This window comes from Bos indicus, chromosome X, assembly GCF_029378745.1.
Source record: "Bos indicus isolate NIAB-ARS_2022 breed Sahiwal x Tharparkar chromosome X, NIAB-ARS_B.indTharparkar_mat_pri_1.0, whole genome shotgun sequence".
In the NCBI taxonomy this organism is placed as follows: domain Eukaryota; kingdom Metazoa; phylum Chordata; class Mammalia; order Artiodactyla; family Bovidae; genus Bos; species Bos indicus.
The window spans coordinates 18,703,788-18,775,876 of NC_091789.1; the positions used below are offsets into that span (position 1 = coordinate 18,703,788).

General features: G+C 41.4%; 1 protein-coding gene across 1 annotated transcript; it reads right to left on the bottom strand.

The window, feature by feature from the left end:
• Positions 1 to 2,168: 2,168 nt before the first annotated feature.
• Positions 2,169 to 26,529, bottom strand: MOSPD1 (motile sperm domain containing 1). The gene is made up of 6 exons (XM_019956207.2): positions 26,381 to 26,529; positions 13,305 to 13,560; positions 13,119 to 13,194; positions 11,468 to 11,685; positions 6,419 to 6,580; positions 2,169 to 3,963 (listed from the first exon to the last, which is right to left on the bottom strand). The coding sequence occupies exons 2-6, from the start codon at positions 13,456 to 13,458 to the stop codon at positions 3,932 to 3,934; spliced, it is 642 nt and encodes a 213-aa protein (XP_019811766.2). The 5' UTR covers positions 13,459 to 13,560; positions 26,381 to 26,529; the 3' UTR covers positions 2,169 to 3,931.
• Positions 26,530 to 72,089: the final 45,560 nt, after the last annotated feature.

Below are 72,089 nucleotides of genomic sequence, written 5' to 3' on the forward strand. Positions count from 1 at the left end.
TGGCTATACTCCAATATAAGACAAAAAATTTAAAAAATAATAATAATAAAGAATTAACCCCCCAGGTTCAATGCACGATACTGGATGCTTGGGGCTAGTGCACTGGGACGACCCAGAGGGATGGTATGGGGAGGGAGGAGGGAGGAGGGTTCAGGATGGGGAGCACATGTATACCTGTGATGGATTCATTTTGATATTTGGCAAAACTAATACAATTATGTAAAGTTTAAAAATAAAATAAAATTTTAAAAAATTAAAAAAAAAAAAAGAATTAACCCCTTCCAAGATTATAAAGAAATTAATTCTCCATACTGTTGCCTAGCACTTTGATGGTTTCATCTTTTTACCTTTAAATTTTTTATTCATTTGGAGTTCATCCTGTTGAAATGCATCAATCCAATTTCATTTTTTTTTTTCTAGATGGCTATCCAGTTTTCATGCCATTTATTGGCCAGTATATTTTTTTCTCCACTGTTTGGAGGTGACACCTCTACCTAAATTCCTGGGTATATTTGGGTGTATTTCTGTATTTTCAGTTCTTTTCCTTTGGTCTGTTCAAGGACCAATGGCACATTATTGCAATTATTGGAGTTATATAAAAGCTTTAATTTCTGGAAACATTTCTCCCTTTACTCTTCAAGATTTCCTAGTTATGAGCATTTCTTCATATGAACTCTAGAATCAACGCATCTAGGTGGAAAAAAACACCAACACTTTGTGGTATTCTTTTTGGGATCGTGTTAAATTTATACAAGTTAGAATGATAGGAAATGTTTATGATGTTAATACTACAATTTCCATTTGTTCAGGTCTAGTTTTGTGTTTCCCTGGATTGTTTTATTCTCCTTATAAAGGTTTTGGGACTCTAAGTTTAAACCTAGGGTTTTTTTTTTTTCCTGATATACTTTTTTTCTTAATTGAAGCATAATTACTATACAATATTGTGTTGGTTTCTGCCACACATCAACGTGAATCAGCCACAGGTATACATATGCCCCTTCCCTCTTGAACCTCCCTTCCACCCCTCTAAAACCTAGAGTTTTAAAAATTTTTGCTATTGTAAATGGACTCTTCATTATAAATGCTAACTGGTGCTTGTATGCATGTGTATCTATGATTTGTTACCTTGGTGTGGGGTAGTGTTTTCTATGATTCAAAATCCAGAAGTCATAACAGATTCATAAATGCAACTACCCCAGAATAAGTTTTGCATGGTAAAGACACCATAAGTAAAGTCAAAGAAAAATGATAAACTGAAAGGAAATATTTGCAACTCACATCACAAAGGGCTCCTATAAGCCAATAAGGAAAAAAACACCCACTCACCAGAAAGCAGGGGATGGCGAACCAAAAAGGTAAATAAATAGTTCTATGAAAAGATGGTCAACCTCACTTTTAAGTTAATAAAAATTAATAAGAATGAGGATACTCTTTACTGATATAGAAAGTTCTTCCGGGATATAGTGTTAAGTGGGAAAATAGCTGGGTGCAGTATAGTATTGGGTTGGCCAAAAAAATTTATTTGGGTTTTTCTGTAATAGCTTATGGAAAACCTGAACGACCTTTTTGGCCAACCCATATAGCCTATGTTACCATTTATATATAAAGCACTAAAATAAGAATCTGTATTTGGAGAAACAAAGTATATTTAAACTAATAAAAGTGGTCACTTGTACAGGGCTGAGTGGATAGGCAATGGGGTGGGCAGGGATGGTGAGCAGAGTTTTCACTGTATACCTTTTTAGTTTTTTATTTTTGAAGCATGTAACTGTTACCTATTCAAAAATTTTAATAACAAATTAACTCCCTTGGTAAATTTAAAAACTTAAGACATTTTGGCTCACATATTTCACTTCTCATTTTTGCTTATTTAACTCACAGAAACAGGAGACACCTTTAGGATACAGGGCTTCCCTGATAGCTCAAGCAGTAAAGAATCTGCCTGCCAATGCAGGAGACACAGGAGACCTGGGTTCGATCCCCGGGTTGGGAAAATCCCCTGGAGAAGGAAATGGCTACCCACTCCAGTATTCTTGCCTGGAGAATCCCATGGATAGACAAGTCTGGCAGGCTACAGTCCATAGAGTTGCAAACAATTGAACACAGAGACAAAAATTTTGAGTTCCTCAGAGACATACCCAGACAAAATGTGTAAATCAATGTAAAACTTCAGGTCTCCGTTTTCTTTTATTTTTTAAAGTAATTTCTGTTCTTTACAATGTGTGATCACATGCACACAGGCACACACGTGCGCCTGCACTCACACACATACACATATACACGATTTGAGATGGACAGAGAAACAAGGATAACTTTCAAACACAGACTTCCCTGGTGGCTCAGATGGTAAAGTGTCTGCCTACAATGCGGGAGACCTGGGTTCAATTCCTGGGTTGGGAAGATCCCCTAGAGAAGGGAAATGGCAACCCACTCCAGTATTCTTGCCTGGGAAATCCCATGGACAGAGGAGCCTGGCAGGCTACAGTCCATGAGGAAGCAAAGAGTCGGACACGACTGAGCGACTTCACTTCAAACACAAGGGTAATTTTTTTTTTTTTTTTTTACAAAGTTCAAAATAGATTACATTTATGTGCTTTTCAGTCATTACACAATGTACAGACATGATCCATTTAATGATTTATGCTCCCCAAATGGTTAAACAATGAAGATTTTCTATGAAAGAGTATACATAAAAGCTTTGACTTTAGAAGCAAAGTACTGTTTCTTGCAAAAACCAACATCAGGCATATATCTTGTGTTTATCCTTGAGAATACTACAGTAGCAGTGCATAAATTCATTCTGTAAAAAGATCTGGAACATGATTTTCAAGAGACTGAATGCATTGTGCTCTCAGATAAAAATCCTAAGTCAAAAGATCAATTACTACAACACTAACAGTTAAAACTGCATATATATGTTAGAGATCAGAAGAGGCTATAAAGAAATGTAAATAGTTGTGCTTCAGGGGACTTTTTTGGTAAAGTTGTTTCAATAATAAATACAAACTTATAAATACAACTTAAAAAATATCTCAGTGACTGGTATAAAATAGACAGATATCAAGGATTTTTTATGTTGATACTTGGCTTAGAGTTTAAAGGTGAAAAATCATCTCCACATAAACCACCTGGCATTGGTAGCCCCAATCTGGGCTAGTACCTTACAGTCAGGCAGAGGGCTATGGAGAAAAGACAAGTGATTTTCCTCCCATTACCATAAAGCATTATCCAGAGGTAAAGCTAGGGTGTACCAAGTAACTAAACAAATGTCTACTTTCCTTTGGAATTCTTAGACCAAATAGAATGGTCACCCTACTTCTTGGTGGCTGGACCACAACCTATTCCGCAGTTCATCAAATGAATTAAATATGTCTTCTGCGAGAGACTAAGCATGATCCCTCAGTACTTTATTCTTTTTATTACTCTCTACATATTGACTGTAAAACGTATTTTAGAAACACCATGGCAACTGTTTATAATGGTAGAGGACAAGGCATAGTTTACATAGGAACATTGATGTTCGTACCTAGGAAGTAAATGTACTTTTACTTTTAGGCTGGTCAGTTTGCTCTTTTAGGCCTTTAGCTTTGAAGGACACATGACTGCAACAATCAAAGTGAATTAGAAAAAGGATGAGGAAATAACAAATGTCTTAATTAAGTCTTTTGCATGGGTGGCTTAGATGTAAAAAGAATTTCTTCAAATAATTTCCTAAGTGTCACTCAGAAGCCTCCTTGCTATCTGTAACATAATGTGCTGGAGTCCTTGGAATAAAATTATAGAGTAATTTAAAATATATATTATATATTTGAAATGATTGTAAATCATTCAATACTTTGTAGCATGTTAATGGGGTGAAATAGAGATAAAAGGCAGTCCACATTCATATTTTCAAGATAAATGTACTTCAGAAGTCAACTGAACTCCTTGTTCATGTTCTAAATATAGCCATTGTGATAAGACCTGAAAGAAAAAATTGGAGCACAGTTAAAGATATGCATTTTACAAAATCTTTACAGCACAAAGCCAGGCACTCTACCAAGAACTCAAAATAAATTTGAATTTTGATACTATACAGATACTATAGTGGAAGATATCCAATATATAGTAATTGGCAGTCATTGGATAGATTTAAATAAATCACTAATGTCTGGCCATAGCTAATTTTTTAACCATTAAATATATCTCTCACATTTTCCAGTCACATCAGCTATAATAATAGCAGACATGGCAGTTTAAAGTGTCAGTAAACACAGCCAACTTTATCAACAAAAACAATGTAAGCCTATTTGTATTCCAGTGTCCTAGAGCCACAAAGAGACAAAAGCATATATTTCTGCTTAGCTTGTTTCTTTGGAAGAGACTCCATACATAAGAATTTTAATAATATAAGAATATACTCGGTCCTAAATGGTTCTTAAAAAGTGAGTGATAAAGTACAGAGAAGGAAAATAATCGCATAGGACTTGGGGCAAAGATGCCCCAAAAGGTTAAGCTGGAGTAAGCCTAAAAGATGAACAGGAAAGACAGAAAACAGTAAGATGGGCTGGCATTTCAGGTGAGTGAATGGCAAGAACAAGGGCATAGAGGTAGGACTGGGGCTCCAGATGAGCTTTGGGAGGTCAATAAATAACCTAATGGGCTCTAACCAAGGATTTACATAGGGAAGCAGCTAGACAATATTAACTCAGAGAGGACTCGGAGCATGGAGTCTTCAGTGTCAAACTATGGAGTTATACTTCATTCTATGGATTATGGGGAATCATTGAAGGTTGTTGAGCAGAGTGGTGGTGGTGAAACCAACCCAGAATTGAAATCAACCTGACAGTAATGTGATGGGTGATTTTGGTTGAGGGGGAAATAACGGGGATAAAAGGGGGAGGAACAGGAAGAGAAGGGACACAGATAGAAGTCAGGGAGACAACTCAGGAGACAATTTTGAAGCTTTGAAAAAAAAGTGAGCACACCAAGGAACTGAAAAGAGTTGGCATCTCAAAAGAGGTGAGAGGAGACAATGAGGAAAGAGTCATGCATCACGAGAATCCTAATCTTTGACACATGGTAGGTATTGAATAAATGTTTGTTCATTTGAACTAATTAACTATAAGATTTCAAGCCAGGATGACTGAAAGAAATGATTCAATAGCAGACAAGGGAACTAGTTTAAAGAGAAAGGATCACAATATTAAACAAGGCTGCCTTGTTCATCTTTATCACTGTATGTGCTTTGTGTATTTCCCTAAGGTCAATTCCTAGAAGTGGAAATGCTGTATAATGGAGTGTATGCAGTTTATATTTTATACATGTTTTGCATGCATGCTAAGTCACTTCAGTTGTATCTGATTTTTTGTGACCCCATGGACTGTAGCCCGCCAGACTCCGCTGTCCATGGGATTTCCCAGGCAAGAATACTGGAGTGGGTGACTATTTCCTTCTCCAGGGGATTTTCCAGACCCAGGGACGAACCTGTCTCTTGTGTCTCCTGCATCGGCAGGCGGGTTCTTTACCACTAGCGCCACCTGGGAATCCCATACAGTTGTAAATCAGCAAAAGGACAATAATGGAATAAATGTAGTATTTGGTACTAGATAAATAAGTTTGAAAGAACCAAATGTAAGCCAACAATTAAATCTTAAAATACATTTTACCTCAACATGCTTCTGAAGCAATATTTTTTTGTTTTTCTTAAAAAAAAAAAAAAATCAAGCCACCACCATCACCCCATATACACATAAACCACCACTACCACCTCCAGGCCATAAAAATTGCCTACATAGGGAGGGGCAACATAGGGGTAGAGGACTAGGAAGTACAAACTGTTGGGTATGAGGCTCAAGGATGTACTGTATAACACAGGGACTGTAGTCAATATTTGTAATAACTGTAAGTGGAAAGTAATCTTTAAAATTGTGTTAAAATTTTTAAAAATTAAAAAGAATCAATTATAATCAATAGATCTTAGGTGAGCCATTTAAAGATTCTGGGCCTTGATTTATGTTAGGAATGCTTGCTTTAGGTTTAATATTAGTGTTTCTATAACTTTCATGTTTCTACAATGTATACTTTAAGTGTTTAGGATACAATTTAGTCCAGAATAGATTTTTTTAAAGAAATAATGGGATAAATAAAGGAATAATGTATTCTTCTTTTCAAGAAAAAAAACTGCCTATGCTATGCCCTGGTGGCTCAGAGGTTAGAGCGTCTGCCTGCAATGCGGGAGACCCGGGTTCGATCCCTGGGTCGGGAAGATCCCCTGGAGAAGGAAATGGCAACCCACTCCAGTATTCTTGCCTGGAGAATCCCATGGAGGGAGGAGCCTGGTGGGCTACAGTCCATGGGGTCACAAAGAGTTGGACACGACTGAGTCAAACTAGTACTAGTAGTATGCTATGCCCCAATGCATCTTTAAAACACTTACCTAAGATATAAGCAGCCACTAATTTTTGATTCACACTTAAGTGGAGGTAGAGAGGCACCAGTGATTCCACATCCCCCAGCGTGGGAAGCATCAGAGCTGTAATACACACCACTGCCAGGAAGACAGTCAGTAAACTAGGTCCTGAGGAGACAGTTCTGTTTTCTGTAAAAAGACAAGAACCCCTGAGATTTCTTCTAAAAACAACTTAGATAAAAGTTCATTCATATAGACTGGCCACCACTCACCAGGATTCTGGTTTTGTCTAACTTCTCTGATACTTTCTCCATCATTCCCATCCCATGGGCCCTTATCTGTTGGACTTATCTGGAAGCCCATTACAGGATGGAATGTTCTAGTGGCCATCATCCTTTCCCCACCACCCCATTGGAATTTGTAGAAAGTGTTTGAGCATGTATCACCTGTGTATGTTTATAAATTATAGGCATAAGTACTGTACTATTATATTTAATATGAAATATGCAAATAGAACTTTAATAGAATGGGCTAAAAACAGATAGAAATTGAAGTTCTAGCATTGTCTTCGCATACCCCTCATGCACCACTTGTGTGTACTCCGCCTTGGAGCCCACTGCAGTAGGGCTACCCTACCTTCTGGGAGTATCTTTGGTAGACCTTGAGACAGGTTTGGTCCTAATAACTGCAGCATCCTGCTACCATTTTGGAAAATGTTAAGGCACCAGAAAAGGTTCAACTTGAATGTTATTAAAACTGCCTATGAAAATTCTTGCCCTCCACTCTACCTGCATTTATAGTACAGAAGAAAACAGCAGAGACAATATCCGGCAAATAGTCTGCTAAATGAAATAACTGAGTCACAAAAGGACAAATACTACACGATTCCATTTGTATGAGAAATCTCAAATAGACAAACTCATAGAATCAGAGTAGAATGTTGGCTGCCAGGGGCCAGGTTGCTAACCAATGAGCATAAAAATCTCAGTTATGCAAGATGAGTAAGTTCTAGAGATCTGCTGTACAGCATTGTACCTACAGTCCACGATACTATATTGTACACAAAAAGTAGTTAAAACAGTAAATATCATATTGTGTTCTTACTATAATAATATAAAATTTAAAAACATTTATTATCAGGTCTGCCCTTCTATAGATCTGGCTGTACAGAACTATATAGTATTCATACCCATATTTTTAAGAAACCCACCAGCATTTTCTGTCTTACAGCTTTTCCCACTACCCTTCCTTTCATTAAAAGAAATAGCCAACAGCAACACAATCTTTGTGTTTTATTAATGAAAAACACTGTTCATTTTATTATTAGATGCAGCTTTTCTAAATTATTAATACCTTAGCTGTTGTGTGAAGCTTAATTGAGCCTCATGAAAGCCAGATAGCTGAAAACAAATTCAAAGTTTACAGTGATTATTGCTTGAGACGAAACAATAGCATAAATGCCTAAAAACAAGTCTGTCTTTTGCTAATGAATACAGTACTTTTTGTACTTGTTGCAAAGGTAAGTTTTCAAGGCAAATATTTCTGACAACTACACTGCTCAATGCAAACCCACAGTTTTATTCCCCTTGAAAGATAATTTCAAGAAATTTTTACCGTTTAGAGAAATTTCAAAAACATTCACATAAATGCTTGACATTTTTCAAAGTGGAGAGTTTTTCTGATACTACAGGGTTGTAAAAATTTTACAGATACAGAAAAAAATAAGGGTTCTTCTGTAATCCCATCTTCTTAGAGATAACACTGTTAATAGCTTGGTATATAGATCCTTGCAGATTTTATAAATGCCCATATAAACATGTAAAATGATTTTTTACTTAAATGAGACCATATTATACATACTGTTCTTAACTTTTTACTCTCACTTGGAAAAATATTTGAATCTCTTTTTATGTCAATATAGGACCATCTACCATTCTATTGTGTTGTTGTTTAGTCACTAAGTTGTGTCCAATTCCCATGGACTGCAGCCCGCCAGGCTCCTCTGTCCATGGGACTTCCCAGGCAAGAATACTGGAGTGGGTTGCCATTTCCTTCTCCAGGGGATCTTCCCCACACTGAGCCACCAGGGAAGCCCATTCTATTAAATCCTTGTAAATGTCTGCATGACATTCCATCTTTTGAATATTTGTAATTTAATCAATCCCCAATTTATAGACTTTTAGGTCATTTTCAATTCTTTATTATTATAATCAGTAATAAAGAAAGTAGTTTTCTTAAGCCAAAGAGCACTAGCTCAAACCTGGCATCAGACATAGCAGTTTTTTAGTAATATAATTAAGATAAACCCGCTAAGATTCAGATGAATCCTTTTAAAACACCTTTTTAATGACATGGGCTTTGGTATTTTGTGAAAGTATGTTTTGTGGATTTCTCTTCAACTTCTGTTAAATGAAATATATATATATATATATACACACACACACATACATATAATTATATTTATGCTCATAGACAAGGTCTAGAAAGTAACACGGAACACATAAAGGCAGATTTGTTAAGTGTGTGGGATTATAGGTATTGTTTCCTTCCTTTAATTTGTTACTAAGATGTCTTTTATACAATACATAAACTTGAGAAGAATTTCTCATTTTTACTGCCTTTCACTACATTTTAAGATCCAAATATCTTGAGATATAGCCTCTAACCATTTTTCCAGCAAAACTCAAAGAGAGAACCTCACAATATTGTTGTGCCTATAACATACTTAATAAACATTTTCTACAGCTAAAGACATACAAAAATAATGACTCCCATAGAACAATCGCAATTTCTTTCAACATTTTGATTCAGAGAAACATAATGAAAAACGTAGAATTCCATATACTAGAAACCACACATAATTTACTATTAATTTAATAAACAAGAGAAGCTAAAAATATCACTCTGTGCGCCTAGATTGACTAAGTTACTGTTACACTCTATTACTTTACTCAATTTCCCGCCATATTATTAGAAGCATTGGGGTAACTACCCACAAATGGGACTTGCTGGCCAAGACTGTGGGGAGTGAGGAGCTCTACTGTGGGATTGCCCTTGCTCTACAAAGGAGCAGGAGACTTGGAAACTTTTTAAGATAAAGAACAGCAATCTACCAGACTACCAGGTGAGAAGTCCAGCCTTTCTACTGAGGCCCATGTACATATTTCCTGTATAACTAATCTGTGCCGGGCCCTGTGCTAGATGCCAAGGACATAATGATGAACCAGACAAATAAGGTGCCTGCCTTCTTGAGCTTCCTGACAAGGATGGCTTAGAGAGGTGTTTTCCCCCCCAAAACAGAGACTACCATGTACTATGCCAATATCTCCGATTCTATTCATCTACTTACTCCAATTTTACATTAGAACAATTCTCTAATGTACCTGAGATACAAAGGTTTGTTATAAACATAAAATAAGAAGAAAATGTTCAGTTAATACACATTTGTATTTTAGGATGATTTTCAATTTAATTCTAACAAATTTAAAAATAAAAGAAAAAAATATATGTAAAACACTAAACCCTCTTGGGCATCACACCAGTCTGTTAAACACAAAAGTGATCTCCAATGACCACTTTAAATTACAAAATTAACACCCAAAACCAAACACTCAGATGGCCTTTCTTCTTCTATAAGAAGGCATTTTAAAAGAGGAATCCTGCATTTCACATCTATTTATAAGTCAACTTCACAGTACTGATTGGACATCAAAGTGTCCATTTGACGTCATCAAATGTCATCAAAGTGACACTTGACAGAGATTCTCTTTCAGCTTCAAAACACGAAAAACTAGTTCTGTCAGTTAATAACAGTTGCTGAGAAGAAAACAATCTACTAACTACTACCTAATTCCTAGTCTTGGTATCACCAGTGAACCTGGGCACTCCCTGCATGGAATGAGAAGACACTTGCCTCCAGCGAATGCCTGTCTTGTCAAAATAAACATTCTAAGATGAACAAACTGATAGGGATTTAAGAATTAATGTAATGACAAGTAGATGGTTTTTATTCCTTTATATATAGTGTTGCGATTTCAAGAACAGGTGCTATCATATTTATATATCATGATCAAAAAGTCACCATGCTTTTCTATGGAAAGTTTTCTCTTCCTCCCTTTATAATAGGGTTGATGGGAGATAAAAAGAAGATCAAAGGATGGGGGAATGATGTCCAAAGAGTTGAATATGAGGATACTGTCGATGTTGAAAGAATATATCGTAACACTCCTGAATATCTAAGCTGGAAGGAAATGAGGAATGGAGAGGGATTCAATTAACAGCCCACAGGGGAAGGGGATATTATAATCTACTTAGTTTAATTAACTTCAACTTTAATGAGTTTTTTTTTCCAAAATAATATGAAAAGTACACTTGGCCTACTGCCAAGCACAATTTCTCTCCTTCTTCGAATTAATTCAATGAGAAAGGATATAGGAAAGTCACAGAAGCAAAAGTACAGAATTGCCAAATTGTGCTAGCATTGTAAAGTACAGTGCCTGCAGTCTCAGGTTTTATAGACTGAAAAGCTCTGGCAATGACTGCCCCTGCCTTACAGCCCTGTCTCAGTTCAGTTCAGTTCAGTCGCTCAGTCGTGTCCAACTCTTCACGACCCCATGAATCGCAGCACGCCAGGCCTCCCTGTCCATCACAAACTCCCAGAGTTCACTCAGACTCACATCCATCGAGTCAGTGATGCCATCCGGCCATCTCATCCTCTGTCGTCCCCTTCTCCTCCTGCCCCCAGTCCCTCCCAGCATCAGAGTCTTTTCCAATGAGTCAGCTCTTCGCTTGAGGTGGCCAAAGTACTGGAGTTTCAGCTTTAGCAGCCCTGTCTAGTGGAGTTATTTTCTCCCCTAAAAGGCCAGCTTGAGGTCTCTTGTTCAATTCTAGGTACCTGATCTCTACATTCACTTTTGAAGTAGTCAACTAGGTTTAGAGTGGCAGGTTATTGTTCTAGTAATTATTCTTTGCTCCCTGATTCATTTAAAGTAAGAAACATGTAAGACCTCAAAAGGACTTTAAAAACAACCTGAAGTAAAACAAAACAAAACAAAAAGCCAACACAACGCAAAGTACCTGGTTGAAACGACTGCTCAAAAAATAAACTTTCAGTTAAATGTTCTTTTATTCTTTTTTCCTCCTCTTCCTTTTGTTGTTCTTTTGCGGACGGGAGAAGAGTAGCCACAACCTCTTTCCTTCCTAAAGCCTTCCTCTGGCTTTGTTCAGAAACTTGGAGACGGAATTTGTCTATTACGCCATAGTGACAGGATCGGACATCTCTATGACGAATTACACTGAAACATTAAAAAAGAACAAATGCAGTTTAGGTTTCAAACAGAATTCAGCAAGAGATTTCATACATATTTACTGAGTGTTACCAAATACTCAAATACAGAAACTTGTTGATGATGTTTTTTTTTTTAAAAAAAAATCACAGTATAACCCCAAAAGAAATGGGTAATTCTTAAATATTTGATGAATAAGAGTCTAAAATAAAAGGATAGGTAAAGGAAATTCCTTTTCACAATGACATTTTTTCCTGGATATCTCTGTGTAGCAATATTCACTAAAGAGGATATATATGAAATTGTTTCTTCCCCACAGAAGTCTCAAAAATTCCTATTGCCACTTATTTATTGTTCAAATAACAAAATAACAAACCTCACCCTAGACTTCAATTAAAATTGAAGTCCATGCACAAAGGCAAAAATAAGCAATCGAATAAGTAGGTAATCCAGTAAGACCATGCAACAGAAGGCTAACAATACATTTCTGTATTTCTCTGAAAAGAGTATAGAGCAGTATAATTTTTTATGCAAGTTATCTTCAGTGCCATTCATTTTTACTTTATAAGAATAAAAAGAGAACACAAAACAATTAGGTCAAAGGTAACACATTTATGGGGCGAGATACTATATTTCTTTGGAATAGTCCTTATCATGTACACAATGAAAATCAAAGAAATATGCAAAAAAAAAATCATCAAAGATACATCATTTTATGGCTCTGAGATGATGAAAATATATGCCAGAGAAAAAACTTCTGCTTCTCATTCTTATGGAAGATTTAAAGCAATACAGTTTACTTGGTAGCTTAAATTAAGGGCTGGTCATTAGATCCATCTGGTCACCTCTAGTTTTAAAGTGGAAGTTAAATATGAACAGCTTGAACAAACAATCATTTATCTGACACTTTAAGACCAAATTATCTGGAAGAGCTCAGCTAACATTTTCCAGATGAGTAGTTATACACTTGTTTCCTGTTTGTATAGACTAACTTTCAGTTTTATTACTGAATCATTTCAGATGAATTTATATTACTATTTTTCCCAGAGTGTAGCATTATTAGTCCCTCAATTGTCACTATAATAGCAAGATGTTCCAAAGAAGACTAAATTCCCTATTATAGCTAGAGAAATGTACAGGATTAAGTTAGAACTTTAATTCCATAAATCTCTCTGCTATGACTAAACGCACAACCACGAGGAAATGTTCATGGAAATATTAACACACACCTTGGCTCCAACATAATGAATTATTATGTGGCCAACCTGTTTAGAATTTCTTAGAAACTTCTTAAAAAGAATGTTGGCAGACAAACTCTCAGCAAAAATCCAAAATGTAATGAGTGCCAAGGTGGAGCAGCTTTAAGAAAAGATCTTTTGCAAGTTAAACACATAAATATCAACACACTGAAAATATGTTACCAGGAAGTGATTTTGACTTACATATCCATACAACACTGAGGCTTTACTGCACCGGCAGCGTCAACGACAACATACTTATTTGGAGTAGTACACAAAACTGAAAGAAAAAGTCACAATGGCCATTAGTGATTTTTAAAAAATTAATTTCTACAAGTCAAAAATTAGTAGGGAGTAGTTCAATCCATACAATAGACCTAGGAGACTCACCTTTGAACTTCAAGGCAAACTCATAGGGATTATAGAGTGTCAACACTTGCTTATGTGTTGACTGGTCATCTGCATAAAATATTAGCTCTGTGGGAAACACAAAGACAGGAAGATTTCCTTCCACTAACTCTGGCTGTCTTTTTTGTTGATGCATTGGCACTAAATCCCCCTCGCTGAGGCGTCGGTTTTTACAGTCTCAAATCTACTTGGGGTTTTTCTTAAAAATCAGTTAAAAACTCCAAAGCATTTTGGCAATCTGGAAAGAGAAGAGAGAAAGCAAGCTGAGTGATAACTGTTTTTCATGAGCTAGCTGTGACTAGCATGGTTAGCATACATTAAAACAGTCCCCAAATCATTTAAACATGCCTTTGACTTTTCCTCTTGGTTTACTTATACAGGTTCTACTAAACTCTGCAAAGAAACTTACACATGCTCCTTTCACATTTGGGATATCAACCTATAAGTTACTTACAAACTTGAATACAGGAATAAAGAAGGCTTCCTATTTAATCACCCTTGAAGAGGTGCGACCAAAGGGTTGTCAGTATTTTAAAACCTCAGATTAAAAAAAAAAAAGAATACATTTTGTTACAACATATTTTATGTGAGCCAATCAGAATTCTTAAAGAAGAAAAAAAAATAAAGTAAGCTTCCATGATTTACAGGGGAAAAACACAAGACTCACTTTTTTAATACTCATTATTCAGTCGCTAAGTCATGTTCGACTCTTGGTGACCCCATGAACTACAACATGCAAGGCTTCCCTTCACTATCTCCTGGAGTTTGCTCAAATTCATGTCCATTGAGTCAGTGATGCCATCCAACCATCTCATTCTCTGTCACCTACTTCTCCTCCTGCCCTCAATCTTTCCCAGAATCAGGGTCTTTTCCAGTGAGTCAGCTCTTCGAATCAGGTGGCCAAAACATTGGTGCTTCATCATCAGTCCTTCCAATGAATATTCAGGGTTGATTTCCTTTAGGATTGACTGGTTTGATCTCCTTGCTGTCCAAGCGACTCTCAAAAGTCTTCTCCAGCACCACAATTTGAAAGCATCAATTCTTCAGCACTCAGCCTTCTTTATGGGCCAACTCTCACATCCATACAAGACTACTGGAAAAACCATAGCTTTGACTATATGAACATTTGTCAGCAAAGTGATTTCTCTGCCTTTTAATACATTGTCTAGGTTTTTCAGTTTTTCTTCCAATGAGCAAGCTCTTTTAATTTCGTGGCTGGAGTCACTGTCTGCAGTGATTTTAGAGCCCAAGAATATAAAATCTGCCACTGCTTCCACTTTTTCCCCATTTATTTGCCATGAAGTGATGGGACCAGATGCCATGATCTTAATTTTTTGAATGTTGAGTTTTAAGCCAGCTTTTTCACTCTCCTCTTTCACCTTCATCAAGAGGCTTTAGTTCCTCTTCCCTTTCTGCCATAAGGGTGGTGTCATCTGCATATCTGAGGCTGCTGATCTTTCTCCTGGCAATCTTGATTCCAGCTTGTGCTTCTTCCAGCCCAGCGTTTCTCGTGATGTACTCTGCATATACGTTAAATAAGCAGGGTGACAATATACAGCCTTGCCGTACTCCTTTCCCAATTTTGAACCAGTCTATTGTTCCATGTCTGGTTCTAACTGTTTCTTCTTGTGCATACAGGTTTCTCAGGAGACAGGTAAGGTGGTCTGGTATTCCCATCTCTTTAAGAATTTCCCACAGTTTATTGTGATCCACACAAAGGCTTTAGCATAGTCAATAAAGCAGAAGTATTTCTGGAATTCTCTTTGTTTTTTTCTGTGATCCAACAGATGGCAATTTGATCTCTGGTTCCTCTACCTTTTCTAAATCCAGTTTGTACACCTGGAAGTTCTCAGTTCACGTACTGGAGAACAGTAATACCAAAGAAGTTCTCGCATTATTGCGGATGTTCTAGGCCCCATATTAGATTTCCCAACCTGGGGATCCAGCAAAGGGACTGGAAATCCCCAGGGAATCTGACTTTGGAGGTCAGTGGGACTTGGGGAAACAGAGACTCTTGGAGGGCACAAACAAACCTTGTGCACACCAGGATGCAGGGGAAAGGAGCACTGACCCCACAAGAGACTGAGCCAGACATGTCTGTGAGTGTTTGAAAGTCTCCTGCAGAGGAGTGGGTTGGCAGTGGCCTATCGCAGGGACAGGGGCGCTGGCAGCAGCAGTCCTGGGAGGCACGTGTTGGCATAAGTCCTTTTGGAGGTCGCCTCTAGCCCTACCACAGAGCCTGTAGACTCCAGAACTGGGCCTCCCCAGGTTAAACAACTAATAGGGAGGGAGCACAGCCCCACCTATCAGCAGACAATTGGATTAAAGATTTTTTGAGCATTGGCTCTGCCCACCAAAGCAAGACCCAGTTTTCCCCATAGCTAGCTAGTCCCTCCCATCAGGAAGCTTCCACAAGCCTCTCATCCTCATCTATCAGAGGGCAGACAAAGGAGTCAAGAACTACAATCCCACAGCCTCCAGAGCAAAAACCACAATCACAGAAAGCTAACCAAAATGATCACATGGATCACAGCCTTGTGTAACTCAATGAAGCTATGAGCCATGCTGTGCAGGGCCACCCAAGAAGGACAGGTCATGGTATAGAGTTCTGACAAAATGTGGTCCACTGGAGAAGAGAATGGCAAGCCACTCCAGTATTCTTGCCTCAAGAACCCCATGAACAACATGAAAAGGCAAAAAAAAAAAAAAAATCATCATTACAACAATGCTTTAGTTAGTGCCTCTGGCAGCATGGGTGGGACAGTTCTCTTAATCATTTTTCTATTGAAACCCACAAACAGAAATGTCTTGAAAAGAAGCCAAATATCCAAACTTGCTGAGTTTTCTATGAAAATTCAAGTCAGTAAGCAAGCCTTGGCATGCAAGTGGCACCATGCCTCCTCCTACACAAGTACACAAGCTTTGTGAGAGCTATTTTCTTCCAACTTCAGAGACCTTTTTGGATTCCTTCTGGGGCTCTTGAATATGTTCCAGAAAGTTGTAGCTGGCAGAAGTCTGCCTGTCTGATAAGTAATGTTTCTGCATTTATTTCCTAATCTAATTTTGATCAACAACATTCTTATTTAGTTAGCACCCCAAATATGGCTTTGTAAAATAAAATGTGAAAGCAAAAATATACAATCACAGAAAATGTCTGAGTTTGTAGACCACAGCTTTAGAATAGGCCACAAACCATTTAATCCTTTGCACTCAAGTTCTCATACACTCAAAGAGAAATATTAACAAATGATTACATTGTTTGATTTCTACCAGCTATCAGGGCTGTGATTCTGACTGGGGCTTTGTCCACTTTTATCAAATAGGATACTGTATAATCATGTATGCAAATTTTTATTCTTTTTTCCCAGCTGAACATTGTTGTTGTTCAGTCGCTAACTCATGTCTGACTCTTTGTGACCCCATGGGCTGTCCTTCAACATCTCCCAGAGCTTGCTCAAACTCATGTCCATTGGTTGGTGATCCCATGCAACCATCTCATCCTCTGTCGCCCGTGTCTCCTCCTGCCCACAATCTTTTAGGTGAGGAACTATGTCAAGAGCTGCACAGAAATACAAAAATGAATAATGCACTGGCCTTGCTCTCCAGAGACTAGTCTAACTGAAGAGACAAAACAAATATTTAAGCTGCTGCTGCTGCGGCTGCTAAGTCGCTTCAGTCGTGTCCGACTCTGTGTGACCCCAGAGACAGCAGCCCACCAGGCTCCCCCGTCCCTGGGATTCTCCAGGCAAGAACACTGGAGTGGGTTGCCATTTCCCTCTCCAATGCATGAAAGTGAAAAGTGAAAGTGAAGTCGCTCAGTCGTGTCTGACTCTTAGCGACCCCATGGACTGCAGCCTACCGGGCTCCTTCGTCCATGGGATTTTCCAGGCAAGAGTACTGGAGTGGGGTGCCATTGCCTTCTCCGAATATTTAAGCTACTTTTATTATAATGCATACTGCTGTATATAAAGTGCTAGGGAGTTAGAAGACTGCCTGGATAATTCTACCTGGAAGAGAGGCCAGGAGATAATATTTGGGGTGGCCCTTAAAGAAAAGAAAGGCTTCTGTGTTGGGGGGAGTGAGCAGGGAGGGCATTCATTCCTGGGGATCAGCATAAGCAAAGACACAAGAATGTGAAAGGAAGAAGCTTGGTAAGGTCAGCATCCACAGGCTGCCCCAGAGCCCACTTTCTATTTGTACACTTACGGCATGCCTATAGCTCATATGTGTTAGGTTGTTGTTACTGTTTTGACTAAGCCCAAAGCACTCGACATTTTTATTAATAATAATATTTTACATCTGTTTAATTTACAACAGATTACAAACTTCTTATTAATTATATATACCAAATGAATTGATATATGTAAAGCCTTTAGCACTTGCTATAGGCAAGGTGCTACTCTAAGTATTCGTTGCTATTACTAAATTAGGAAAAGACCAGACAGACAAAAAAATGCCAGAAGGCCTCTCTTTGTCCAGTATTCTTTCCACTATACCAAACTAACTGTCCATTTCAATAAAAGAAAACTAAAGTTATTCTGAAGGGCATCTGATAAAATTATTTTACTTCTGAGTTTTTATTTGCCATGAATTTCATTTCTTTGTTAAGAGCTAGACACATTTCTATTTGGATAATGTACTCCTGGAAGTTTGGGATACTTTTTTGAATAGAAAATGATAAGCTCTACAATTACTTTCTTAATAAGCTTAGCTATCAGGAATAGAACAACCAAATTTGGCATCACTAAATAATATTCAACATTTTACTCTAAAATTCAAGGTGAGAATTTAGCTTATGATAAAAGGTAGCATCTCTAATTTGTGGAACATAGTTCAGTCAAATGTTGATAAAATCAGGTATCCAGAAAAAAAGTTGATTTTATGCCTCACTCCTTATAAAATTCCAAAATTTAATTGTAATAAATCCCAAATGGAACGAAGCTTTAAATGTATTTTTAAAAACATAAAAGCACTAGAAACCATGGGAAATCTGTTTTTTATATAATCTTAGGCTCTCTAACAACCAGAAACCAAAAAAATAATAAATTCAACTATACAAAAATTTTTAAAGTTCTGCATGGCAAATAAATTTTATAAGTAAAGCTGAAAGAACATTTTCAATTCATATCACAGGCAGTGTGTAATTCCCCTACTATATATAGAGGACTCATAAATCATTAAAAAAAGATAATGCAATATAAAAATGAGCAAACACTGTAATATTTTGTAGAAAAGGACATACAAATTGTTTTTAAAGTTACAAAAGTATGTGTAACTTCACTCACAAGAGAAATACAAACTAAATCTATACCGAAATACATGTTTTTACCTGTCAAATTGGCAAAAATAAAAATGTTTGACAGTACATGGTGGGAGCAATCAGGCATGTTCTTACATTGCTTCCAAGGATATAAATATAAATTGGCACATCCACTATACCTGCTAAAATGAAATGTATATAACCCTCAGATCTAGAGATTCTACTTCTAGGAATGTGTTGGGCATAAATATTCCCAAATATTCCCCTTGTGTGAAATCCTGTATGAGAAAGGTTTGAGGGATTTTTTTTTTTTTTGGAGGGGGGTTGCTTTTTTTTTTTCTTGCAGCACTGAGTATTAATAAAATAATTTATGTGAGGCACATAGAATGAAGCTTGGCATGCAAGAAGGGCTAGATGTTGCAACAGCAAAAGATTGGAAACAGCCCAAATGGTCATTAATAAGAGATTCATTAAATTAAGTATGATAAAGTCATTTGCTGGGATACCAGCTATCTATCAAGAAGAAAGGGGAAGCGCTTTGGCAGCGTGCAATGCAAACTGTAGGGTATGCTACTTTTGGTGTGGAAAAGGGAGATAAAAGACTATGTAAACCTATTTTCTTGGATATGGGGGAAATATCTTTGGAAGGACAGCCAGGGCTGCCCCTGGAAGGACAGACTGAATGGCTGAGGACAGGGGTGAGAGGGAGTTTTCTCTGAACACTGTTTTATATCTTTTGAATTCTGAACCACATGAAGACCTAATTTAAAAGTAAAAAAAAAAAAAAAGGTTGAATCAAGCAATAACTCTACTAGAGGCTAATTTGAGAAAGGTGCCAGTTTTGAAACATAAGGAATTTAGAAACCATGTGTGAAAAATCTGTTAACTGCTCTTTCCAATTTATGGTCTTTTAATAACATTGAAAACCTTAACCTATGTGTTAAATAGAATGATTTTAATTATTTAAGATAAGTTAATATGCAACAGAAACTCAATACAATGAGAAAAAGTAAGATTTATTGAAGATGACTTGCAAACCTAGGAAAATGTAAAACTTTGTCACAAAGGAATATGAGGCAGTTTGTAAATCTGACTGAGAAGTTAAAATTAAACACACAGAACAAGTGCTAAACTCTTGTTTCTAACCTCAAGAAGTTAGTTGGCACAGGTCAGAGTAGATTATTAGCTTTAAATGATGGCTTAGTAGAAATTCTTATTTTTGAATTTTGAAGCTTTCTCTTTATGAGTTAAATATTTTCCCATGTATCGTGAATAGGCTGGCTGTCCCCTGGTCACCATTTTCAGCAGTTTACTATTTCTTTTCAGATTTCTGTTGCCATTTTTCACTTATCTTGGCTAAGATATAAATCGCCTCCCAAACTCCAACCAGTGGAGATTAGGGAGGAATTAGCACCAGGTCACCAGTGCAATATTATAGACTCTGCCAACAAACACGATGGAGTGTGACACCTGCCTTTAATTAATGGTTTTCCGGAGACTAACACTTTCTTTTTGCTCTAGTCAACATTGCAAAATGATAAAATGCAAAAATTCTGGGGACAGATTATACATTAAGCTGGTAAAACCTCACAGCAAATCAGTTAATAAGGTTGCTTTCTGAAAGTCAAGTACACACAGAGTCAAAGAATGTCAGCTCCTAATCCTTCTCATTTTACCAATAAGAAAAGCAGGCCCAGAGTGGTTAAGGGTCTTACCCAAGGTTGCACAGGATATTGGTGGCAGAACTCTGGTCTTCAGACTCACACTTCCTTATACAATGATCATCTCCTCTGTGTCTCAGTTCAAAAATCCTGCTTCCCTGATGCTGATGGCCATTCATGCCCTCATCTCTAGAAAATTCCCCTGCTTTTCCATAAAAGAAGAATTCTCAAAGGATGACCCAAAATTCAAGTCTTGATGCATGTGTTTCCTTTTCGGTTTTATCAAGGAAAAAAACACAGACAATTTCACTCACTAAGTTGCACATACTTTCTTTTCCTGATTGTGAAAGCAGAGCTATGGCTGTTAGTAACCCAAGTTTGAGCTTCCTTTGTGGCTCAGATGGTAAAGAATCTGCTTGTAATGTGGGAGACCTGGGTTCAATCTCTGGGTTGGGAAGATCCCCTGGAAGAGGCCATGGCAACCCACTCCAGTATTCTTGCCTGGAGAATTCCCATGGACAGAGAAGCCTGGTGAGCTACAGTCCATGGGGTCTAAGTCGGACATGATTGAGCGACTAAGCACAGCACAGCACAACCAAACTTTACTTTATTCTTCCTCTCTGGATGCCAAAATTTTATGCATTCTTCGAAGCCTACTTCAAATGTCCCCTCTTTGTTGACTTCATCTACTGCTCTAATCTACAAGGATCTCAGTAATTTTATTACATTATTTTTTAATATACTTATTGCATAGAGTGAATAATTTAACATTTGTTTTATGTGGAGTAATTATGACTCCAGATTTCAGGCATAACGCTATATTGTTTTTCTCTGGGGTTGTGTTTGTTTTGTTTTGCTGTTTTGTTTTTTGCATCTGAAGACTAGACATCAATGTTAGGCATTAGAAGATACTGAACTCAGCAGTTAACCTACAGGTGTCCACTAATAACTGGCTCCTCCATCAGCTCCCTTTCCCCATAGCTGAACACCCTTTATCCGCAAAAGACAGGCAACTGATCCCAATTAGAGGAACAGTAAATCTATGGTGGCTACCTGCCATGGGCTGGGGTAAGAGGAGAACCGAGAGCATCAGCACTCCCAGCTGCCTCCCCCCCCCCCTCCCTCCCACTTCCCTCTCCTCACCATCCCTGCCTCCTTCCCCCTTGCCCAACTAGGCCAGCAGGGTTTAGAAATCTGAGGCTCTGATATACCCCCGACATTACAGAAAGACAACACCACTCAGAGCTCCTGGTACCGGAAACTGCCTCATCCTTTTCCTCTGTACCCAAAGCACAGAAATGCAAACATGAATGAAATTTGAAAGAAAACCTTATGTGTGCACACCACCTTGTGACCAGTTTGCAAACTACTCTCCCTCTAAAAAAAAAAAGAAAAAAAAGAGAGAGCGAGCCTCAACACACTGAAATCGGCACCTATACTTTCTACCCGCACTTCTGGGAGGAGACCAATACTCCAAAGTGTGACCATTTGCTATCCTTCTCACTTAGGATGGACCAGAGGAAGGGGAAGAAAAGGCTCTGAGATACACAGGGACATTTGCCCTCCCCACCCCCTGCCCTTTTTGTGGGGGGATAGGAGGCTGCAAGAAAAATGAAAAAAGTAATTCTTGGGGATTCTTGTATCAAACTGGTTCAAAGTGTGAAACAGTTAGGCATGATTCGAAGTACAGCCTGCCCCAGACACTAGTGAGCCATCTGCGTGGCTACAGTGCACCAGCTACTTCCTACCTGTCCCTGGCTCTTGTGTTTACTGATTAGGGGACCCAGCTCCACCTTCAGGCCAGTCCCCTTTTATCTGGGCATAGGGGCTATCTCTTTCTTCCATACATGGTGCAGTCTCTGCCAATGGCCAACTACATAGTATATAGTGAACAGCAATATGTTCTTTTGCTTTACTCTCACTGGTATCAAAACCTCTCTTTCCTTCCCATTTCATAAAGTCAGCTTTCCTCATCTCTGAGCTTCTAGTATTATCTGTTAGGCTTTTTAATGGCTGGTCTGTTCCTAAAATTGACTCTTTCACAAGCAATATTCTAATGTTCATGCTATATTAGATGGTTCACTGCCCAATATTAGGCAATTTTGTTTTTATACACTTTCTAGTTTTTTTGTATAATTTGATATCTTACAAGATTGACTGCTATAAATGATATGTATTGCTAGGCTATTACATATTTAAGATGTAAAAGTTAAGTAGTGTACGTTTTAAGGTTTAAAAGAAATAAGGATGGGGAATTCCCTGGTGGTCCAGTGATTAGGCCTCTGGGCAGGGGGCATGGGTTTGATCCTGTCAGGGAACTAAGATCCTGCATGCTGTGTGGCATGGCCAATAAATAAATAAATAAAAGAAATAAGGATGCCCTCCAATAATGTCTTTTTAAAAACATTTCTTTCTAACTAGTTATTTGCAACCTTTGTTTTACAAAATCCAAATATGTCTTCAGTTATTTCCAGATGTATGTACAATTCTCAAAGTCCATATTAATTAACTATATGAAATACATATGTTGCTATGAAGAGCACTCTCAGAAGTTTGAGGATCACAAATTATTTCAACAAACATTTACTGAGCACTTATTATATACCAGGCACTGTGCTAAGGAATATGGAGAAAAGATGAAATCATGGTCTCAGCCCTCCAAAAACTCAGTCTAGTACGAAAAATGGATATACATAGTAATTAGGATAAGATGTGAGAAGAGTTAAAATGCTGATAGATACAAAATGCTCTGGGATCATAAAGAAAGTGACAGTCTGCCTTAAATAGGGGTTTGCAGTAGGAGTGGAGGGAGATGGGGGTGAATTCCAAGGAAGAGTATTTGTGGAGGCATGAAAGGGACTCTTAAAATGAGCTTTAGCATTAACTATGGTTAAAAAATAGCATGTGTGGGGGAGCAGCAAAAGAGAAGGCTGGAAAGGTAAGCTGGAGGCAGATGGTGAAAATCTTCTAAGCCAAGTTTGAGAGGTTTAGACTTGATTCTGGATGCCAGCGTTTCTCAAAATGTGGTACCAGACCAGCAGCTTCACCTGGGAACTTGCTAGAAATGCAAATACTTGGGTCCCACCTTAGACCTATTGAATCAGAAATTCTGGGGTCGGGGCCCAGCTCTCTGGTTTTAATAAGCCCTCCAAATGATTCTGATGCACACAATGCTTTGAGAACCACTGCTGCAGGCCAAGGGAAACTTGGAAGGATTCAGAACAGGGAACTGACTGGATATGATCAGAAGTAGGAGACCGGTTGCCACTCACCACTCAAGCACCGGGCCTGACTCCAAAGTAGCTACCACAAACAAAAATATTAAATGAATGTGGCATGGAGAAGTGAGGGGCTACACTAAGGCAGGAGTAATGGAGAAGAAACAGATTGTAGAGATGTTTTTCAGGTAGCTCAAGTTGAATCAGGTGACTAGGATATATCCATACAAGTGTGACCAAAATGGTTTTTATATAAAAAGCAAGCTATAATCTTGTCGACTGTATCAATTACTGAGTGTTTTAAGAAGTGAGCCACACAGACTAGAAAAAAGGGGAGGTCAAGAGCAATTTCTATGTGTTCCCACAGGGTCAAGAGCAAAGGGTGCCCTGGCATGTACATGAATTTTCTGATCTGCTTGGCAGTTCTACATCTCCCTTGAAGTTAATAAACTGGTATTAATATTAACATAGAAATCTTTTGTGAGTTTGGTTAGTATGAATCAATCCCTGAGACTGACTGATAGTTTCTGAATGTGCTGGCAAAATGCAATTTTGAAAACCTGGTACTTGTCCTGATGATCTAGTCAAGGTACTGCCAAGGGGAAAACCTGCTATAGCCTTTTTATGCCAATTTCATCACTGATCACATAGCCCATTTAATTCAGGTAGAAGCTGGAATGAGTGAAAGAATCAGACTTTGTACTATGCCCTGAAGGTCAAGAAAGTCAGGTGGAACTGTTATTTCTAATTTTGGAGGCAGGATTTAGCTGAAGCAATCTTCAATTTCCTGACAGAGAGGAGGGAGAGAAAGGTACAGGTCAACCTACATGGTTAACTTACCTAATGACCTAATGAGAATTTTGCAGAATGCGATTCCTATTTCTATTAGGACTCTAGGTACTTCTTGTTACATACTGTATGTTCCTTTCAGTTGATACCAACATCTTGGCTTATTTAACCAGCTTATTTTATCCAAGAATAGTGCCCAATCAAAAACTGCACTATTTTGTGGAATTTGAGAGCTATAAGGGGCTCTGGAGATTAAAACAAAACTTTCACATTACAGATGAAGAAATGGAGGGCCTCAAAGAGTAAATCACTTAATCCATTTATTGTAGGGCAAGGTTCTCCAGAATGCTACAAAGTAGCAAAACAAGATTCAGAACACTAATAATCTGTTTCAGACAAGATTTAAAATTTCTCTTTCATTTTAAACTTTTTAAAATCAGAAAAAAGAATGAATTACTTTATTGAGCTATTAGAGACATGGGAAGCTTTTCTTGCAGTTTCTTGTTTTCTGCTTTTCAGAAATTGGAGTTAAATGTAAAAGATCCATGAGAAAAAAAATCGAAAGCAAAAAATTTAGGAAGAAAATGTGCAAGAATAAGTTAAGGGGAGAAACATGCATTATGTTATAAGCTATTTGTTCTGTTTTCTATCTTTGCCTATAACATGGTAATTTTGTACTGAATACTGTCCATTACATTTAAATATATTTTATAAATAAAAGGAATTCAAAAATTTCAAAGATCCTGGTATGTGAGTAAATGTCTTATTCTGAGAGTTCTAGAAATGCTTCAGAAACTACCTTAATCTTGAATCCTGTTTGGATAAGAAGACGTGAACAACTTGAAAGGAACATTTGGCCCTGTTTCCTGTTTTCCAAACTTCCCACTGCTTTATAAGCAAATATATGTGTAATCTTAAAGCTGGTGTCCATCCCCTATTCAATATCCTGTATATGGTATTTTCTCCGCAGAGATTTCCCAGCATTTAGAGGAAACAAGTGGACAAGAATTTCATCATCAAGAATATATTATTCCCGTGTGTGCCCTGCCTGAAGAAGTAGATTTTCCCCTTCTGTCTGGAATTCACATTAACACAATGCATTCTGAAAGTACACTACTATTTAGGCAAGATCCAAAGGACCCAATTTTTCAGGTTTCTGTCCTCTTTAGCGCCCTCAAAGATAAAAAAAAAAAAAATCCGGACTTTTTCCCACCAAGTTAGGTCTCCTCGATTCTACTGGGACAGAAATGCTACTTCAGTCCAGAGAGGAGAGATGTCAGCTACTTTATCCGGGGGGGACACCACAGAGCATTGACGAAGGGTTGGAAGACTGAGCAGGGAGATCAAACGGTCCATCTTAGGACTTCAGCTCCACCAGGTTGGGGCCCTGCCTTTCCAGCCCTCGTCCCCACACCGGCCGGCTCCATGTGAAACCGGTCATGTGAGCCTGTTTACAGCAGAGCAGCTGGTGCAACCATCAGGATCCGTGCGGAGGTCCAGGAAAGGAAAAGATACAGGCCACGTACCCCTTACCAACTCCCCCCCCCCCATTATTGATATTTCAAGAAGGCGTTTCCTGTCACTCCCAGCCTCTCCGCCCCACTTTCATCGCCCTCCAGCGATCCCGGGACTCCTCGCTCCAGCCCAGCCGATTTCCTTCCAATTGCTCGCCGCGGGGACGGGCTGGGCTGGGAGGAAGGGCGAGGACGATGACAGCCTGAAGGTGTCGACCTCCCTCCCCTAGCCCTCTTCAAAACATCCGCTAAAGAGTTGTCCCTGGAGTCTCATCCCCGGGGCAACCGAACTCTGTCTGGCAGGCACCGGGAGGATCCCGAGCCAGCTGCCTCCGCCCGGGCAAAAGCGAAACACACACGAGCCGGCCCGACCCTGGGGCGGAGATCCGCGATCGGCGAGGCAATTGACAGTCAGAGATGGGGCAGCAAGGACTCCATCTGCCTTCCCCCCAGCTCCCACCCGCGTCCCGGCGCCGCGGAGCCCGGCTGTCAGTCACAGAGCCAAGCTCCGGGTTTGGGTACGGCTCATTCTTTCCGCCGGGTCTCTCGGCAACGTAACTTCCACGTCTTCCCGAAGTCGGAGAAAGTGGGTGACGGGACGGTGGGGGACTCTCACCTCGGCAACACCGGCTCCTCGGAAAGCAGCTGCGATTGCTCCCTCCGGTCCTTTGTCAGCATCTCTAAGCTGCACTGCCTGCTGGGATACCGGAGGACTCAAATACCACCTCTCTCCGCCCTCGAGGATGAGCTGCAGTTGCAGGGTGGGTGGGAAGAAGGAGAAGAGGTGGGGCCGGGGGCGGGGCCGGATCCAGGGGCAGGGCTTCCTTGCTTGCCACCTGGTCTCTGGGTTTCTCCTGGCTCTCTCTGACCTGCCCCTCCTCTCTTTCCTGCTGCCCCTTGAGGAGAATGTGAACTCTTACAGAAGACAGTCTCTCGTTGCACTTGTTAGGCAGTGATCCTTGACTTATTCCCCTACACACACACACTCACACACACACTGAGGACAGAAGCTAATTAATTCTACCTCTGAGACATCTTATTAACCACCTCTTTCTCCAAGCCATCCTCAGTGCTACAGGCTCTGTTTCGGCCCCATGATTTTTTGCTTGAACCATTGCAGTAGCCTTCTGATTAGACTCTCTCCTTCCACTCTTGTCTTTGTCTAAACCACCTCCCAGACAGCAACCAGAGGGATTTAAGATGTATATGCAACATATTACTCTTCTGCTTAAAACCTTTCAATGTCTCAACAGTATCTACAACCCCTTAGCATTTTATATGAGGTCCTCTGCAATCCTTTTCTGATAACTCAATACTTGAGCCCATCAACTGCCATTCCTGGAAGATAGTAGGGCCTGGGACAACTCAACCAGCACTGGCTGCCCCCAATACTCCCCCTTGAGAGGCCACACTGTCAGTAATGCTCATAGGCCCCTTTTGTTATTGTTCAGTTGCTAAGTCATGTCCAACCCTTTGCGATCCCATGGACTGCTGCACTCCAAGCTTCCCTGTCCTTTACTATCGCCTGGGGTTTGTTCAACCTCATGTTCACTGAGTCAGTGATGCATCAAACCATCTCTCCTTGGAGTATCATTAAAGAGAGAATTTTCAAAATTAAATTTTAATGATGTCCATTAAGGAGAATAAGGTACAGCCACTCTGGGTCCCCTCCCTACAAGTATAAGGCCCAAAGGATTTCTCCCAATTGTCCTATCCAAGCAATGGGCTGCCAGTAGATTTCCCTTGGGCTCAGGCTTCGGATGCCTTTGCTCCAAGATTCCCACAGTTATAATGCCCTTCTGTCTTTGCAGTACCTATCTATCTTTCAACACCCAGTGAAAATGTCACTTCCTCCAGTAAACCCTCCAGGATTGGCCATGATCACAATTAACTCTTGCCCCACCACCATATAATGTTACTTATTCTGCTTTGGAATTCTTCCTGACTTAGGTAATCACTGGTCATGTATATGTCTTCCTTTCTCTCCTGCCTAGACTAAGAATTTCTCAAACCCACCCATAGCTGGCAGCAGAATGCCTGATCCAGAAGAGACATGATACAACTGGATGAAATCCTTCAACTTCACTGCATCTGAAGCCCTAGGTAGGCCTAGAAAGGATCCCAGGCAAAACCTCATATAACCGCCATCCTCCCTTTACTAGGACATCTCCATCTTGACTGGATCACGTGCCATTTTGCAAGCACAAACTGGTTAGGCAGCAGAGCATTGCAAAAGGACCAAAGCTTATACTTCCCTTGCAGGTCAGACTGGTTTGTGGTACAATATATAGTTGTGGAAAATGTAACTGGTATAGTTCACATGACAATGCAATGTAGAAAAACTTCATGGTGCCATAGAAAATAACTGAGTTTCCAAATACAAATATCTGTATCTCCTACTCTGGGGAAGCTTCAGACTCCTATCTGCTTCAGTCTACTGTTGGGTTCCATCCACATCCCTTCGGACCTTATAAACCATGTTACAAAGTATCCTTTTACAAAAGCAGGCATCTTACTTTGTGTTGTTCTTGCATCATTTAATGCATGTTTGTTTTCTCTCCAGTTACATTACAAGCTACACTCTGGTGTGGTTTCCTCATCCCTAAAACTGGGACAAGAATCCTTGGCCTACCCAGTTTACCAGGCTGCTAGAAGGTTCTCATCTGCTAATATTTATAGTATATGTGATAATGTAATTATGGGATGCTCTTCCAGAGTACTGTCTATTTTATTATTATGTTTTAAAACCTTTATACTCTATCACTCAGATATGTGTTTTTGACATTCCACATTAGGAACCAAAGCCTTTATTGTGAATTCCTGGAGACAATGCTTTAAATCATGGTTTCCCAAATTTGCCTAAAGAATTACTCTTTTTTTTAACCTGAAGCTCTTGACTTAAAGAAAGACGTACAACATATGAGTCGTGAATTTAAGTTTTATTTGTTGTCTTGCTGAGGACTATAGTCAGGGAGACAGCCATTCACTTGAGGAAAATGCTCCAAAGTGGTAGGGGTGAAACCAGTTTATCCACAACTTTCAGCTAGGAGACATGGGCAGTCAAGCATACATTCTTGGTAAAAGATTATTGTTATTCACAAAGAACGGATATCTCAAGTTAATGATTTTAAGTATGCTTTCTTATGTATGAGAGATGGAAGAATCTGGGGTCATTGACATTCTTCCTGAGACATGCATCTAATATCCACGATGTCTGCTTGTCCAAAGCAAAGAGTGCCTCATTCTGTTCTAATCCTGATTTCATCTCAGGGTACACTGTCCATCAGCAAATGCAGTGGGTTATGACTTAACACTTGTAAAACTGAGTGGTGAGCAATGCTCCTTGTTCTACTTTGTTCACAGAGCCCTTGATAAAAAATGGATTTGCAGACTCATACAGAAATTTCCCATTGGCTATTTTACATATGGTAGTATATATGTTTCCATGTTACTCTCTCCATTTGTCCCACCCTCTCCTTCCTTCCCCCAACTCACCTCCCATGTCCATAAGTCTGTTCTCTATGTCTGCATCTCCACTGACGCCCTGCAAATAGGTCCTTCAATTAAAAATAAATTTTTAAAAATCTCTAGGAAAATACACACACACACACGCACACACACACACACACACACAAAACAAAAAACCAGACTTCCAGAATGTACCCAGACTTACTGAATAAGAATTTCCAGGTAAGATTCTGCTCCAAAAATTCTGAAGTGTGAGCTTTTCCATACCACTGACCAATTGCCTGACACCAGCTGGGTGTCCTATAATTCAATCCCACTCTGACACTGTCTATCCACAATTCAACTCAACTCTGATACTACCTACCCAGAGATTGTGTCAGATCCCACAGGTTAAGAGATCAGTCCCATAAGACCACACTCCACTTCATATATCAATCACAAGTCCAGGTTATCACCTATACTTCTCACCAATTGGCTATAAAATAGAGGTTCCAATGACCCCCTCCTTTGGGTTCAATTAATTTGCTAGAGCAGCTCACAGAACTCAGAAAATCAGTTTAGTCACTAGATTACAGATTTATTACAACGGATACTAGAGAATATGAACCAATGGCCAGATGAAGAGATACATAGGGCTAGGTCCTAAACAAAAAAGAGCTCCTGTCCTCATGCAGTTTGGGACCCAGAATGGTGGCACATGGAAATGTTCTGGTTCACCAACCTGAGAGTCCTCTGAACCCTGTCCTTTTGGGTCTTCATAGAGGTTTCATTAAATAATCCTGATAGACTAAATTATTGGCCACTCGTGATTGACTCAACCTCCAGCCCCTCTTCCCTCTGGTGGTCCCCATCCTTAGGAGTTTTCCAAAAGTCACCACATTAACATAAACTCAGATGGGTTGAAAGGGGTTTGTTATGAATATCCAGACACTTTTATTGCTCTCATCACTTAAGATATTTCAAGAGTTTTAGGAACTCTGAGATCAAATTGCCAACATCTGTTGAGTTATACAAAAAGCAAGGGAATTCTAGAAAAGTATCTACTTGTGCTTCATTGACTACTCTAAAGCCTTTGACTATGTAGATCACAACAAACTGTGGAAAATTCTTAAAGAGATGGGAATACCAGACCACCTGACCTGTCTCCTGAGAAACCTGTACGCAGAACAAGAAGCAACAGTTAGAACCGGACATCGAACAATGGACTGGTTCCAAATTGGGAAAGGCATACGTTAAGGCTGTATATTGTCTCCCTGCTTATTTAACTTATATGCAGAGTACATCATTTGAAATGCCAGGCTGGATGAAGCACAAGCTGGAATCAAGATTGTCAGGAGAAATATCAATAACCTCAGATATGCAGATGATATCACTCTAATGGCAGAAAGCAAAGAGGAACTAAAGACCCTCTTAATGAAGGCGAAAGAGAAGAGTGGAAATGCTGACTTAAAACTCAACATTGAGAAACCTAGGATCATGGCATCTGGTCCCATCACTTCATGGCAAATAGAAGGAGGAAAACTGGAAACAGTGACAGACTTTATTTTCTTGAGCTCCAAAATCACTGCAGACAGTGACTGCAGCCATGAAATTAAAAGAACTTGCTCATCAGTAGAAAAGCTATGACAAACCTAGAGAATGTATTAAAAAGGAGAGAAATCACTTTGCTGACAAAGGCTCATATAGTTAAAGCTATGGTTTTTCCAGTAGTCATGTATGGATGTGAAAGTTGGACCATAAAGAAGGCTGAGCAACAAAGAATTAATGTTTTCAAACTGTGGTGCTGGAGAAGCCTCTTGAGAGTCCCTTGGACAGAAAGGAGATCAAACCAATCAATCCTAAAGGAAATCAACCCTAAATATTCACTGGAAGGGCTGGTGCTGAAGCTCCAATGCTTTGGCCACCTGATACGAAGAGCTGACTCATTGGAAAAGACTCTGATGCTGGGAAAGATTGAGGGCAGGAGAAGAAGGGGGTGACAGAAAATGAGATGGTTGGATGGCTTCACTGACTCAATGGACATGAGTTTGAGCAAACTCTGGGAGATAGTGCAGGACAGGGAAGCCTGGCGTGCTGCAGTCCATGGGGTCACCAAGAGTTGGACACGACTTAGTGACTGAACAACAACAGCCAGAAATGGGGAGGAAGACCAAATATATATTTCTTATAAGTCACAATATCATACCACGAGAAAAACAAGATCAAAAATACAATTTGGAATGACACCAGGTGATTCTTACTCTCAGACAATCTGGGAGGCACTGCTCTTACCAGTTGTTCACATAGAACGGATTTATCTAAGCTTCTTTCTGGAAAAGCCCTTTCAGATAAGGAGAAATTGCAACTGGAACAATCCTGGGAGGAGGCTCAGGAAGGGCAGACAAACTTTAGTTTGCGTCACAATTGTGCCTGCAGATAGAAAAGCAAAAGCTTCTTCTGAGTTTCCTTGTCCTTGCTCTAAGCGCCCAGAAACTGGCCTGAGGCTCTGTGGCTGGCAGCTAATCTGATTTCTCAGCGGAAGCACAGAACAGAGACCTTTACTGCCTCCATCCAATTGGTGATTTTCCAGGACTTCCTCAGTTGTTGTGACCAACACTTCCTTTAGACCCCTCTCTTCAGTTCCCCTAGCTCCCCAAGCAGATCTCTTTCCCAGTAGTTAAACCCATTACTGTTTTCCTGTGTGTCTGTGAGGTGGTGAGTGCTGGACGGGGTCTTATCCACCTTCTCACCCCTGTGCCTGATGTACTGTTGGGGCCTCTGTTGCACTGACCTATGGCATTGTTTAGTGTCTGTTTCACCTACTTGACTGGGAGTTCACTAAGGGCAGCCACAGTTTAACCCTGTATCTTCATGTCCTAGCCTTGTGACATGCACAGAGTCATGGGTCAGCAAATGTTTGTTGAAGAGCAAATGGTCTCCCTTTTGGTAGAGACTAAGTGAACGACTTCAGGAGAGAGGCTGTCAGCAAGGTACTGGCACTTGGTAGTCTTGGGATTAGGATTTGGGCACGTAGCCTTGATGCACACTTGCTCCTTCTGACCTGAGCTGTGCTTGAGAAAGGGCCTTTTTCAAAATAATTTTTAAAATATTTATTTGGCTGCCCTAGGTCGTAGTTGCAGCACATGGAATTTTTAGTTGAGGCATGCAGTGAACTCTTACTTGTGGCATTTGGGCTCTAGTTCCCCGACCAGGGATGGAACCTGTACCCCCTACACTGGGAGCATGGAGTCTTAGCCACTGGACCACCAGAGAAGTCCCTGAGAAGGGCCTTTTGAAAGGAGTGGGGAATATGGCCTAGTTCTCACAACACCTTGAGGCAAGCACTGAGACTGGAAGATGTGGCTAAAACAGGACTGAACGCTAACAAGGTTTCAGCAGTATTCTCATTCACTGACAGTCCAGACACCTGTCAAATCCAGGCATGCTGCTGCTGCTGCTAAGTCACTTCAGTTGTGTCCTACTCTGTGTGACCCCATAGACAGCAGCCCACCAGGATCCCCCATCCCTGGGATTCTCCAGGCAAGAACACTGGAGTGGGTTGCCATTTCATACAAAGGTATTAAAGGCCATACCACTCATCCTAGATTGTTCAGCCATGTTCAGCTATGTTGTATTGCTATTCCATTCTGGAAACCTTTGCCCAGAGCTCCCCTCCTGTTCTTACCATAGCTCATTTTGGAAAAAAATTAAGCAATAGGAATCATAATTACAGGCATTTGGTCGTGGAACAGACAGAGTTTTAATTGCCTAGAGCACTGTTTGCAAAAGAAGGAACTGTCCCATTAACTAGCTCTATGACCTCAGGCCAATCCTTTCTTCAGCCTGGCCTCAAAACTCACCCATTTGTACAATGAGGTTGCTGGACTATGACGAGTCTGTGGCAGGCCCAGCAAGCCTGGCCAGAAATCTTTGTTCAAAGCCCAGGAAACAGATCTCCTGCCCTGATTCCCCACATAAACTTACAGAATCAACCACAGAAAAATTGTCCTATATTTCTCCTCCACTCCACCCCACAACCCACATTATAAAAATAAAAATTACTACATTACCTATTAGTCAAACCACCCACTCCAGTATTCTTGCCGGGAGAATCCCATGAACAGAGGAGTCTGTGGGCTGCCATCCTTGGGGTCACACAGAGTCGGACACATCTGAGCAACTAAGCACACACACACGCACACAAGACCACTTAGTAAACTACCTGCTAGATGTCAATACTATGTATGAATGATTTTGTTTTATTCTTTAAATAGTAGGAACATTTTCCATGCTCCAGAAGCTTGAGATGGCCTCAGTGACACCAAGAGGAACCTATGACTTAGTGAGTCTCTGGGCAGAGGTAAGGATAGTTTGTAGCTTCTGTCATGGCAACCAGGGTACCTGTATTCTTTGCACCTGTTGGGTTACAACAGTTCACAAAGGGTCTCTATTCACGATGCTAGAAAAAAATTGACCAAGATAAGGAGATGATGTTAGGCAGAGTGTTAAGGGGAAAGAAGCAAAAGTCAGCAATTCCTTTTGAAAATAGAAGACAGCTGTAGAATGAGACATGTGAGGCAGTGTACTTTAATAGAAGAAGCATGGAGTCATGAGCTATGGAAACTGGGGTAAGTTGCTTATTAATAACTTCTCTGAGCTCAGATCCTTCGGCTATAAAGCCTTTTTTCAGATGTTGGCCTGAATAGAGGAAATAATTCATGGTTGTAAAGAGCCTAGAACATAGAAGGAAGGCGCTCAGTACACGTTAGTTATCATTGTGAAGAATCTGAGATCTGATAAAGAAAGAAAGGCCACTGCCTAGTCAACTTTGTTTCACAGATTCAAAGGGAGTCCATACTGTCTAATGATGGCATAGCTCAGATATGGGGTTGGTGTACCCGCCATTCTAGCCCATGCTGCTGCACTCTGCAGAGGATTTCTGTGCTTTTACATCTGCATACTTCAATGCCTCATGCTCTTGGATACTTGTGCCTGCCAGTTTGGTTGTCCTGTGTCCAACCCAGAGAAGTTTTGCCATTTCCCACAAGAAATCCAGATACTCAGCGTTTTCTATATTTGGTAACTTAGACTGAAATTGTTCAAGGTTGTCAGGGAGGTCCTGGGTAGCTATCTGCTTTCTTGTCTCTACCCTTTCACTCTGTTCCGTTCCAAAGCCTATACTCCCCACAACCCTACCCTTCATGCTTATCTCTTCGGCTTGTCTCATAAATGGTAGAGTGAGCTGAGATTTTGTATCTAGTAATCTTGTAGGTGCTCAATAAAAATATATTTATATTTAAAGCTTAAAACTTCCTGGACACCCTGTTGAGGGACTATGCCGATGTTGTTGTTCAGTCGCTAAGTCGTATCTGACTCTTTGCACCCCATGGACTGCAGCACACCAGGCTCCTCTGTCTTCCACTATCTCCTGGAGTTTGCTCTAACTCGTGTCCGGTGAGTCAGTGATGCTATCTAACCATCTCATCCTCTCCCTCCCCCTTCTCCTTTTGCCTTCAATCTTTCCCATGGGCAGCCCTAAAATTTCATCAAACATCCAAGATACATAACTTGTCACACTCACCTACTTATCTACTCATTTCATGGGGAGACTTGGAAAGCAGACTGAACTCATATACCTGAAAACAATGTTGAGGTAAGTATGCATGCCACAACACATCTGAGAATATTTCATCATGGAAGCATAGATGATTTCAGTGACTGGTATGAGTAAGTCATGGCAGGGAGATCCTGAAATAACACATACTTAAGATGTAGCTTGTATATAATCATACTTCACATCAGCCCATGTGATTTTGTACTTCAAAAGTGACCAACCCTATAATCCAGTTTTAAGTATTTTTCAAATGTCCACACAGAAGACAGATATACTGTACTAAAGTGCAGTGGTTTAAGAGGGTGAATAAGAAGCATTTAGATCCGGGTTAAACCTCATCTTTGACACTTACCAGCTGTGTGTGACCTTGGGCAAGCATGTCTCTTGTAGTTTCAGTTTTCTTACCTGTGAAATGAAGTGATTATATAAATGTTGAGGTTCTTGATATGACTATACAAAATGCATTTTTAATGTTGACATTTGGAGAAAAATCAGAGTCTAGATATATGTTCAGAATCAGTAACTTTACTAAAAAAGTGAAATTCAACATTTAAAACACCCAAGCTCCATGTTTAAGAAACCAATTCTAGTTTAATCTGGTTACAGACACCCCAACAAGTTCCTAGTGTTTGAAGAAACCTCCTCCCAAATAAAACCACACTTAACCAATAAAATCTGTTACAAATGATTGTGTCATCAAAATACACTTTGATTGGCCGGTGGTACTTTTAAGCTAAGCCACTACTCTCTGGTGGCTCAGAGGTTAAAGCGTCTGCCTGGAATGTGGAAGACCAGGGTTTGATCCCTGGGTCAGGAAGATCCCCTGGAGAAGGAAATGGCAACCCACTCCAGTACTTTTGCCTGGAGAATCCCATGGAGGGAGGAGCCTGGTAGGCTACTGTCTATGGGGTCACAAAGAGTCAGACACGACTGAGAGACTTCACTTTCACTTTTAAGCTGGGCTATCGGAGCTTGCATAACTATATTCTTAGCAGTAATGGAGAGCCCATGATAGCTGTAATGGAGAGCCCATGATGGCAAAGAACCAAGGAGTTTTGGGTCCAGTGGTACTCCTCTTTGTCTCTTTGTCTCTAACACTAGGCAAGCCTCTGACAATAGCTAAGAAAAAACTGCTATGGCAATTTTTCCTATCAGCAACTTAAACCACTTCCTTGCCTTTAGTCAGCTGCCAGTGCTGCAGGCTTTTAGGTAAAACTGACCCCAATGGAAGTGACTAGCTGTAGTCATATTCCCTTAATACATGACAAACCCAGAGACATTAAAACTGTAGAGAAAAATAAAATTTAAAAATAATGATGATTAAAGGTAAAAACAATAAATAAAACTGTAGAGATAGGAGAGATAGGTATACGTAACAAACCTCTCTATTTTATTTGGAGCAGCATCTTAAAATATTTAAACCAAGATCAATCCTGGCTCTTTATGGTACCATTAATAATAGTAATCCCATAGTCTGGTGGGCTGCCATCTATGGGGTAGCACAGGGTCGGACACGACTGAAGCGACTTAGCAGCAGTCTCTCTTGGGGCTTCCCAGGTAGCTCAGTGGTAAAGAATCCACCTGCCAATTCAGGAGCCGCAGGAGACATAGATTTGATCCCTGGTCAGGAAGATCCCCTGGAGTAGGAAATGGCAACTCACTCCAGCATTCATGCCTGGAAAATCCCATGGACAGAGGGGCCTGGTGGTCTACAGTCCATAGCGTCTCAAAGAGTCAGACACAAATAAGCTCGTACACATACACACAGTCTCTCTTTTTAAACTAAATTTATGTTCTGTTTATAACACTTGATAATGATTCTTTGTAAGTAAATAGATGCTCTGGTAGAAGCTCCTACAATTTTAAATAATTTGAATGGGATGGTTAGAAACAAAAAGTTTATTTCAAAGCTGCAAGCATTTTCCATTTCTTAAGAGGTATGGATTTTCAGATTTTGAGGCAAACATTCCTTTGTTCTGAAAAAAAAAAAAAAAAAAACTACCTGAGGTATCCTTCTGTCTAATAAAATACAAGACCATGAGGTCCCACCCACCCCATCCCATCCCATCCCTAGTGTCCTCAGGACTTGATAAGCTTGTGGAGTTGTTGCTGTTGTTTTCAAACCTTAGTTGAATTCTGGAAGTCTAAGTCTGGTGTTCCAAAAGGCCAGCAGAACAAAATCTAGGGTAGTTGACAGGCTTATGTTCAGAGGTGTTTTCCCAACTCTAAGCCCCTCTAGTCAAATATTCCCCCATCACCCAAGTATTGTTGTTGTTCAGTCACTAAATCATGTGTGACTCTTTGCAGTCCCATGGACTGCAGCACACCAGGCCTCCCTGCCTCTTTCATGCTACCAGAACCCCCTTTTTTCCACTATTCACCCCTCAGGGAATGTGACTGTATTCACCAGTTTGTGGTAAATCCTGATTAAACTAAAAGGATGATTTTCAAATTGTGGTCCCTGGAGGTCCCTTTCCAAGGTCTCACAAGGTCAAAACTGTTTGTATCATCATCATTATTTGCCTTTTTTTCCTGTGTGAACATTTTCACTGATGGTGCAAAAGCAATGGTGGGTAAAGCTGCTAGTGCACTGGCACAAATCACAGCAGTGATATTACATTGTACTTATAGTCATTGTACTTTTCATCAGTACATGCCAGGAGGAAGCAAAATCCTATTTTACCTAAGGAATCAGTAAGAGGTATTAATTTTATTCAATCTCAACCCTTGAGTACAGGACTTTTTAATATCCTGTATGAAAAATAGGAAGTATGCATAAAGCACTTCTTCAGAAAAAAGTATGATAGTCATCTCAAAAAAAATTAATTTGCCCAGTTGGGTTATGAACTAAACTATCTACTTTTTCATGGAAATCCATTTTTATTTGAAAGAATGATGGGCAATTTATGGTTATTTAAACTTATTATTTGGTAGCTATTTTTTTTCCATAACTGAGTGAAGTGAGCCTGGGACTTCAAGAGAACAACCTTTGTTTTCAACTGCAGTCGACTGTAATAAATGCTCCTGAGACATCAGGGAGGATGAGAATAAAAAAATGCCCCTTAGGTTTAGGAACATGAATGTCCTGCCAACCTTCTCAAAAGATTTCAATGGATGGTAAGGATGGAATACAGATTGAGATAAACTGAGAAGTGCCTGCTTAGTCGCTTAGTCATGTCCGACTCTTAGTGATTCCCATGGACTATAGCCCGCCAGTCTCCTCTGTCCATGGGACTCTCCAGGCAAGAATGCTGGAGTGGGTAGCCATTCCCTTCTCCAGGGGATCTTCTTGACCAAGGGACTGAACCCAGGTCTCCTGCATTGGCAGGTGGATTCTTTACCATATAAGCCACCAGGACAGCCCAAATTGAGAAGTGAGTGGGAATTAAAAAAAAAAAATGGAGGCAGTGAGAACAGACAACTCTTGGGAGAAGTTTAACAGTGAGGAGGGAAAAGATAAAATAGCTGAAAGGGGAATGGAGGGGTCAAGGAAAATTGTTCTAAAGATGGGGAAGGCTTGAGCATGAATAGGAGATGATGGAATGGAGGAAATAAAGGAGGAGTGAATGAAGAAAGAGAAGGGGGAATAGTGGGCAGGATTCAGGAGAAGAGATTGGGATCTAGGTCTCAGTTGATGATGTTGGTGGTGGTGGTGGTGTATGTTTGTGTATTGGCTGAACAGGAGTGAAAGAAGTTTTGAAGAGGGTGGAGAAAGTGTGAAATTGTCATTTCAGAGAGTGGGAGAGCAGACCAGAGAAACAACACAGTCTTGCAGGCATTGTTTATGTCATCTACATCCCTTGTTTCTACCACTTCTATGTTGCTGGTTCCCAGATCTATATCTCCAGTCCATGCATGTCCTCTAACCTCCTTGTGTCCTTGTGTTAGTCGCTCAGTCTTGTCTGACTCTTTGTGACCCCATGGACTATAACCCTTGAGGTTCCTCAGCCCATAGGATTTTCCAGGCAAGAATACTGCAGTGGGTAGCCATTCCCTTCTCCAGGGGATCTTCCCCACCCAGGGATCAAACCTGGGTCTCCTGAACTGCAGGCAAATTCTTTACCATCTGAGCCACCAAGAAAGTCACTTCTAACCTCCAGATCCACGTATCTAATTGACCACTGGATAACTTCCACTTGTGTATCACACAGGCATGTTACTCACTGCATCCAAAATCACACTCATGATCTCAGTTGGACATGACTGAGCGACTTCACTTTCACTTTTCACTTTCATGCATTGGAGAAGGAAATGGCAACCCACTCCAGTATTCTTGCCTGGAGAATCCCAGGGATGGGGGAGCCTGGTGGGCTGCCGTCTATGGGGTTGCACAGAGTCCAACACGACTGAAGTGACTTAGCAGCAGCAGCAGCAGCAGATGGAGAAGACTCTTGAGAGTCCCTTGGACTGCAAGGAGATCAAACCAGTCAATCCTTAAGGAAATCAGCCCTAAATATTCATTGGAAGGACTGATGCTGAAGCTCCAATACTTTGGCCACCTGATGCGAAGAACTGACTCATTGGAAAAAGCCTGATGCTGGGAAAGAAGGCAGGAGGAGAAGGGGACAACAGAGGATAAGGTGGTTGGATGGCATCACCGACTTGATGGACATGAGTTTAAGCAAGCTCTGGGAGTTGGTGATGGACAGGGAGGCAGTCCATGGGGTTGCAAAGAGTCAGACACAACTGAGGGACTGAACTGAACTGACTGATCCATCATCCATCTTGTCATGCAAGACAGAATCCTAGGAGTCATCTGTGTTTTGCTCATTCAATCAGTCATTAAATGCTATTGATCCAGTTTCCTTAGTGTTAGTTACTCAGTCGTGTGTTACTCTTTAGGACTCCATGGACTGTAGCCTGCCAGGTTCCTCTGTCCATGGATTCTCCAAGCAAGAATACTGGAATGGATTACCATTCCCTTCTCCAGGGGATCTTCCCAACCCGGGGACTGAATCCGGGTCTCCTGCATTGCAGGCAGACTCTTTACTGTCTGAGCTACAGGGAAGCCCCTATTGATCTAATTTCTTTAGCCTACCTTTGGTCTAGCCACATCATCCCAACCCCCTATTTACCACTCTAGTTCAGGCCAGTATGACCTTGTATCAGACTGTTGCCAAATCCTCCTTCCTCCCTTCCCCCGCCTTTTATTTTATCTTCAGTAAACAGAGTGATCCTTTTCAAAAGCATGTATCCTGTCATACTTCTGTTTAAAACCCTTCAAGAGCGTTCCATTGTCCCCAGGCTAAAGAACAGAACTTGTAACTCCCTCTTTCCTTCCATCCTGACCTCTGCCTTCTATCACACCGTTTGTATTCTCAGTCCCCTCATCCTTCTCCTTTTTTTAAAGAGCACTTACCACCTTTTTACTTATTGTGACTGTTTATTCTGTCTCCTCCCTCATGGAGACCCCCTCCATGAGAACTTGCATCTCTTTTTTTGTGCATATATTTTATCTGTTATGGGCTGAACTCTGTCCTCCCTAAACTCCAAACACTGAACCCTAACCCTCAGTACCCAGATCATGGCTGTTTGGAGGGAGGACTTTTAAATAGGTCACTGGAAAAATAAAGTCAGGTGAGTGGACCCTAATCCAGTATGGCTAGTTTCCTCAAAGAAGAGGAAATTAGGACACAACACATATAGAGGGAAGATGATGTGAAGATACAGGGAGAAGACCACCATCTAAAAGCCAAGGAGCAAGGTCTCAGAAGAAACCAACCCTAATGATGCCCTGACTTCTAGCTTCCAGCCCCTAGAACTCTGAGAAATCAGATTTCTATTGTTTAAGGCCCACCCCACCCCACCCCCAAGCTGTGGTACTTTGCTATCACAGCCCTCAGTTCAGTTCAGTTCAGTTTAGTCGCTTAGTCGTATCTGACTCTTTGCGACCCCATGAATCGCAGCACGCCAGGCCTCCCTATCCATCACCAACTCCCAGAGTTCACTTAGACTCACATCCATCGAGTCGGTGATGCCATCCAGCCATCTCATCCTCGGTCATCCCCTTCTCCTCCTGCCCCCAATCCCTCCCAGCATCAGAGTCTTTTCGAATGAGTCAACTATTCGCATGAGGTGGCCAAAGTATTGGAGTTTCAGCTTTATCATCATCCTTCCAATGAACACCCAGGACTGATTTCCTTTAGGATGGACTGGTTGGATCTCCTTGCAATCTAAGGGACTCTCAAGAGTCTTCTCCAACACCACAGTTCAAAAGCATCAATTCTTCAGTGCTCAGCTTTCTTCACAGTTCAACTCTCACATCCATACATGACCACTGGAAAAACCATAGCCTTGACTAGACGAACCTTTGTTGGCAAAGTAATGTCTCTGCTTTTTAATATGCTTTCTAGATTGGTCATAACTTTCCTTCCAAGGAGTAAGCGTCTTTTAATTTCATGGCTAAAATCACCATCTGCAGTGATTTTGGAGCCCCAAAAAATAAAGTCTGACACCGTTTCCACGGTTTCCCCATCTATTTCCCATGAAGTGATGGGACCAGATGCCATGATCTTCATTTTCTGAATGTTGAGCTTTAAGCCAACTTTTTCACTCTACTCTTTCAATTTCATCAAGAGGCTTTTTAGTTCCTCTTCACTTTCTGACATAATGGTGGTGTCATCTGCATATCTGAGGTTATTGATATTTCTCCCGGCAATCTTGATTCCAGCTTGTGCTTCTTCCAGTCCAGCGTTTCTCATGATGTACTCTGCATAGAAGTTAAATAAGCAGGGTGACAATATACAGCCTTGATGTACTCCTTTTCCTATTTGGAACCAGTCTGTTGCTCCATGTCCAGTTCTAACTTTTGCTTCCTGACCTGCATACAGGTTTCTCAGGAGGCAGGTCAGGTGGTCTGGTATTCCCATCTCTTTCAGAATTTTCCACAGTTTATTGTGATCCACACAGTCAAAGGCTTTGGCATAGTCAAGAAAGCAGAAATAAATGTTTTTCTGGAACTCTCTTGCTTTTTTCATGATCCAGTGGATGTTGGCAATTTGATCTCTGGTTCCTCTGCCTTTTCTAAAACCAGCTTGAACATCTGGAAGTTCACGGTTCATGTATTGCTGAAGCCTGGCTTGGAGAATCACAGCCCTAGTGAATTTAAATAATCCAAACCACCTAGAACAACTCCTGACATGTAATAAGTGAAAATAAAGTGAAAGTGAAGTCCCTCAGTCGTGTCCAACTCTTTGTGACCCCATGGACTGTAGCCTACCAGGCTCCTCCATCCATGGGATTTTCCAGGCAAGAATACTGGAGTGGGTTGCCATTTCCTTCTCCAGGAGATCTTCCCCACCCAGGGATTGAACCCCGGTCTCCCACATTGTAGGCAGATGCTTTACCATCTGACCCACCAGGGAAGTCCCTGACATGTGATACTGCTACTGCTAAGTCACTTCAGTCGTATCCGACTCTGTGCGACCCCATAGACGGCAGCCCACCAGGCTTCCCCGTCCCTGGGATTCTCCAGGCAAGAACACTGGAGTGGGTTTCCATTTCCTTCTCCATTGCATGAAAGTGAAAAGTGAAAGTGAAGTCACTCAGTCGTGTCGGACTCTAGCGACCCCATGGACTGCAGCCTACCAGGCTCCTCGGTCCATGGGATTTTCTAGGCAAAAGTACTGGAGTGGGGTGCCATTGCCTTCTCCGTGACATGTGATAAGCAGTCAGCAAATATTTGCTGAAAGAATAGATGAATGTGAGGCCCCATGTGATCTGGCCTCTGCTGCCCTCTCTGACCTGATCTCCTGCCCCTTTCCCCTTGGATCTCTCCTTCCAAACAGGACTCAACTCCTTCCAAACAGGACTTTTCTGAACCCCTCAAACATGCCATCCCCTTCCACCTCAAACTTTGCCCTCTTCTGTCTCCCTGGGCTTCTCACTTCCCCAGCCCCCCACAGTTCCCCCCAGGTCAGCACTGCAATTTCACACTATTTGAGACTTCTGGTCTCAAATTCAATTTTAAACACTATTTTTCAAATACATTAACTGAACTAGAATGGACATACAACAAATTACACATATTTAAAATGTGCAATTTGATAAGTTTTAACATATGTATATACCAATGAAATCATCACAATCAAGATATATATAGATGTATAGATATATAGATACATGCATGCATGCATACTCAGTTGCTCAGTCATGTCCAACCCTATGGACTATAGCCCGCCAGGCTCCCTCATCCATGGAATTCTCCAGGCAAGAATACTGAAGTGGGCTGCTGTTTCCTTCTCCAGAGGATCCTCCTGACCCAGGGATCAAACCCACATCTCCTGTGATTCCTGGATTGGCAGGTGGATTCTTTACCACTAGCGCCACCTGGGAAGCCCCATATAGGTATATAGATACATACATATAGATATATATCATGGTTTATGCCCCCAGAAGTTTTCCCATAGCCCTGTTTATTCCCTGACTCCCCACCTTACCCTCCTCTCAAGTCAACCACTGATCTGCTTTTAGTCACTGGGAACTGCGTTTTTGCACTTTATTGAGCTATGATTGAATCACAAAAAACTGTACACATTTAATGTCCAGAGTTTGCACATTTAGTTTTATATGAATAGAATCATATACTATGTCCTTTTTATTTGGGTCTGGCTTTTTTTTTTAACTCAGCATAATTTTTATATTCATCTGCATTGTTATGTGTATCAGTAGTCCATTCCCTTTTATTACTGAATAGCATTCCATTGTATGTATCACAGTTTGTTTCTCTGTTCAGCAGCTGATGGACATTTGTGCTGTTTATAGTTTGCAACTATTACAAATAAAGCTGCTCTGAGCATTTGTATACAGTCAGCTTTATTCCTATTATTTTCTTAGGGAAGTATTTTCCATCTTCCAAAATAAGTTAGGTCCTCCTGCTCTCTCATCTATTCATTTCTTTCTGTGTAAGTGTGTATTTGCTTAGGAGGAATGTTCTGTTAGTTTGGAAGAATGATTTTGATAAATTGCTCAGGAGAGAGAGTGAGACCCACAGAGAGACAAGAAGAATTAACTTCTCTCTTGAGTGGAATGGGGATAAGGAGGGTGGAGAGAACAAAATCTTTGGATGCGTCTGTTATAATTTGATGCATACATACTTTTGTGACAACCTCAAGTGTATTAGGCTTCGTTTGAGATATTGGTAAGAAACAATAAGATCGATTTTAAATTGATATACATTATTTTAGTTAAGAAAGGGTCTAGTGCTGTGATTTCTGCTTATTAAGGCAATGGCACCCCACTCCAGTACTCTTGCCTGGAAAATCCCATGGATGGAGGAGCCTGGTGGGCTGCAGTCCATGGGGTCGCTAAGAGTCGGACACGACTGAGCGACTTCACTTTGACTTTTCACTTTCATGCATTGGAGAAGGAAATGGCAACCCACTCCAGTGTTCTTGCCTGGAGAATCCCAGGGACGGGGGAGCCTGGTGGGCTGCCGTCTATGGGGTCGCACAGAGTCGGACACGACTGAAGCGACTTAGCAGCAGTAGCAGTAGCAAAATTAACACAGTTTCCTGTATGCTTTGTTCAAATATCCACTAAGACGTCTACTCATCCCATTATCCCTGTATTCTTTCCCTGAAAACAAAGAAACCCCATCCCCTTTTACTATTGTAGCCTGCTCCTTTCAGAACTCTCTCTCCTCTTCCATGCCTGGCTGCTGGATCTGACCCAACAATTCAGGACCTAGCAACCCAGTGGAGGTGAGAGACCCACCCAGCAGCCTGGCTCAAGTTCCAGGCATACAGAGCCCTGTTTCCAATCCTGCTGGTCCTAAAAATATCCCAACCATTGGCAGGTGGCTAGGCTATTTTCAACCTTGGGGGCCTCAGGAATCAAAGGATCTTTGCCAGGCCAGGAAGCAAAAGAGCAAGTTCTTATTGGTGGGCTTCAGATAAAAACAGCTGTCTATGGCACTAGTTCAACTCATTCTCAAATGTCTAACTGGCATTGCCAGTTGTTTCACTTTTTAAACTCAATCATATCTCCCATTTCCACTGTAAAACATGAACCCAGGACAGCACATGCAGATATTGGGAGGATAGGGTGGGAGGCCAGAGAAATGTTTCTTTCTTCAACTTGCCCAACTCTATGTTACTTTTGAGTTACAGAGGAACTCTGAAATAAATTACAGAAGAGCTCTAAAGTTTCTCTACAGTTTCAGCCTTAAACATCACACACATCTAGAAAGTGGGTCATGGTGTCTGCTTCTTCTGCTGGCAAAATTAAAGTACTATTATTATCATCCCCATTTTATAGAGGAGGAAACCCAAGGAATAGAGGAGAGGTTAAATAACTTGCAAACTAGAAACTGGCAAAGCCAGAGCCAGGAAAGAAACTCAGATTTTTTGGACTCCAAAGCTTATGCTCTTAATCTCTAGTGTTTCCAAAAATGTGGTCCTGAGATGCCTCCCAGAATTATATTAAGTGGATGAGCACCTTATAACCAAGTCCTGTCATGCAATTTCAGCATCGGAATTTGCATTTCATTTACAATCATAAGAGTACAAAGAGTCATCTTTTATATCTTTTGGATCCAAGAGAAAAGAACAGAGGTGAACCTAATGCATAAATGATGTATTTGTTCCAAACAAAGGCAGATAATATCATAGTTACTTCAGAGGAAGTGTTTTAATAATCCACATACCAGTATTCACATTGAGGAAAGTGATTTAGTTTCAGAAAAGCAACATCACCCATCATATTAAATTAATGTTTATGATTTGAATTTTATTGATTTTGTAGTTTTGTTTGCATTTAATATGCAAAATCATTCCAGTTTTATCATAGTTTAACTACTATAAGTTTATGTCTCATTTTATGCTACCATCTATTGGGTTGGCCAAAAAGATCATTTGGGTTTTTCCATAACAGCTTACAAAAACCCAAGCTTTTTGGCCAACATTCAAGTAATATTATAATAAAAGAGCAACATTGAGGTTCTGAAGGAAACTTTTTCCAACGGAAAGCCTTCACACATTGCTCATATTTGACAAACTGCTGAATAGGCAGTTGAAGACTGTAAAGAGCTGCATGACTATCCTGGGATTCCTGTTATTGGAATTTTGTTTTTGTTGCTGTTCTTACCTTTGAGACAGCTCAAAGGTTCAAGGTGACAGTGGCCTCCCTTTAACCACTTGTGCATGTATGCAACAAAGCTGTGGGTCTTTGGCATTCCTTGACTATTCGGTCTAGCTACTATATCATAGACATTTGTGTTTTATGCCATTGTTAGTAGATTGTTTATACTATTTTCTCGGTTGTTTCTCCAAACAAAAATGATGCAGTGACAGGACTAGAGGCAAGAAAAGAGAAAAAGAAAGGAAGAGCTCCTGTTTTCTTTCACTTCCTCTAAGTTGCCTGTTACTTCCTTTCTCTCTACTTCTATTTTCTTACAAACCTGGAAGTAGTTATGAAATTGAGCAACATGTGGTGCAGAATGATTCTCTACTCCCTACCTTCCTCAAAAAGAAAAAGACAGAAGCAAATCAAAGTTCTTTAAGGGAGAACTGGAAGACCCCATTCCATCTCAAAAGTAAAGGGAAATAAATGTTTGGGGTGATGCAGACTGGGACTCCAATTCTGGCTTTGCAATTTATAAGCTATGTGATCTGGAGTCAGTAAAAACCTTACTGAGCCTCAGTTTTCTTATACCTAAGATGGGAAGAAGACAATATTTCCGACTCCATAGAGTTGTCATAAAGATGAAAGTAAATGATGTAATGTATGAATATCATCTAGAGAGCGCTTTTAGATCTCTTCAAATCTCTTCCCCAGCAGCATTGCACAAACCTTTTATGAACTTAAATTCCCTCTAACCTACAGAGCTGATTTTATTCTCTGTCCTCATTCTTTCAGGGCAGACACATGGAAAAATGTTTAGGATATAATGTTAAGCCAAAAAAAAAACAAAACTGAGGGGAAATAAAGGTGCAAAGTGCATGTACACAAGGCTTGCAACCAGGGCTGGGACTTTGTTGCAAATTCAGTCAGTGAGTGAGAGAGAGATCAGTGAGTGACTGCTACATGGTATGGCCCAATAAATACCTGTGGAATGAATGGATGAACTGTGGAAAAATCTGGAATCAGGTGAACAAGGACTGATGGAAGCATCTGGGAATGAAAAATATTGGGGTTGGGTTAAACCAGAGGTTTTCTCCCTCCCTCCTTTCCTACCTTCTTCCTCTCTTCCTTCTTTCCTTCTTCCTTCCTTCCTCTCCCTCTTTCTTTCTCTCCCTGAAAAACTCTTATTTTATATTTCCAAAGAAAACATGGGAAAATAAATGACAATTCTGTTGGCCTTGCAGAAAAATGCACATTAGAGATCTCAGTATGTGTGTTCAGTCGCTTAGTCGTGTCCGACTCTTTGTGACCCCATGGACTGTAGCCCGCCAGGCTCCTCTGTCCATGAGATTTCCCAGGCAAGAATACTGGAGTGGGTTGCCACTTCTTCCTCCAGGGGATATTTCAGTAAGTTATACCAAAGGAGCCACGAATGTATTATTAAATTATAATCCAGTGCTAAGCAGGCTTTACTGGGAATGTTCCTTGGTCTTTGAATTGTGCTCTAAGGAGGAAATATTCAGAATATTTCAAAGCACTCATGCTTGTCAAATAAACATAAAAGAAAGGGACCATTTGGCAGTGGGTGAAATGTCATGCAGGCTTCAACATGTGAACTGAAAGGAGCTACTGTAGAGAGCATGACAAGTGAATTTATTAAAATTTGTTCTTAAATTAAGTTACTTTACTTTGAGTGTGTGGACAATGGACCTTGTTTCATGCTTTTGTATTTAGACTTTTAAAGTTTTGGATATACCTTGAAAGAGTTCAACCCTCTCATTTTACAGATAAGAAAACTCAACCCCATGTGAGGATGTGATTTGCTAAGGTCACATTTGTATTTCTATTCCTCAGCATCCTCATCCAAATCATCCCCTATGTTTGCAGAACACTTCAGAGTTTTCAATGTGTTTTGATACACCTTCTGGTGTTTCAGGCTCGCCATGAGTCAGTGGGGGATAATCTTGGGCACAACTTCATTCAAGGGTATTGTAGGAATGCAGTGAGCTAACTTGGCCTTCAGTAAATGTTAGTTATTATTAATATCTTTATTGGGATAAATACTATCTCGTGGAGTCTTGTCTGCAACCCTGGAAGGTGGGCAGCAGAGGCCACCATTTCACTTGTGAGCTTATGGAAAGGCAGATGGGTTAAGTGGCTCATCTGGCTTGTAAGTAGCACAGTCACATCTGGTGGCACATTCTGCCACCCAATACATCAGTCAACCCCTTGAAGATCCTTTCCAACTCTAAAAGTCTATAGCTTCTATAGAAAGGAGTCTTGTGGCCAACCTTTTAAAAACTTTTAATGTCTTTTGGCTCAGAGAACAAGAAAGTAGAAAAAGGTAGGGCTTATAGGAAATAACACTGAAGGGAGCCAGCTTCCTAGGTTTAATAAACCAGTGATGCCCCATCTACTGTGTGTGTATGCTATCTCTCCCTCCCCACCCCATACAGGAAAATAAAAGAAAGACAAAGAGCTAGAACCTTGCAATTCCATTCAGTGAGCAGATGCCACAGGATGAGTGTGAGACAGAAGGAAATGAGCTATACAGGATATACCCAAAGACATGGGTAGTGTGCTTGAGGATTTCGTAGGGCTTTTCAAGAATAATTTTAAGGGGATTTTGACTTGACATGACTTTATAATGTCACTTCCACATTAGATATCACACTGCTACTGCTACTAATAGCTGCTACCATTTGCTGAGCAATTATTATATGCCAAAGTCCAAGTGCATTATTTCATTTAATTACCATAACAATCCTATGAAGTAGGTACTTATCTCCATTTTAAATGGGAATTTATAGTAATAGTAATAATAATAACAATTATAACTTCTTGAATATCTAACAGTTCAAACCGGTCACTTGTCCAACGTCTTAATAGATCTCAAGCATCAGATCCAGAAGTTGAGCCCACTTCAGTGAGGTTAAGACATCACTTGTCAAATGCAAAAGGCACTGAGAGGTGATTTCTTATTGGTCATCTTTGTTATCAGTTACTAAGTCTACTTTTTGCCTATAATATGAAGAACAAAAATTTCAAAGAGATCTTCCAAATTTGAGGGATGCTGTTTTTCATAATGATCTCTGTGCACCAAATCTGGAAACAAGTTATAGACCTGAAGACTACCTGCAAGAACCCATCAACATTGAATGCAAAAGCAAGGATTTTCTGAACAGTTGTGGAAACCATTGAAAATATTTTTCTCTTTTACAACAGACATTAAAGATGAAATCTAGTGCATGCTTCCTCTGTCTCCCTGAGAATCTAATTTAGCTCTTGGGCTGTCTACTTCACATTCATTGTACTTTCTAATTTTACCTTTATTTATTCAAGAACTTTCTCATGTGTTTACCAACCTGGAAGTTGCCTGGACCTCCGACAACTGGAATGTTATGGAGGTTTTTCACGTGAAGAAGTGAAAGAAGTGTTAGTTGCTCAGTCCTGTCTGACTCTGTAATTCCATGGACTATAGCCCATCAGGCTTCTTTGTCCATGGAATTCTCCAGGCAAGAATACTGGAGTGGGTAGCTATTCCCTTCTCCAGGGGATCTTCCTGACCCCTGTAGGTTTGATCAATTATTAGCTCTACTTCTAGCCCCTCTCCCTTCTCTGGAGAACAGAGGGCGGGGCTGAAAATTCTAAGCTTCTAATCATGGCTTGCTCTTTCTGGGAACCAGTCCCCTCCATCCAGGAGCCAGCAAGGAGCCCCTTCTTGCAGAATCCCCCATTAGAACAAAAGATGCTCCTAGTGCTCCTATCACTTAGAAATTTATGAGGATTTTAGGAGCCCTGTGTCAGAGACTGGGGATGAAGACTAAATCAATATTTTGTATTATAAATCACAATGAGGGAGAGACAGAGAAAGGTCTTTACTATCACACAGAATACTCAAAACACTCTGATCACTCTGATACCAGATGTGTGGAGGTTTTCCCCTACCAAGCAATTCTGCAACCCCAGCTGGGTGTCTTACACTTACCTGAATTTTGACACCACCTGAAGAGAACGTCCCATCACACAGGTTAAGGGCTCAGTCCCACAAGACTCTTGCCACCTGACTTCAAATGCCAATCCCAAGTCCAGGTTGTCACTTGTGTTGCCAAAATCTTGGCTCTCTGTGCACCAATGCCAAACAGAAATATGGAGACAAAGTTATGGAGAAGGAAAGGGTGGCTTTATTACTTTGCCAGGCAAAGGGAGAACACAGTAGGCTAGCTGCTCAAGAACACTGCCTCTCTCTCTGGTGAATTTTGTTGTTGCTCAGTTGCGAAGTCGTGTTCGACTCTTTGTGACCCTATAGACTGCAGCACTCCAGGCCTCTCTGTCCTCCACTATCTCCTGGAGTTTGCTTAAATTTATGTTGGTGATGCTATTTACTTCTCCTTGATAAATAGAGAGAGGTTATATAGTCAGGTGGGCTTCCCAGGTGGCGCCAGTGGTAAAGAACCTGCCTGCAAATGCAGGAGACATAAGAGACACAGGTTCGATCCCTGGGTAAGAAAGATTCTCCGGAGGAGGGCATGGCAACTCACTTCAGTATTCTTGCCTGGAGAATCCCATGGACAGAAGAGCCTGGTGGGCTACAGCCCACGGGGTTGCAAAGAGTCAAACACAACTAAAGCGACTTAGCACGCACAGGGTCTTAGGTGGTTCAGTCTCCTAATCTAATGAGCCTCTAAAAGTAAAAGTGAAAGTCACTCAGTTGTGTCCAACTCTTTTCGACCCCATGGACTGTAGCCTGCCAGGCTCCTCTGTCTATGGGAATTCTCCAGGCAAGAATACTGGAGTGAGTAGCTGTACCATCCTTCAGGGGATATTCTCAACCCAGAGATCAAACCCAGGTCTCCCACATTGCAGGCGGATTCTTTACCAGCTGAGCCACCAGGGAAGCCCAAGAATACTGGAGTGGGTAGCCTATCCCTTCTCCAGTGGATATCCCTGACCCAGTAATCGAACCGGGATCTCCTGCATTGCAGGCAGATTCTTTACCAACTGAGCTATGAGGGCTCTAGGCCCTTTAATCTTGCTTCAGGTGGTTTTGTGGCTGCTCCTCTCTTGATTAGCAACTGTTCTGCCCTTTGGAACTCAGAGACGGTTATGGAAGCTGGAGTCTGGCTTACAATAAATGGGGGACAAAAAGGCCTCCATGCCTGTGGGCCCCATAAGGCCCTGTTCAGCATCACTTGTGATTCTGACCAGTTGGCTATAAATGTATAAATCTGAGTTTCCCATTTTTCTGATTGCATCTTCTGGGAAGGTGACACATCTCACCTCCATGGGCATAGAAACTCCTGCACTCAGGACCCTCTGACTTTACCCTGTGTCTCTGTTCATCAGACTGTTCGTCTGCATCCTTTATCATATCCTTTTATAAATTGGTAAACATAAGTCAGTGTTTCTCTGAGTTCCTTGAGCTACATGAGTATATTAATCCAACTTGAGGAGAGAGCTCTGAGAAACTCAGATTTATAGCCGATCTGTCAGAAGTCCAATGGGAAGTCTTGTGGGACTGAGCCCTTAACCAATGGGATCCGATGCTCTCTCCAGGTAGATAGTGCCAGAATTCAGTTAAAGTGTAGGACACCCAGCTGGTGTCACAGAGAATTGCTTGGCAGGGAAAAACCAGCCACATACTTGGTATCAGAGTGATCAGAGTGTTATGAGTATTCTATGTCATAGTCAAGAAAGACACAAGAGGAGAGCTGTAGATTTTTTCAAATTCATTTTCTCCCTCTCCCTATCTCTGTTTCCATGGAGAATCCTGACTAATACAGCCACCAAAGTCCAATAACAGTAACATATACAAGTGCAAAAGCTTCAGCTCTAACAGGATTGAGTGGACCTAGAGCCCCATCCATTCAGAGCCTCTCTCTTCTCCTGTGTTCCAGAGTTTTGATGAAAACCATTTATCTAGGGTCACCTCTTAGCTCTTAAGCTCAAGGAATTTTTTTCTTTTTCTCCTAAAGAAAGGTGTCAATTGAAAAGTAAAAATATTTCAGCATATACTCTTAACTTCAGAGCTAATTACATTATTTACAGAGCTATTTACATTATCTGTTATTGCCACAAACTTAATGGCTTAAAATAACACAAAATTAGGGACTTCCCTGGCAGTCCATCCAGTGGTTAGGACTCCACACTTCCACTGCAGGAGGCACAGGTTCAATCCCTGGTCGAGTAACTGAGATCCCACATGCCATGTGGCACAACCAAAAAAGAAAAAAATCTCCACAGATTTATTATCTTACAGTTTTGTAGGTCAGAAGTCCAAAATGGATCGCACTGGGCTAAAATCAAGGAGAGCAGGGCTACAATTCCTTCTGGAAGCTCCAGCGGAGAATCTGTTCACTTGCCTTTGCTGCTGCTCCAAGCCACTTACATTCCTTGGTTCATGCATCTCCCTCCATCTCCAAAGCTAGAAGTGAAGGATCTTCAAATGTCCTTCTGACCCTGACACCTTACTCTCTTGCCTCCCTCTTTCACTTATAAGGACTCCTGTGATTACACTGGGCATGACTGAATAATCCAGGATAATACCCCTTCATCTTACAGTCAGCTGATTCAGTTCAGTTCAGTCGCTCAGTCATGTCCGACTCTTTGCAACCCCATGAATCGCAGCACGCCAGGCCTCCCTGTCCATCACCAACTCCGGGCGACCATAATTCCATCTACAACCTTAATTACCCTTTGCCATGTGCAAAAGCATATCCACAGGTTCTGGAAATTAAGACATGGACACCCTTGAGGGCCATTATTTTCATTAGCACACTATTCCTTAGTTGTAGCCACAGAGAACAGTTTTGTTTTTTTTCCCCCAGAAACACTTATGACCTCTGAGCCACGAGGGAAGCACTTATGTATATGCAAGTGTTAATTCCTGTATAATCCTCTCAATTTGTTTATACATGCAGATGCTTTTAAACATGATACTGTTCTGTAACTTTTTATTCAATTAAAATATATTTTGATCTTTTTAATATCATCCCCTATAGGGTCACCTAATTTTTGGTCCACTTAAACAAGAGGATAATTATTGCTGTTAACCATAAAGGGCATTGGTTACAGTAAAAATATCCATCAGAGATGAGTCCCAGCTTGTGTGATCCTCTACAGGCCATCAAAGTCTCATCCAATGATGCAAAGCTCAGAGTCACTCTGCAAAGTGCAGCAAAAGAAGACAAATCAAATACCAGTACTGATGATAATGTGGCATGTCTGATTCCAGTGACTACAAAAATTTATTTGCTTCAACAAATTTTCCTTTAAAATTAAAAAGAAAATATGTGCATTATTAAAATAACTTAAGAGTATAAAAGGATGTACAGTGAAAACTAGATCTCCTTATTAACCAAGGGCCCACAAAACCACTACTCTTAACTGTATCCTGTGTGGCCTTCTAGAAAATTTTTATGCATATATAAGCACAAATATATATATAGATAGATATAGATATAGATATGTATCCTTTTGAGGGCAAGATTTCAGAGTATACTATACTCAATGCTCTGTGAAACTTGCTTTTTAAAAAGACTTGTCACTTTGAGTTAATTGTAGGTTTACATGTTTTAAGAAATAAAACAGAGAATCCCATATAGCCTTTACCAGTTCTCCCAATGGTCACATCTTACCTACTGAATACTGTCACAACTAGGAAATTAACATTGATACAATCCACTGACATTATTCAGTTTTCAACAGTTTTACATGCATTCCTGTTGTGTGTGTGTATTTAACTTTATGCAAAGTTGTCACATGTGTAGATACATGTGATTACCACCATAGTCAAAATATAGAACAGTTAGATTACAAAGATCCCTTGTGCTACCCTTTTAGAGCCACAGCCATTTCCCTCCCTCCTCCAACACCCTTAAGCCTTGACAACCACACTTCTATTCTCCATCTCTATAGTTTTGTCATTTCAGAAATATTATATAAATAGAATCATACAGTATATTACCTTTTGAGATTGTCTTTTCTCATTCATCATCGTTCTCTGGAGATTCATTCAGATTGTTGTGTATCAGTTTTTTATCCCTTCTTACTGCTTAGTAGTATTCCACGACAGTATGGATATACCATTTTTTTTTTAACCATTTTAAAGTTGAAGGACATTTTGGTTTCTTCCAATTTAGGGCTATGATGAATAAATGTTACTTCATTTCTTTACCAAAAAAACCCTGTGACTTAGCACTGCCTACATCAGGGATTTTTTATTCTGGGGTCCATGTACTCCTAGAGAGTCAATAAACTTCCTGCAATTATAAATTTGCCATTTTATGATGGCCTGATTTCCATTTTTTCCAATTCTGATCAGAGGTTAATATGTTCAAGGTACTGAAAATAAATGACATGACCTCTTGCTCCATTTCTCTGTACAAGTGGCAAATATGCTCTGTGCTTCCTACTTCTGTAACCAGGTCAGGGCTTCTCCTGCTTATGACTAAGTGGCTAATTTTGTCTGATTTTAGAGGAAGGAGTAAGAAGTCCATTTTGGCCTTAAGATCATGCTACATTCTCCAACACAGCTTTATTATTAACAAAGCTCCTACTTTGATTCTGATTCACATGTATATTTCTCTTTTGGCTCAGATCCCGTTAAGGGAGGGATGTGATTCATTACCATCCTTGACCCCCTCCCTCACCACATACAGAGTTTTTCATTCAGTGTTCAGAGGATTCCATCATACCACACACACTCCTTAAGAACCTACAGGATCAAGTCCACAGCCCTTCACCTGGGATTCAAGTTCTTCTCAAATCTGCCTCTCCAAATTTATCCCCCAGTGCTTTCCATAACAAACCATCTGCTTCTCTCAAACCAGTCCATCCATCTTTATTCCAACCACTGAATTGTTACTCAGCCATTTCCTCTCCAAGAGATGCTCCCCACAATCCTATCCATATTTCAGAGCCACATACTTCTCAGTGAAAACTCTCCTGGCTATTCCAGCATGGAATCTGAATTTACTTATCTTCTAATGTAAAGTTAATGTCAATTTCCTCCTTCTTTGTCTACACATGTATTCTCCCCACAACCAGATCTGTGAGTCTCTGAAAAACAGATCATACCATCACTTCGTCCCCTCAAAGCTTAACATGGGTTAGAATCACAATAAATATCTGTGGCTAGAATTTATCTTCTCTTATTCCTCTATTCAGAGCACGAGCTAGAGGTTTTAAGGGCGTTAAATTGCTCTTATCCACCATTAATAACAGCAATGTGTGTGTTAGTCGCTCAGTTGTGTCTGACTCTTCGGACCTCATGGACCGTAGCCCACCAGGCTCCTCTGTCCATGGGATTCTCCAGGCAAGAATACTGGAGTGGATTGCCATTTCCTTACCCAGAATAATAGCAATAGATTGTCATAAAAAATACATCAACAGCTTCTATTTATTAGGCACTTAGTCTCTGAGAGGCACCAGGCTTTATCGGGGTTATCATGGACTTTTCATACCCTTTTTAGAGATGAAGAAATTGAGGTTGAGATTCAGAAAGCTTAGGTAATTTATTCAAGGTCCACGAGCCCATAAGTGGCAGGGCCAGGACTAAACCTAGGTCTGACTGAACTTGGAAACCACTGTTTCTCAACTTTGGCTGCACAACACAGGCTTTAAAAATACTGACGACTGGGTTCCACCCCCAGAGATTCTGATGTAATCGGCATGGGTTGCAGCCTTGGCACTGGGAGTTTTAAAAGCTCCCCAGGTGATGCAAATTGCAGCCAGGGCTGGGCTATTCATTTCGACACTCCCCACTCTCCAGTCTCCAGCATGGGGAACATTGTCAGTGGGGGTGAGATAGTGAGAACCTCTGTTTACTGAGCTGCTTCAGCCCAAGCAAGAACTCAGAGCCAGAGGTGTGTGATTTTAAAAAAATGCAGGTTCTCCTCCAGATATGCAGACTTGTACAGAGGCTCCTATGGATGGGTTTTAAGCTAATTCTATGGGAATCTCAGATGACAGGGTGACCCCAGTTGACATCTAACTTCACAGACATGCCCTGCCTGCCCCAGATGGTCATCTGTTTACCCTATGATTGCTATTTGAAAGCCTGGGCAAGGCCTCCTTTTTTAAACTGTCAAGCCTCAAGAGCTTGAAATGTTTAAATAAAATATTTTAAAGTTGTTGATGGAAACAGGGAGGCATCTTCCATAAGTAAGGCCTTATCATTTGGTCTCCTGAGTCAGCAAAATATCACAATCTCCTCTGGGCCCAGAGCAGGCCTCCTGGGAAGGAGAGTCAGTGAGTCTGGTACAGGTCGAAGTCCCTCTCTGCAGGGCCATCAGGAAAGGCTGTGCTGAGATGAGAGCCCAAAGGACCAGCCCAGCCAGTCTTCTGGGAGGTCCTGGAAAGGTTTTCTTACTGCTCAGGAACTCGGTCCCCTCTGAAGGATTCTCTGCCTCCACCCAGGCTCTACTCCTTCAGGGACCCAGAGCAGGAATGCTGAAGCAAGCTCTCCCTTGGCCCAAGGCCCACAGACATAGGAACCTCACCAGTGTGGGTATTACTGGTGCCATAGTAGTAGGCTAGCCCAGGAGAGGTAGCGATGGGGTGATTGGACTCATAGCCTGGTGACTGCAGCCTGCTGGCGGGGCTCCCGACCAGCTCTGGCCTTGCCAGGAACAGTGGCTACATGGTACTGAACTCTGTGTGCCAGGCACTAGGCGCCTTACTGTGTGATACGACACTCTTAGTTGTCCAAAGGGGTTTTTCTCCCGTTCCCTGTTAGTAAAATTCACCCTTTTGAGGTGCACAGTTCAATGGATTTTATCACACAATCACCACCAGAATAAGATGTGGAATCTCTCCATCACCCCCCAGAGTTTCTGCAAATCCCTTCACAGTCAATCCCCTAACTCCTACCCTGAGCCCCTGGCAACCACTAATCTGATTTCTGTCTCTGTAGTTGCCTGTTCTCTTGGAATCATAGCTAAGGACCTGAAACTTAAAGCAAAAGACACTCAATACCTCACATTCTAAGTTCAGAGGACCAGCAACTCCTAGCACCTGCTACCAGCCCACATCACTGTGGGAAAATCAAATTTATGCCCCAGGGCCCAGTTGACAGAAGAGGTCTAGTTGGGGGCTGTGAAATGTTTCCATTCCCTAAGCCAAGAGATGGGAAACTCTAAGAGATCTGCTCATAAAAACAAGGGTTATCAGAAGTCACCCACCGTCTTACTAAAATGGAGACTGACATCTGTCCTTCCTCTGAAAGCTGCAAAGCTCCCATGTTGGCACCCTGATGCTGCTGGGCCACACGGGAAGGGACATCAGGAGAGATGGAGATCTGGGACACTGCCAGGTAGAAAAGGGGCCAAAGCCTCAATGTCCTGATCTTGAGGAGTAGGATATATATGGCACTTGTCTGCAAGCCCAGGAATTGTCCCAAAATGATAGATAAGATTGGGACCCATGATCTTGCCCAAAACTACCTTGTTATGGGGGGAAAGAGTTTCATACCTCAGTGGAATGTGGTCTTATGCCTGTATCAGGAGCATACTGCAATTGAGGGATATTTACTGGGAAATATGAAAGAAATAAAATGAAACTATTTAAGTATATACCCCTAATAAGTGGAGATGCCTCATTTCTCCATTAATCCTAAAAACACCCTATATGGCAACTACTTTTATTATTCCTATTTTAGCTGAAGCAATTGAAGATCAGAGAGGGCAAGTAATGTGTCCGAGGTTACACAGCAGGTAAATAAATGACAGAACCATGATTTGGACCCACGTCTTCGTGACTCTAAAACCTATGTGCCTTTCTCTACATCTGGCTTCCTTCTAGGTGTGTCTTAGGAAGGGAGGAGAGACATCATCACATGGTAGTGAGATTCCAGAGAAGACTCAAGTGTCCAATATAAGTGTTAGATCCCTATATTCTTCCCATTGGTGACCTTCCCTCCATCCCCCACACTTTCACTACCAGAACCTTGGTTCTTCAGAACGACCCTTCTGAGGTTCTGGGTCACTTCTTGCTCTAAGGTTTTATCAATATTCTTCTTTTCACTTCACATTGGAACCTTTTGACCTACTCTGACCACACACCCAAACACCAAGCTGCCCCCTTGTCTAGGTCTCTGCAGCTATCTCCATCCCTCCATGCTTGGCTCTGCTCCTAATGAGAAGCCTCCAGCTCCACTACTAGGCCCCCAGTTCCCACCATGGGAAACTGGGCTTTACTCTGAGATCTGACATAAATGCTTCCCAGCAAGCTTTCATCTCAGTATGAGAGTATAACTCAGTAAGAGCTGGTCAGTTTTTTAAACAATCATGTGATACTCAGTTTATGTACTTAACAAAACCTCTTCTTCAATGATACAAAATAATCTTCTCAAGCAGATGGTTACTGTAGCCCTAGCACAGGAAAGAAATATCCACCCTAAGCTTCTTGCTAAGTACTTGCCACATGAGTTGTGTCGTACTATGGTACGTATAGGAATTCCCTTAACATCAGTACTACAATTCCTTTCTTAAGAGCATTTATGTAATGAATAGCAGCAAACATTGAGCATTCATTTATGAAGATCTTAAAGCCGAAGCAACACTACATGCCAGTCCAGTTTCACAGGTGCTGCTAAAGCAATGCCAAGATTGCTGTATCAGGATTCACTAGGCCTAAGGATTTTCTATGTTGAAAGGTGGGTGTTAGGCAATGCAATGAAACCTTGTTACATTTATATGAATTTGAAAAAATGCTGTAGCCACTATTTATAATCTCTTTTTCTTTGATGAAAATATTGGCCAATCCAAATCCTCTTGTGCTCGAGGTCTCTTTTCTCCAGTTCCTTGCATTTTAAATTAACAAGGTGATCTTGTTAAATGATGCTAATTGCTAGCTAGTTGGATCACCTTAGAACATGGCCTCATTCCAAAAAATGTAAAAATAGAAAGAATGCAAATGGTGTCAACAATCAGGTATATACAGTCCAGGACACTGCTATTGAATGGAACCAAAAGATGGGAGATTGATAGAAAAGGATGTGTCCCTCATTGGTACATGCATGCTCAGTTGCTCAGTCATGTCTGACTCTTTACAACCCCATGGACTGTAGCCCAGCAGGCTCCTCTGTCCATGGGATTTCCCAGGCAGAATACTGGAGTGGGTTGCCATGTCCTCCTCCAGGGGATCTTCCTGACCCAGGGATCAAACCTGCGTCTCCTGCATTGGCAGGCAGATTCTTTACCACTGAGCCACGTAGGAAGCCCATCCCTTTTCGATATCAGCCTCCAAAAGATGAGGACTCCCTAGACCTCTTAAGATTCCTTTACTACTCTACCAAGCACCCAGGAATCCATGCCAATATTTTTTCTAAAGTTAAGCTTCAATCAGATGCTTAACCATGCCTTTTAAGTTTTTTGTCATTTACAGATAGTTACTTTTGTACTCTGATGTTGTAAAAAACGCTTCATCATGAAGGAGATTCATAGAAAGATTATGGAAGCAGTTACCACAATTCCACATCAAGATGATGGCTATGTGGGGATTCCAGCCTATACAGATTAAAACAAGGAGTTGTCCTCCCCATGGAGTCCCTAGATGAGTCATCCAGAGATTTTTACTCCCTGACAAGCAGGGTCGACATCCCTACTCAGCCTTGAAGCAGTTACAGAAGACAAACCACCACCCCTCTGCTTCCCATAAGAATATGAGAGTAAAATCTCTGATGGGAGGATGAAACAGGAGGGAAGGGTCAGGGCACAAACTTTGAAAGAATGACATAGCCATAGGAAATGATTTAAACTGATTAGAACCAAATGGGTCCAAGATGGTGGATTGAGTAGACTTCCACTAGGTCTTGAGTCTCAGTATATGCTCACTGTAACACATCAGTAAGCTACGTGACACACTCACCAGTGCCATGACAATTCTGAGGCAGACCATCAAAGATCAAAAAGTGGGCAGTGGTCCAATTCCTGAAAATCACCACCCCTTCTCCAAAATAATTGGAATAATCCTCCCACTCCCTGTGAAATTACCCAGCTCATAAAAACTAACCAAGCCATATTTCAAGGCTGCTCTCATCTTCTGAGACAGATAGAGTCTGTAGATGGAGTGTTTCTTTCTGAATAAATCTACTTCTTACCTATCCAAAAAAAAAAAAACAAACAACTTAACCTTCAACTGATGGTGATTAAGCCACTAAGTCGTATCTGACTCTTGTGACCCCAAGAACTGTGGCCCACCAGGCTCCTCTGTCCTCTGTCCATGGGATTTTCTAGGCAAGAATATGGGTTGCTGTTCAGTCACTAAGTCATTTCCGACTCTTTGCGACCCCAGGCACTGCAGCACACCAAGTTTCCCTTTCTTTCACTATCTCCCGGAGTTTGCTCAGATTCATGTCCATTGAGTCAGTGATGCCATCCAACCATCTCATCCTCTGTCACTCCCTTCTCCTCCTGCCCTCAATCTTTCCCAGAATCAGGGTCTTTTCCAATGAGCCAGCTCTTCACATTAGGTGGCCAAAGTGTTGAGCTTCAGCTTCAGCATCAGTCCTTCCAGTGAATATTTAGGGTTGATTTCCTTTAGGATTGACTGGTTTCCATGGAATCTTTCAGGCGATGGGTCCATAGCCCACTAGGGGAGAGGTGCACTGGCTGGCTGTGATAGAAGCAAAGAAGCTGATGAGTGGCTGTCTCTGCAGTGTTGTCCAAAGCCTCAGTTAGACTCTTCTTTCTTGGGCAGATAAGGCACAGGGGCCTTGAAACCATCACCACCTTCCCTCCCAATACCTTTCATTACTCCTGCAGACTTGGCTGTGGAAGGTCAGGCAGCCATGTGAAGGAGAGGCTACAGGGGCTCAAAGTTCCATCTGGAATTGACTCTGGACCTATGTTAAGAATTCAACATCCATTTTCACACCCTACTTTTTGAATTGAGTTATGACTTGTATGCAGTACACAAATTATAGCTCAGTGAATTTTTATGTGTGCATACCCTGGTTTGATTCCTGGGTTGGGAAGATCCCCTGGAGAAGGTATGGGCTACCCACTCCAGTATTCTTGGGCTTCCCTGGTGGCTCAGATGGTAAAGAATCCACCTGTGATATGGGAGACCTGGGTTCGATCCCTGGGTTGTAAAGATCCCCTGGAGGAGGGAATGGCAACCCACTGCAGTATTCTTGCCTGGAGAATCCCCATGCAAAGAGGAGCCTGGTGGGCTGCAGTCCACAGGGTCACAAAGAGTCAAACATGACTGAGCAAGTAAGCACAGCATAACAGATCTGTGAAATTACCACCTGGGTCAAGATTGGGAATTGCCAGCATCCCAGAGCTGCCCTCACCAGTACCTGCTTTCCTGGCAAAGGGAACTATTATTCTATCTTCTCTCACCTACATTAGTTTCTGCTTGTTTTTGGTCTTAATTTCAAAGGACTCATATAATAAGTACTCTTGTGTCTACCTTATTTTGCTCAACAGCATGAGATACATCCATGGTTATATCAGTAGTTTATTTTTCACTGATATTTAGTATTCTATTGTATGAATTATGGTACTTTATTTTTTCATTTTATGATTGCTAGATTTGCTATTTCTAAGTTTTTTACTCTTATGAATAGCTTTGTTTAACTCAATGAAGCTATGAGCCATGCTGTGCAGGGCCACCCAAGACAGATGGGTCATGGCAGAGAGTTCTGACAAAATGTGGTCCACTGGAGAAGGGAATGGCAAACCACTCCAGTATTCTTGCCTCAGGAATCCCATGAACAATATGAAAAGAATACTGGCATGGGTAGCCATTTCCTTCTTTAGGGAATCTTCCCTACCCAGGGATCAAACCTGGCTCCTGCATTGCAGGAGGATTCAGGGAAACCCCAAACTTCAACTATTGGGTAAAAAAATTGACCAGAATTATGTCAGCTTCTATTTTCCTATGGATCAACTGGCTTTGACACACTACCTCACCTGGACATCTGGTTTCTGGATACTCACTGTTGATGACCTTTTTGTCATTGACATGTGTCTTAGTTTGGGATGCTATAACAAACACCAAAGACTTAGCAACTTAAGCAACAACTATTTATTTCTCTTGGTTCTAGAGGCTCAAGATTAAAGTGCTGGCATGACCAAGTTCTTGGTGAGGGCTCTCCCCTTGTTATGTCCTCATGTGGCCTTTTCTTGGAACAGGTTGAAGGAACAGAGTCATCACCTGTCTCTTCCTCTTTTTTTATAAGGGCATTAAGCCCATCATGGAGGCTCCATCCTCGTGACCTAATCTAACCCTAATTATAGATACCTCCTAAAGGCCGCACCTCCAAATACTATCACACTGAGGGTTAGAGCATCAACATATGAATTTGGGAGGGGGAACACAACCCATTATGGTAATTTCTTCTGTCTTGCCTAGATCAGTTAAATATCCTCGTTGGCTTCTGCCATCCCAGAATCCTCTCATCTCCATTGATACTGGGGGAGGGGGGCAGTTCCACCACAGCATCTCCTACTGTCAATCCTGGTCTAGAGAAGACAGCTACTATTGATCTTCTCAGAGAAGCTAGTATTCCTGTTCACCAGTGCATTCCTGGTGAAGAAATATCTTCCAAGCCTTCCCAGCAAACATGACAATGTTTATCTGGCAGTTTATCTGGTCTCACATTGTAACTCTATCCTAACATTGCCACATCCCTGACACTTTGAACTTTCTGACTCCTTCCCCAATATCTAATCAGCTCTGGCACATCCACTTTGTTTGTTGTGACCATTGTTTGTCCTCCCTCTTCCCTCATTCCTCAGCCTCAACTTGCCATTCCAGCAACAGGTTAGTACTGCTAACCATGGGTCCTTACCAGGGCATGAAACCCCGAGTCATAGGAAAGTGCTTCTAGGTCAGTGAGTTCTCCTCTTCCACCTTTATATTTATCCCCATCACCCCTGACTATCCAACTATCCTAACTAAGGTAGGGGCAGTCTTGGTCTCAACCCTGGGCCCAGTGCTGCCCATTCCCTGCTAAGGAATAAGTGAACAAGGAGAGGCCAGCTGGGAACCACTATTTATAAAAAAATTCTAGGGTCTCTCAGGGATCAACAAAGAGGAAATATTGGGTCCCTAAGAACTTGGAGGGGGTGGGTGGCCCTTGACAATATAATGAGGTAAGATGTGTCTAGAAGGCCTTGGCTGCCTTGCTGGATTCACCAGCCACAGGGCTGGACCAGAGCTCCTATTGTTGTTGTTGTTACTGAACGATAAATCGTGTCTGACTCTTTGTGACCCCACGGAGTGCAACATGCCAAGCTCCTCTGTCCTTCGCTATCTCCCAGAGTTTGCTCAAATTCATATCCACTGAGTTGGTGATGCTCCTGACCTTCCCTGTATTCTGCTCCTTTCAGTTCCCTTGCAGATGAGACCTTGCAGGTGGGACCATTCCTCACTCATCCTGAGTGTTCTTCATGCCCACCCTCTTATTGATCTCCCACAGACAGTCACCAAATACATTCTGCCCTGGACTCTCACTTTAGTGGGTCCCCTCCCCTCCAACCCCAAGGCTGCCACTCCAACTCCAATGGCCTGCCCTCTTTAGCCTTCTGATGGCAAAGGCCCTGCCTCCAGTGCCCCACTGATCCCAGAACCTATTTCCCTCTCCCTGCTCCTGCTGTTTCTCTGTCTCATGGCAGCTGAGAGCATACTGTCACATGATCAGAGGAGGGACATTTAGAATTTCAGAACTTTGTTGAACTCAGAGAGATGGTGAGCCATAGTTGGGCCCTGGGATTAAGTCTGCAGCAGGCCCCTTGCTGCTGTTGCTGCTGCTAAGTTGCTTCAGTCATGTCCGACTCTGTGCGACCCCATAGACAGCAACCCACCAGGCTCCTCTGTCCCTGGGATTCTCCAGGCAAGAAACTGGAGTGGGTTGCCATTTCCTTCTCCAGTGCATGAAAGTAAAAAGTGAAAGTGAAGTTGCTCAGTCGTGTCCGACCCTTAGTGATCCCACGGACTGCAGCCCACCAGGCTCCTCCACCCATGGGATTTTCCAGGCAAGAGTACTGGAGTGGGGTACCATTGCCTTCTCCAGTAGGCCCCTTGCTGCTGCTGCTGCTAAGTCACTTCAGTCGTGTCTGACTCTGTGCGACCCCATAGACGGCAGCCCACCAGGCCCTGCTGTCCCTGGGATTCTCCAGGCAAGAACACTGGAGTGGGTTGCCATTTCCTCCTCCAATGCATGAAAGTGAAAAGTGAAAATGAAGTCGCTCAGTCATGTCCAACTCCTCGCGACCCCATGGACTGCAGCCTACCAGGCTCCTCCGTCCATGGGATTTTCCAGGCAAGAGTACTGGAGTGGGGTGCCATTGCCTTCTCCTTGCCCCCAAACAGACAACAGCTACTTGAATGAGCCACCAGAGGGCAACAGCTGCTCTGTTCTCTAAACATTGCTTTTTTTCCCCTTATGACAGAGATTTTACACAGTCATGAATACGCAATTGTTTGTAGAACATTTTAAAAAGCCATGTGACTTTGAGGCAGTGACTGGGTCTTTGATCGTTCCTCAGAGACCCTTCCCTCTCCTTCCTCCCTCTACGTTAGTGCGGCTACAGCTTCAAGGGTATGATGGGGACCCTCATCCCTCTGCCCTGCCTGGGCCTTCTCACCTTTGGTATCTACTGCCCCTGTGTTCCCTGCTGTATTTTGGTACAAAACTTGGGATCTATGTATTATAGGCTAAACTGTGTCCTCCCCTAAATTCATATGTTGAAATTCTAAGTCTTGGTACCTCATAAAGTAACTGTATTTGGAGATAGGGCCTTTAAAGAGGTGGTTAAGGGTAAATGTGGGGAGGAGGGGGGCGTCATGAAGGTGGGTCCTAAACCAATCTGACTGTTGTCCTTATAAGAAGAAGAAATTTGGATACACAGAGAGACATCATGGATGCCCTCACTCAGAGGGAAGATCACATGAAGATACAGCCAGAAGGCATCCACGTGCAATCCAAGAAAAGAGGCCTCAGGAAAAACCACCCTGCTGACACTTAGGTCTCTGACTTCTAACCTCCAGAGCTGTGAGGAACTAAATTTCTGTTGTTTAAGTCACTCAGTCTGTGGCATTTCATGATGACCACTCGACAGACTAATAAGCTATGTCACTGCTAACATTTTTCGTTTTCTCTCTCTCTCAGTCTGTCTCTCTCTCTCTCATTATATATACATGTGTGTGTGTGTGAAGTGAAGTGAAGTCGCTCAGTCGTGTCCGACTCTTTGTGACCCCGTGGACTGTAGCCCACCAGGCTCCTCCACCCATGGGATTCTCCAGGCAAGAATACTGGAGTGGGGTGCCATTTCTTCTCCAATGTGTATACTATATATATATACACACACACACACACACACACACACACACACACACACACATATACATATACATTACACAGGTACAATTTGATGTAGCTCTGTGTCCTGCCCTTTTCATAATTCTGTAACATATTTATCCCATATTATTAAAAATCTGACAGAATATGATTTTTAATGTTTATAAATCTAAGTCCATTGGGTATACCATAATATATCAAAATTTCCAAATTTCTTGTTGTTGTTCAGTCACTGTGTCTGACTCTGCAACCACATGGACTGCAGTATGCCAGGCTCCTCTGTCCTCCACTATCTCCTAGAGTTTGCTCAAACTCATCTCCATTGAGTCAATGATGCTATCTAACCATCTCATCCTCTGCTGCCCCCTTCTCCTTTTGCCTTCCATCTTTCCCAGCATCAGGGTCTTTTTGAATGAGTTGACTCTTTGCATCAGGTGACCAAAGTATTGGAGCTTCAGCTTGAGCATCAGCCCTTCCAGTGATTATTCAGGGTTGATTTCCTTTAGTTCTCCTTGTTCTCCTTGTTGTCCAAGGGACTCTCAAGAGTCTTCTCCAACGCCACAGTTCAAAAGCATCAATTCTTCGGCACTCAGCCTTTCTTATGGTCCAACTCTCACATCCCTATATGACTACTGGAAAAAACATAGCTTTGACAATACAGACATTTGTTGGCAAAGTAATGTCTCTGCTTTTTAATACACTGTCTAGGTTTGTCATAGCTTTTCTTCCAAGGAGCAAGCATCTTTTAATTTCATGGCTGCAGTCACTGTCCACAGTGATTTTGGAGCCCAAGAAAGTAAAATCTGCCACTGCTTCCACTTTTTCCCCTTCTGTGAAGTGATGAGACTTTGCCGTGAAGTGATGGGACCAGATGCCATGATCTCAGTTTTTTTGAATGTTGAGTTTTAAGCCAGCTTTTTCACTCTCTTGTTTCACTTTCATCAAGAGACTCTTTAGTCCCTCTTCCCTTTCCGCCAATAGTGTGGTATCATGTCCATATTTGAGATTATTGATATTTCTCCCAGAAACCTTGATTCTGGCTTGTGCTTAATCCAGCCTGGCATTTCTTATGATGTACCCTACATATAAGTTAAATAAGCAGGGTGACAATATACAGCCTTGACGTACTCCTGATAGCTTACAGTGAATGGTGTCGGATTTGTAATCTCAGAAGAAGATTTAGCTTCAGAACCAGGGACCAGGCTTGACTACTCATAGCAGAGTTCTATTAAAGAAAGAAAAGGGACAGAGAAAGCTTCTGACATAGACATAAGAAGAGGGCTGGAGAGTGCCCCCCTCGATAGTCTTATCAAGGCCTTATATGCTTTTTCCTGACCCACTCCCACAACATAAGTCTTAAAATAATGGGATTAGAAATAACAGTAGAAAGATCTTACCAGACCCATGGGCTTCCCTGGTGGCTTAGATGGTAAAGCATCTGCCTGCAATGTGGAGACCCGGGTTTGATCCCTGGGTCAGGAAGATCCCCTGGAGAAGGAAATGGCAACCCACTCCAGGACTCTCGCCTGGAAAATTCCATGGATGGAATGGGGTTGAAAAGAGCCAGACATGACTTAATGACTTCACTTCACTCACCAGACCACTCCCATAATATTCATTTTAAGATAACAAGATTAGTTCTTGTTAAGGAGAAACATGTCCTTGAGCAAGATACATTGTTTTATTGACTAAGACAAAGCAGTGTAGATAAGACGTTTGTCCTTTTTTCCTCCTTGAGAGCCTGGGACCCCTTTCTCCTTCTCAAGGGGCCTGGACCCCTTCCTCCTCAAGGGCCCCGGACTCTTTATCAACCTACTTAGGAATTGACTCTCTCACTCCTTTCCCAATTTTGAACCAGTCCATTGTTCCATGTCTAGTTGTAACTGTTGCTTCTTGAGCCACATACAAGTTTCTCAGGAGACAGGTAAGGTGGTCTGGTATACCCATCTCTTTAAGAATTTTCCATCATTTGTTTGATCCACACAAGTCAAAGGCCTTAGTGTAGTCAAAAAAGCAGATGTTTTCCTAGAATTTCCTTGCTTTCTCCATGATCCATGATTGCCATATGCTGGCAATTTGATCTCTGGTTCCTCTGCCTTTTCTAAATCCAGCTTGAACATCTGGAAGTTCTTGGTTCACATACTGCTGAAGCCTAGCTTGAAGAATTTTGAGCATAACCTTGCTGGCATGTGAAATGTGTGCAATTGCACAGTAGTTTGAACATTCTTTGGCATTGCCTTTCTTTGGGATTGGAATGAAAACTGACCTTTTCCAGTCCTGTGGCCACTGATGAGTTTTCTAAATTTGCTGACATAATGAGTGCAGCATTTTTTTTTTTTTGAGTTTTTGTTGTTTTTATTTATTTATTTATTTATTTTTTAACTTTACAATATTGTATTGGTTTTGTTATGAGTGCAGCATTTTAACAGCATCATCTTTTAGGATTTTAAAATTGCTCAAGTGGAATTCCATCACCTCCACTACCATTATTTGTAGTAAGGTTTCCCTGAGGCCCACTTGACTTCACACTCCAGGATGTCTGGCTCTAGGTGAGTGACCCCACCATCGTGGTTATCCCAGTCATTAAAAACTTTTTTTTTTTTTGTATAGCATTCCCAAATTAGACAATATTAATTTGTTTCTAATTCTTTTGCGATTTTAAGGGACGCTATAATAAACATTTCCTTATATATGTTTATCTGCTTTTGTGCTCATGCTTTAGGTGAGAATTCTAGAATTGGAATCGTATCAAAGCCATGAACATTCTTCAGACTGTTGATAGATTTTCTCAGATTGATTTTTGGAACAGTTATATAAATTTTCACTTCTGTTAAAAAAGTATCAGTTCAGTTCAGTCGCTCAGTCGTGTCCTACTCTTTGCAACCCCATGAATCACAGCACATCAGGCCTCCCTGTCCATCACCAACTCCCAGAGTTCACCCAAAATCATGTGCATTGAGTCTGTGATGCCATCCAGCCATCTCATCCTCTGTCGACCCCTTCTCCTCCTGCCCCCCAATCCCCCCCCCCTCCCCCGCATCAGTGTCTTTTCCAATGAGTCAACTCTTCGCATGAGGTGGCCAAAGTACTGGAATTGCAGCTTCAGCATCAGTCCTTCCAATGAACACCCAGGACTGATCTCCTTTAGGGTGAACTGGTTGGATCTCCTTGCAGTCCAAGGGACTCTCAAGAGTCTTCTCCAACATCACAGTTCAAAAGCATCAATTCTTCAGCACTCAGCTTTCTTCACAGTCCAACTCTCACATCCATACATGACCACTGGAAAAACCATAGCCTTGACCAGACAGACCTTTGTTGGCAAAGTAATGTCTCTGCTTTTTAATATGCTGTCTAGGTTGGTCATAACTTTCTTTCCAAGGAGTAAGCGTCTTTTAATTTCATGGCTGCAATCACCATCTGCAGTGATTTTGGAGTCCAGAAAAATAAAGTCTGACACTGTTTCCACTGTTTCCCCATCTATTTCCCATGAAGTGATGGGACCAGATGCCATGATCTTAGTTTTCTGAATGTTGAGCTTTAAGCCAACTTTTTCACTCTCCTCTTTCACTTTCATCAAGAGGCTTTTTAGTTTCTCTTCACTTTCTGCCATAAGGGTAGTGTCATCTGCATATCTGAGGTTATTGATATTTCTCCTGGCAATCTTGATTCCAGCTTGTGCTTCTTCCAGCCCAGCGTTTCTCATGATGTACTCTGCATAGAAGTTAAATAAGCAGGGAGACAATATGCAGCCTTGATGTACTCCTTTTCCTATTTGGAACCAGTCTGTTGTTCCATATCCAGTTCTAACTGTTGCTTCCTGACCTGCATATAGGTTTCACAAGAGGCAGGTCAGGTGGTCTGATATGCCCATCTCTTTCAGAATTTTCCACAGTTTATTATAAGGCAGCCCATATTATTACACCCTCGCTAAAAGTAAACTATTACTTTATAACCATTGTATCTGACAAACAAGAAGGGTACCTGTCAATTAATTTCATTTTCATTTCTTTGATTGCCAGTAAGGTGAAGCCTTTTTCATTTTTAGTATTTTTCTTTTGTCTTTCCATGTAATCTGTTCATTACCTTTGCATAGTTTTTCCATGACCATTATTATAAAGATGTTCTCCTGAAAGTTCTACTGTTTCACGTTTCACATTTACATCAGCAGTTCATCTTGGAATTAATTTCTGTGTAAGGTAAGACAGGGTTCAACATTCACTTTTTTTCTATTTGGATATCTAATTAAGGGTCCCCAGCCTCCGGGCCCCAGACCAGTACCTCCTACCTCCTATAAGATCAACGGTGGTATTAGATTAGCAATAAAGTGCACAATAAATGTAATGTGCTTGAATCATCTCCAAACCATCTCCCCACCCACCCCCGTATCCATGGAAAAATTGTTTTCAACGAAACCAATCCCTGGTGCCAAAAGGGTTGGGGACTGCCACATTTACCCAGTACCACTGACTGGAAAAAGACATCCTTTCTTTGCTGCTGCTGCTGCTAAGTCACGTCAGTTGTGTCCGACTTTGTGCGACCCCATAGATAGCAGCCCACCAGGCTCCCCCGTCCCTGGGATTCTCCAGGCAAGAACACTGGAGTGGGTTGCCATCTCCTTCTCCAATGTATGAAAGTGAAAAGTGAAAGTGAAGTCGCTCAGCCATGTCCGACTCTTAGTGACCCCATGGACTGCAGCCCACCAGGCTCCTCCTTTCTTTAGTGTCCTGTAATATCACAAATCAGATTATCTATGTGGATTTGTTCCTGGAATCTCTGTTCAGTTCTGTTGGTTAATTTGTCTAGCCTCATACAAATACAATATGCAGTTAATTATTGTAGCTTTATAATAGGTCTTGATATCTCCTGGTATAAGCCATCCAGGACATGATTGTCCTGGTTATTCCTGGCCTTTGCATTTCCATATAAATTTCAGAAATAACATATTGATTTTCATGCACACATATGCATAAACTGCTGAGGTTTTCATTGGGATTGTGTTGCCTCTATATATTTATTTTGGGAGAATAGATCGCTTCACAATATCGAGCTTTCCAATTCATGATTTTTTGCATATGTATCCATTTAATCTAGGTCTTCTTTTTTAACATAAGTTTATTATTATTCAGGTATGGTAAGGCCAACAGATTAGGAGATGACTGCCATTGAAAAGACAGTTTGTAGCAGTTCCCAAGAAGAGGGAGCACCTCATGAGGAACCACATGAGGAAGGCCCTGGGTTGGTCAGGAGGCAAAAGGAGCAGGTAAATGGGAAGCAAGAACCTTTATTGTGGTTTCTCCTGGTGAGGCAGGTTAAGCAGATTGAACATGGCTAGTTTGAATAATTTTAGTGGGCTCTGGGTCATAGGGGCTGTCCCTAGTTGTCTAGTACCTGGCCCTGGTGTGATTAGGGCAGGTGAACAGTGGCCCTAAGTGTGACAGACCAATAAAGGAGATAATTAGTGACTGGGGGTATGGGCTTTGAATTGGTTGACTTGCTTTTGAAAGGTATGCTCACAGGTGAGTTCTTGACTCTCTCTAGGAATTGACCAACCCTGGCAGGGGCAGTCCCTCCAGTGTCAGCAAGGCCCCAGATGTCAAAGCATCAAAACTATATAATGGGACTTCCCTGATGGTCCAGTGGTTAAGACTCCACGCTCCCAATGCAAGGGGCTCGAGTTCAATACCTGGTCAGGGAATTAGTTCCTACATGCCACAACTAAACATCCCACATGCTGCAAAAAAGATGGAAGATGCCACAAGCTGCAACTAAGGCCTGACACAGTCAAATAAAATAAACAAAAATATATATTTAAAAAGACTATATAAATTAAAAAAATACATGAATACATTTCCTCCATTTCAGTACTGTTTTATAGTTCTCAGTGTGAGGTTTCAACACATTTTAAAAAGATTTTAAGTGCTGCCTTTGCCACCCTCAGCTCACCCCACTTAGGCTCTGACAGTCCAGGCTGGTTTCGCCCTTCCCTGTGGACGCCCATCTCACTTCACCCAAGCTCAGACACTCTGGCCAAAGCTGCTCCCACAGACTGTCGTCATCTTTCAGACTCTAACATTTTTTGCCATGATCCAACCTCCCACCCTTCGCTACTGAAAGCCTTCTTCACTATGGTTGGTTACTATTTTTTTCCAAACATATTCCAGAGTTAGTGACAGGTGCATCTGTAGAGCACTTAAAGGCCCATGTCTCCTTTTACTCTAGGAAAATGAGGCAGGAACCAGGATATGTTTTGCTGATTCCAGTAGATTTTTCAGGTACAGATAGGTTCCCCTTTCGTGTAGCTCTATAGCATATTGCACCATCCTAATTCATATTATATTGGAGCAGTTTTTGAGATCTCATTAACATATAAGAATTGTATATTTTAAGTTGTGCAATGTGATGTTTTGAAATACACATACATTATGAAATGATTTCTACATTGCTTGGTTTCTTATCAGCTCAACCTGGACTGGGCTGGGTCCTGCCTAGACATCCTTCTTACCCAGTTTAGGCTCTAACACCCACACCAGACCATCCTCACCACTACCCTGCTCATTCCTCACCCTCAACTCTGTTGACTCTCTTTTATAGAGCTCAGGCTCCAAAGCCCTGAGCTGGGTTACTGCACTTGTTAAGGGCTACCTTAACCTACTGCACGTGTTAAGGGCTACCTTAACCAAGTACCATAAACTGGGTGATTTCAATAACAAAAATTTGCTATCCCACAGTTCTGGAGACTCAAAGCCCCAAATCAAGGTATTGGCAAGGTTGGTTCCTTCTAAAAGTTGTGAGGGAGAATGTGTTCCATGGCTCTCTCCTTGGCCATCTTCTCCTTCTGTATGTATCTCTATATGTCCAAATTTACCATTTTCATTAAGACACCAGTCATAC

Bases quoted from the DNA above. Each gene is read 5' to 3' on its own strand.
- MOSPD1 (XM_019956207.2), bottom strand. From the start codon at position 13,458: ATGCATCAACAAAAAAGACAGCCAGAGTTAGTGGAAGGAAATCTTCCT. The intron at 11,686-13,118 runs GTAAGTCAAAAT...TTAATGTTTCAG, and splicing joins CCTCAGTGTTGTATGGATAT to TGTAATTCGTCATAGAGATG. The intron at 6,581-11,467 runs GTACTTTGCGTT...GTCTTTTTACAG, and splicing joins TGAGCAGTCGTTTCAACCAG to AAAACAGAACTGTCTCCTCA.